Source organism: Canis lupus, chromosome 12 (genome assembly GCF_003254725.2).
Source record: "Canis lupus dingo isolate Sandy chromosome 12, ASM325472v2, whole genome shotgun sequence".
Taxonomy (NCBI): Eukaryota; Metazoa; Chordata; class Mammalia; order Carnivora; family Canidae; genus Canis; species Canis lupus.
Window position 1 is genome coordinate 9,220,467 of NC_064254.1, and position 71,198 is coordinate 9,291,664.

At 48.0% G+C, this 71,198-nt stretch overlaps 1 long non-coding RNA gene across 1 annotated transcript; it reads right to left on the reverse strand.

Moving 5' to 3' along the window:
* Window positions 1-2,060: 2,060 nt before the first annotated feature.
* On the reverse strand, window positions 2,061-35,696 carry LOC112641547 (uncharacterized). Its single transcript, XR_003124694.3, has 4 exons — window positions 35,480-35,696; window positions 11,894-11,996; window positions 5,175-5,326; window positions 2,061-2,281 (listed from the first exon to the last, which is right to left on the reverse strand). It is a non-coding gene; the product is annotated as an uncharacterized LOC112641547 (long non-coding RNA).
* Window positions 35,697-71,198: the final 35,502 nt, after the last annotated feature.

Genomic DNA, 71,198 nt, shown 5'->3' on the forward strand with positions numbered 1-71,198 from the left:
AACCGCCAACCATCTGCGTCTTTCTTAACACTGGCCCCAAATGGCTGGAGTAGGAGAGATGAAGACGCAAACCAGGGATGCTGCATCTTTCTGGCTCTTTCCCTAGCTCAGTTGAGGAAAAGGACTTTTCATTGTCAATGCTTTTCCACTGGCCACTGGAGTCTGGTCACATTAGTGTTTTACATCTGAGCCATAAACCAGCAAATTACCTGTGGGGTTGTTTTAGCTAGGACTCTTGCTTGCTGATGACATTTCCCCTGGTATAGGTACCAGTTGGAATTCTCCCAGGCGATTGCTATTATCACATTATCAGGAGCTTATCTTGGGAGCATTTGGGTTTTGCTGTTTTAATAACCAAGCCCTGGAGCCTGTGTTGTGGGGTAAAATGTTTAGTCTGATGAAGAGAACCGGTGGGTCCAGCAGCATCATCTCCCACAGCTTGGGCCAGAGCTTATTTAAGAGAGCAAAAGTAAAAGGTGCAAGAGGAGCATTTGCTTAATTGGCCATAGATTTTCTTGGCAATAATTTGAAGCAAGATAAGGGACCTCTTCAAGGTCATGTGTCTGGGCATGGCCAGGTGAGGAAAGGGACTAAGGAAATTCTGGGTGGTTGCCTTTTTAAATGAGTTGCTGATTTCCCTAGTCCTCTCATCTGTCAGTTGATGAACATCTGTTGTTTAACTGATAGTTCCTGCCCAGCTGTCCTGGATCTCAGTCTGGACCAGTAGTGTCTATTTGAAGGCAAAGATGGAGGGCCTGCCCTACTGTCGGGGATACCAAAGGCATTGGACCCAGCCCCCCAAGGCCATGAACCTGCCCCAAGGTTGGGGATTCACTATGAAGCTTGGAGATAGAACAGGTCACTTCTGGAAAGTGCATTGGGCAGCTGTATGTGTCCCAGCTTACACACCACCAGGCTGCTTCCCTGGCCTGGTCTTCTTTTTTTTTTTTTTTTTAATTTATTTATGATAGTCACACAGAGAGAGAGGCAGAGACATAGGCAGAGGGAGAAGCAGGCCCCATGTACCGGGAGCCCGATGTGGGATTCGATCCCGGGTCTCCAGGATCGTGCCCTGGGCCAAAGGCAGGCGCCAAACCGCTGCGCCACCCAGGGATCCCCCTGGCCTGGTCTTTACTCTAGTCCCAACCTTGTGGTCTGCTGGAGCAGACCCCGTGATTCCTCAGATTTGGCCCAAAGCTGATTTCATAGAGTGGACAGGAGTCTCAGAGATCTTTGAGTCCAGCTGCTCCTTTCTCAGATGAAGTTGGGGCCCATGAAAGCATCCATATCTCTGTGCCCTGTTGTGTCCATCCCTGCCTTACGATGTTGTCCTGCAGGGCTGTGAGCTACTGGGCTCCTTCATTCCCATAAGAGAGCTCCATGAAGCTGTGGCCCGCATTCGAATTGGGGTTTAGCACTGGACTCAACACTCCACAATTGTTCAAAATGTGCTGGAATGAATGAATGAATGAATGAATGAATGAAGTGATTTGCCCAAGGATCCCATAGCTGGTGGTGACAGAGCCAGGATGCCCAGCTTTAGCTCCAGTTTAGCATTCCTTACACTGTTCCACCCTGTCTCCCAAGAGGTAGAGCATCTGGCCCCAGACTGCTGGAGTTTGGGTCCTGGTTTATTTCCTAACTGTGAGGTGGCCACAGACACATGCCTCTCAGATTCCCCTTCAAGAAGGGATCGGCCACTCAGCCTCAAGGAGGGCAGTTAGCGGACAGCCTCGGGCTATAGCACCCTCAGGATCCACCTGAGCTCTGGAGTCCAGGCCAGCTCCCCATAGACCATGGCAGGGTGCTGGGCCTGGCCATATCTGCCCAGAGCCAGAGACCTCTAGCAGGCCATTCTGGAACTCTCCAGTGGGTGGCTGAGACACCATGATTGTGTGTGGTGGTTGGAGGCACTTCTGCCCCCTTTTATATTTGTCATGGGCATTACTTCTAATAAACCCCAGTAAATCATAATGTCTGCTTCCCAGACGACCCGACTGACAAGCTATGTGACCTGGGACAAGTTACCACTCTGGCCTTCATTGCTCTCATTTGTCAGTGGGAACTCATGGCCATACCGGCCTCGTGGGGTGGTTGTGAAGAGTAACTGAATCCATGTGGCACCTGACCCACATAAGCACCAGGACACACTAGCCAGTGTTATTACTCAAGAATCCTATCTTGCCCATGGATTTCAGTTGCAGGGTATCTTGCGTCCAGGTGAAGGAACTAGAGAAGGATGTAGTCTTGGGACTGATTCAAACATGTTTTCTGGATGCATCTGAAAAGTAAGGTTATAGAAATGCCAACTGCGGTTCCTTTTCCTGGGCAGCACCCAAGGGAGGCTAGCAGGGGGCAGGGGCTGGGGGCCAGGACTGAGCAGAGGCTGTCCCTCTCCTGGGAAGTCAGGTTCTGAAGGTCAGGAAGGCCCATCACGTGCCCAGCTTTAGAGGCTGAGCCAGGACCCCCCACCTGCTCACAGCCTAGTTCCCTCTGGGAAAGTTTGTGAAGGAACTGAGGGGCTACATTTGGTGCCTCCTTGAGCTCCATTCTCCTCTCCTGTATACCCTTGACCACTTCCCTACCTCAGCTTAGGTCCTCAACTGCTCTGAGTGACCCTTGCAGCTTAAGACATTGGCTCTTTTAAAAACCAGAGAGTTGGGATCCCTGGGTGGCGCAGCAGTTTGGCGCCTGCCTTTGGCCCAGGGCGTGATCCTGGAGACCCAGGATCGAATCCCACATCGGGCTCCCGGTGCATGGGGCCTGCTTCTCCCTCTGCCTATGTCTCTGCCTCTCTCTCTCTCTGACTATCATAAATTAAAAAAAAAAAAAAAAAAAAAAAACCAGAGAGTTCTAACCCAGCCCTGCCTCAGCAGCAAGCCACACCTTTGTCTGTTGCTAGAATCAATTCTGCTTGTGTTAGCAAAGGTGTGGAGGTAGATAAGGTGAGACTCATCATCTGGCTCTGCCGTTCTATGTCAAGAGTCTGCAAACTCTTTCTCTAAAGATCTAGACAATAAATTGTTTTACAGGTTGTAAGGTCTCTGTCACAACACTCTACCCTGATAGCACAAAAGCAGACAATATGCAAAAAACAAACAAACAAACAAAAACCATGGCTGTGTTCTAAGAAAACTATCTATGAACACATGTCCTTTGGCTCAAGGCCAACTCCTGTTCTATGTCACAAATATGATACTACCCTGGAGAAACTAGTTCCATCACCTGAACCATAGTGATATTACGGGAGGAAAGTAGAGAGAGCACACAACAAATTTGGGTCAATGGGCTGTGAGATGTTTGCCCGAAGCTTCTCCAAAGGAACTTTCTCTTCTTTTGCAGGGACCTCTTCCCAGGAAGAAGCTGTGTGTCCAGGTGGTAGCACAGCCACTATTGTGGTGATGGTAGTGGGCAGGGAAGGGTGGTGGCCAGAAGAGAAAACTGACCCAGGAGTATAGCAAAGCCAAGAGAATGGCAAAAAAAAATGGGCTTGACATCCTGATGCCACCGGGGAATCCCTGGAACAAACCATACCTGAAGCTAGCAAGACTCTGTCTGAACTTTTCAATAATTAATTCATTCAATTATGTTACCTAAGGCGAAGCTAAGTGGTCTGTCACTTACAATAAAGAGAATTTTAACAGATGCAATCAGAGAACTCAGGAAAAGAAGGAATGCTCTCTCCCCTGCTAGGTCACAAAGATGCCTGTCTATTCCCCACACCCACATTCTCACAGATGGAAGGAGGAAGTAGGGGCTGACGTGCAACAGGACCAGAAAAAACTCTGCGCTGCTCAGTCTGGCATCCAGAGTGAGTCAAGGGTTAAACAGATCTATTCTAGCACTTCCGAATCTTTGGCCCTCTGGCCCCAGCTCAAAGGGCCCAGCTCCCCCACCCCTTTGCTCAGTTTCAGCTCCCAAAATGTCATGCAAATTATTGTACTGCAGCCTTTGACAGGTCCTGCTGAGTTAACACAGTTGGCTGCAGAACCCCTTCAAAGGAGGATTGTCTCAATCAAAAGGAGAAAGTCTCCGAGGCCAATTAGGCCCTGCATTATTTGACTGAAGTGTGCCAGATTAATCGCAATTATTAATTACAGGCGACAGAGGGCAGAAATGTAATTATCAACACCTTCTCTATGTGGGAGGTGGCCATGGGCAGTGGCAATCTGAGACCCTGATTAAAGATAATGGAGGTCACCCTTCAAGGCGAGGCTGGGTGAGGGGGTCATTCTGCAGGCCAGGGGTGTGGGGAATCATGGGCCCTACTCAGCGCTGCCAGTCACCCTCGCCCTGAAGGCGGTCCAAAGCTGTTCAAATTCTGGCCTGGGCTCTGTGTGGAGAAGGTGCTGGTAGTCAAGGCGGGACTCGGCTGTGGTCCTAGCTCTGCCCTATTGTACCAGGTGAGCCCCCACTAATCATCTGATCTGGAATTCAATCTCTGGTCTGTTAGTGAGGGGTTGTTCTGGAATTAGCATTTCTCAAAACAGGGTGCTATTGGCACGTGGGGTTGGTCAGTTCTTCCCATGTAGGACCAATTCCACACATTGCCCAAGGGGACATATTGACTTAGAACACCTCCTGCCCTACCCCAGATGCTGTGACAACCCCAAACCACACACCCATCTCTCAACACGTCCCCTAGGGAGACAGTAGCCCCCCGGACTGAGAACCCCCATCTGATAGCCTTCCTGGAGATCTGGGTGGCCTCCCTCTGCCTCAGTGTCCTCATCTGAGAAATGGGGATCACAATGTGCCTTCTTCATTGGGTGACGGAGTTTCAATAAGATATCCCTGGTAAAAATGAAGAATAGTGCCGGGCACACAGGCAATATGAGAGTTGTTACCCGGTTGGTATGATATACGGAGGGCCCCCTCCAAGTATTTACTATCTAACTTCAACCCTGATGAGTCCATGCCATTATTCCCATTTTAGAGATGGAGGGACTGAGAAGCTGAAAGGTTAAAATAACTTGTCAGATTTCAACAGTAGGTCAGTGACTTCTTAGCCTGGCTGCTTCATGGCCTGTTTGTGGGGGACGTGACAAGCAGGCACTTACTGATTCCTTGTCATCAGTTGTCTGGGCTGTGGAGGTGGAGAAAAGGCAGGACGGTGGCCAGGGTACTGGGGTGATTACTGTTAGCTTGGAGACAGACCGGAAATGAGGGCCTACCTGAGACAGCCCGGCCGCACACTTCTCGGTTATCCCGTCTATAAATCCCAACTTGGGGTTGAGGAGGTCTTCCCTTCACTGGCTTGACTACGATGGTGCCTAAGAGCAGGAAATGAGGGCTGAAGTCCAGGCCCAGGTCTGTAATGGCAAGGCTGTAATGGCAAAGGAATTCATGGTGTGTTGTCCAGAGCGGGCTGCTCCTGGGGCGGCTGCAGGAGGGAAGCCCTGGCAGGATGCTTCTCCTTATTGCTGGGGGCACCAGAAGGAGCTGAGGAGGGTGAAACGGGCCACAGCGTTCTTAGGTGCAGACATTCAGAGCTCAGACAGGGTATCACAGAGAAGCCACAGAAAGTTTAAGGACACCTCAGGGGATGGGAGTCAGCCACTTCTCTGTCACCTTCCACTCCTCACTGTGGTCTACAAGGCCCAGTGACATCTCCATAGTACCCACTCCAACCTCTCTGATGTCATTTTGTGCCACTAGGCCCAGACACACTGACCTTTCTGCTCCTCTTTCCTACCTCAGGGCCTTTGTACTTACAGTCAGCACGGGCCTGGAATGATTTTCACCTGGACCTTCCTATGTCTGGCTGCTTCTTACTATTTGATCTCAGCAGGAGCCCCTATTCAGACAGGCCTTCCCAAACCACAGCTGAGATAGCCATGCAACCCTGAGCTACACCAAGGACTTTTATTTTCTTCTTAGCTGTTATCATTGCTTAATGTTGTTTATTATTTATCAATATAATATTTTGAGTTCCTCAACAGGGTCTGCCATTTAATAGGTCCTCAGTGAACATCAAATAAATGAAGAATGGAGACATACTTCTGATGTTAGCAAATACTCTAAGGAAGAAGACACAGCCCTGCCCTCCGGGAGCCCCAGGCTGGGGGCGGGGGAAGACATAGCCCTGCTCTCAGGAAGCCCCAGTGTGAAGGGACACACAGTTATTTCTCTTTAAACAATAGTTTATCAGCAAATACTAACCAAACACATAAACCCTGAAGGAAGTCAGTCCATGGAGGATTTCCCATAGGAAGCTGCCTCTTAAAACCAGTGACACCACATCTCTGACACATCAAAGGGGTGTCTTTTCTTTCTTTTAAAGAATTTATTTATATCAAAGGATTTTCTGCCTAGACCATCCCTCTAAATCAGAGCCAAAATGATCATGATCAGATGTGGGTAATGAGTGTAATTAGTGACAAACCCCACAAATCCCCCTCTACTGAACCAGACACACCTACCTGACCACTCCTTTAGGCAGTGTAAATACTTATTTACCTCTTGATTGGAGAAAAGACTAGTCACAGACCATTCTTTCTCTCTGCTTGGAACCCCTCCCCTCTTCACCACCTTCTCATGTCCTTTCTTCCATCCTGCCTATATAGAAGCTAGTCCTACTGCAGTGTACAACTCACATTGCAGTCTGCGAGTGTACAACCTATACAACTATATGCAGCAGCCCTGATAAATTTCTAGAGTCTCAGGACTAAAAGAGACTTCAGAAAGCCTAGAGCAGAGTTTCTCAATTTTAGGGTGAAGACAGGGGCTGGGCAGATAAAGACAAGCCAAAATGGTACTGGTCTCAAAGAGCCCACTCTTGTGAGGACAACAGTCTGGTACATGGGTTCAAAGGGGTTTTGCCCATCGTGAGCCTAGTGGGTCCTTCCCACCCCAAGGTAGGTAAATCCTTCTAGATCAAACATTTGTTTAGATCAACCTAATTCTTTGAGAAGCTGTTGGGTCTCTTAGTGGTGACAGAACTTTTCCAAGGTTATGGATTGGCACCTTAATGAAATGGTTGAAATGTGAACCCATAGCTTTTGAGTTCCCTGAGCAGCAAAATGATCTGTCTACTGCATCTCTTCTACCCTCTAAGTCCCTGTTAAAATGCCCTCCTTTCCCTCCCTTCAGCGCACTCTCCATTCTGTGTACTCCATTCTGGTTTCAGATTGAGTACATGCCATGCTTTGGGGTCTTCCTAAGGAAGCCATACAGTCAAGCTGTGACACTAATCATTTTGTCCACTTCAAAGTGGGGACTTTGTAAGGGTTAGTAATAGGGTGAAGAGCAATTCTAGGGGTGATGGGGAATACCCCCCTACTAGATGATAGAGTAAAAATAGAGATCTCAGACACATTTGGATAGCAATTGTAGCTCTGCCCCATGCCGTGGGCATGACCTTGGGCAGTTTATTCAGCCATTCTGGGTTCCTAGGTTTGATAACAGTAAGAGGAGGTGAAAATAAGCCTTTCTTTCCCCCACCCCCTTCCGCCAGTGTAGTGAGGATTACATAAGGTAATTTATGTAAAGGGCCTAGTTTGGCACCAGCCACAAAGGCTCACACCATGGCTTTGCCTGTCCCTCTAAAAGCTCCCTCTTCCCTGAAAGCCCTTCGCAGCCTGTGTTCTGCGTGTACATTATGGCTCTTCCCTGTGGAAACCGTTTAAAGGCAGGGACTGTTACTGGGAAGAGATAAAATCCTTGGCACAGCTCAGCCATTACCAGAGATGTTTAACCAGCCCGCATTCACAGGCAGGAGGACACGCATGAAAGCATTTTATCTTCCTCCCACAAGGGGAGCGCAGAGCCCCGTGCCAAGCCGAGATGAAGGCTTGATTTTTCTAAGTAGATGTTTAGGATTCTATGGATGCTTTACTAACTCCCAGTCAAATCACGACATCAAGGAAAGAAAAACCCCATTTTCTGCTAAGATGTCGAAATGGCCCTTTCCAATTAGGCAGTGGGCTTTGGGAGGGGGAGCCCAGGCAGGCAGCGCAGAGCTGCGTCTGCCCATCTGTGTGTTCTAGGGTCTGTGAGCCCCTCAGAGCTGACACTGCACGTTCTGAGTGAAGGGCGGGCTTCCAAGTGACTGTCTTGTCCTCTGTGTTGCCCATTAGGTTAGGCCCCTGCTTGTCTCTAGGAGGGGGTGTAAGATTGTTAATTACTAGTCGGTTACATGTTTTGGTTGGTCTAATCATCTACTTTGAATTAGCAAAGTCCAAGACTCTCATAAAATTGCCCACAAGATGCAAGTATGTGCAAACAACACCATCTATCTAGAACTCTCCAACTCCTGGCTCTCCGCAGCACCTCATTTACCAAGAAAGCATAGATTCACCTTTTAAGACTCAGCTCAAGGGTGGCTAATGATAGCAATAACAACAAACATCTGTATGGCCTTTATTCTGCTGGTCACTGCTTTAATTGCTTTCCATGTACTAACTCATTTCATCTTTTTTTGTATCTATAGTGGCTCAAACGATGGCCACAGATTCCTTCTACTCCTCCTGTTGGAGAGGTGGGGTGTATGGTCTCTTGCCTTGAATCTGGGCAGGCCCCAGGTCTGCTTTGACAATAGAATGTGATAGAAGTGATGCTGTGCCAGGTTCTAGATCAAGCCTGAAGATCCTAGCAGCTTTCACTTCCATCTCTTGGCACAGTCTCTTTGGGAGCCCTCGGCTACCACGTAAGGAGTATGATTAGCCTAAACTGGTCGTGATGGAGTGGGCACCTCTGAATGCTATCATCCAACATCCCAGCTAGATCCAGCCTTCCAGTCATCCCAGAGGAAATCCAAGACATTTGAGACCCTCCAGGCCAGCTGAATAAACTTTGAATGACCTCAGCTGACACCACGTGGAGCAAAAGCATCAAACAGCCAAACTCTGCTTAAGTACCTGACCCACCTAAGTCTTGAGATATAATAAGATGGCTGGAGTACTTTGTTACAGAGCAGTAGGTAACCAGCACCTACTGAGCTAAGTACAATGGGATACCATTTGACAGTTGAGAAGACAGACACAGAGAAGTCAAGTAATTTGCCTAAGCTCTTATAGCTATCAAGTGGTGGGGCCAGGATTTGAAACCCAGACAGCCCATCCCCAAAGCCTGTGCTCCCTCCTCTTCTCTGAGCCCTGTATTAACTGTTCTCCCAGTTATCCTAACACCTCTTGAGCTTACCCATGGGGAAATCTACTACCCTACTAGATGCAAAGTCTGCTCAAGCCACACACATACTGAGTCCTGGTATAATTGTACCATCATCAGCACAGAGGAATAATGCTCAGTGTTTGCTGGAAGAGTGGAGGGGAATGGATTAATGGCTGGCTGGCTGGATGAATGGATGGACTTCAATGGGATAGAGCCTGAAAGATGTGGAGGAACTAGAACCATTTGGGATATAGGCTTATTAGAGGTACCAGTAAGGATCAGTATGAGGGAAGCAGAGGGCCCCAAAGGTAAGGAGAGCCACACCACACACACAGGGAGCAAAGGTCCCCTTTGCTAATCATGTGGTTCTTCCCCAGTGCCCTTTCCTCTCCAAGGCCTCGTGAAGAGTCACTCTTTGCAAGTAAGGATTGATTTTGAAGAGCAACTTCTATTTTAGTATTATATGTTTAATCTTTAATCTTTTTTTTTTTTTTAAGTAGGCTCCACACTGGGCGTAGAGCCTGATGCAGGGCCTGAACTCATGACCCTTAGATTAAGACCTGAGCCGAGATCATCAGTCAGATGCTTAAATGACTGAGCCACCCAGGTGCCCCACTCCCCACCACCTGCCTTCCTTTTTTAGGCACAGTCTTCACAAGGACCAAAAACAGAGTTACTGAGAAATAGACATGTCAGGAACCATCTAGTCACTATGTGAACACTAATTTTTCCTCTGAATGTCCAAGCAAAAAAGGAAAATACACTGTAGTTAAGGGTTCTGATTTGGGGGAGTTTGGCTGATCTTTTAGAACCAGAAACAGTGACCCCAATAACTACAGGTACAAAAGGGTCATCTCTTACTCTTAGGAAGGAGCCCCTCCAGACACATGTAGCCCACATTGTCATCATCAGTCCACCTCGAATGCAATGATGCTTATCCTTGGCTCTGTCATTGTCAAACGGACATTATCCTGAGATCATTCACCTCTCATCCTCAGTTCTGGATGTCTTGTGCTTCTGGCCAGAGTAGTCAGCACCCTCAAGAGCCTCTAAACCTCTGGATCCTTCTAGAGAAACAAGTCTCTGGGCCCTTCCACCAGCATTTTTCTCTTTAAAATTCCAGGAAAAAAAAAAAAAAGGATTTTGATTATCTTGTTCAAGAGTATTTTCCCAGAAAGAATAGTCACTCCAAACCCCAATGGAAATTTCCATTGGGACCTTTTTTTTTTTTTTTCTGTAACCCCTTACACAGAGCAGCATTAAACTTACAGGATATAATTCCTGAGATACCCATGATTAGCTTCTAGTTCATAGAAGCAGGTATAAAGAGGCCAACAGGCCAGAAGATAGAACTTCTTCAGCAAAAGGCATGGGTTCTGTTTAGAGTTCAGAAAGAGTGATTTGTCATCTCAAGTGGGATTTATTGCACAGATGTTCTTACAGACGGTGTGGTTACACAATGGTTGAGCCAGAGATATTCACTTTCTCATTAACCCCATGAGAGTGACCAGCAGCTTCTGAGCTACAAGAGAGGGCAATAGGGACATCAATGCACACTGATCCCTCCACCCTGCCCTGCCTCCCACCAGCTTCTACCACCCTGCCTTGCTCAAGGCAGATGAATACTCAACTGACCTAAGGAAAATGCTAATCCCAAGCCAAATTCACTCTGCTAGTTCTACTCCCTGCCACCTTCCACCTACACACACACACACACACACACACACACACACACACCTACACACACACTCAATTCTCCAGTCTCTGTTCAGAGAAGCAATTCACTTTACTACCACCTTGAGCATAATATGAATCACTAAACAAAAGCTATCAGACACAGACAAACCTTAAGATAAATTATTTTTGGAATGCTGTCTTTTCTTTTTAATACATTTATTTTTATTGGTGTTTAATTTGCCAACATATAGAATAACACCCAGTGCCCATCCCATCAGTGCCCCCCTCAGTGCCCATCACCCAGTCACCCCCACCCCCCACCCACCTCCCCTTCCACCACCCCTAGTTCGTTTCCCAGAGTTAGGAGTCTCTCATGTTCTGTCTCCCTTTTTAATATTTCCCACTCATTTTGAAGCACCCAAAGGCAAGCTTCTCTAATGTTAGTGAGGATGTGGAAAAAGCCTCACAGGGCCATTGGCTATTCTCTGACCACTTCCCTTTCTATCCCTGTCTCTAGATGTTTGCACTTGCTGTTCCCTCCACCTGGAACACTGTCTTCTGACTGCCATCTCTTCCTGGCATATTATCATCTATCCTTTCAGGTCCAGACATTCCTGACCCCCCACACCCCTGAGGAAGGAGTCCCCTGAGGCCAGGGCCTCCACCTCTCATCTCACTGTGTCACCTTGTGGTTATCAGTGTAGGCTCTGGAGCCATGGCGTGGGCTCAACTTATGACTGCTACTTACTAGTTGTGGGACTTTGCACAAGTTACTAAGTCTCTGTGCTTCAGATTCCCCCTCCATGATAACCACGTCTACCTGAATGAATGTTACCTGTTGTCATCATCACTATCCCTTGGGAGCTGCAAGCACAGGGCTGGGCAAACAAAGGAGCTCAGATTGACTCCTAAACTGAACTATGAAAATAAGGGATTGGCCTCAGTCTGCCGGGAAAGTGGGGGCATAGAGACAATAATGCAATAGGGACAGCTCCAAGAGAAATATGGGGACCTAGGGAGGAAGTTAGGGTTGGATGGCCTACCTAATACATCCTGATTGTCTCTACCAGGCCCTAAAATTTTTCTCAGCACCAACCCCCATCACCTTCTTTGGACTCAGAGACCATCTGACTTGAAAGGACGTCTCAGATCTTCTCTCCAGGGTGCCATAGGCAGTGGTGGGCTGGAAGATGTTAAAAATCAGCTCTCTGGAAAAACAAAGAAGCAATCATGATTAGTAAGTATTGTTTGCCAATTTCTCTGGTGTAAATACTCCCAACCATGGCTGATTGCAAACTACCAACATGCTGTCATTGAATGCAGAGTTCAGAAGAGATGCCCGGTAGCACTCCATTTTATACTATTTCCACTAGATGCCTACAACAGATGTAAATAATCTGAAGAGTACAGATCATAGTAGAATATGGCTAAATAATTAGGAAACGATGTGTTTTGAATATTTCTTGCTTTTCTTTTTGATATAATATTTTATATATTATTTAATAATATTCTTTAACATATTTGATATATTATTTAATTTCTATAACTTCTATAGTATATATAAGTTATATATGTACATATTGTATATATTTATGTATATATTTATAGATGTATAAAGTTTATATAGTAAAATTTTATTTGGGTCCCTAGATGTCTCAGAGGTTGAGTGTCTGCCTTTAGCTCAGGTCGTGATCCCAGGGTCCTGGGATTGAGTCCTTTGTTGGGCTCCCCACGGGAGCCTGCTTCTCCCTCTGCCTATGTTTCTGCCTCTCTCTGTGTGTCTCTCATGAATAAATACATTTTTAAATCTTTAAAAAAAACTTTTAAGTTTTATTTATTTAAAGTAATCTCTACACCCAACATGGTGCTTGAACTCATGACTCCAAGATCAAAAGTCATAAGCTCTTCTGACTGAGATATACAGGCACCTCTATATAGTATAATTTTAAATTACAGTTGTGTTTTAAAAGCATCTGTCAAAAGATTCTATCAAAATCCTAGAGGAGAACTCAGGCAACACCCTTTTTGAACTCGGCCACAGTAACTTCTTGCAAGATACATCCACGAAGGCAAAAGAAACAAAAGCAAAAATGAACTATTGGGACTTCATCAAGATAAGAAGCTTTTGCACAGCAAAGGATACAGTCAACAAAACTAAAAGACAACCTACAGAATGGGAGAAGATATTTGCCAATGACGTATCAGATAAAGGACTAGTTTCCAAGATCTGTAAAGAACTTATTAAACTCAACAGCAAAGAAACAAACAATCCAATCATGAAATGGGCAAAAGACATGAACAGAAATCTCACAGAGGAAGACATAGACATGGCCAACAAGCACATGAGAAAATGCTCCACATCACTTGCCATCAGGGAAATACAAATCAAAACCACAATGAGATACCACCTCACACCAGTGAGAATGGGGAAAATTAACAAGGCAGGAAACAACAAATGTTGGAGAGGATGCGGAGAAAAGGGAACCCTCTTACACTGTTGGTGGGAATGTGAACTGCACCAGTTCACAGAAAACTCTGGAAAACTGTGTGGAGGTTCCTCAAAGAGTTCAAAATAGACCTGCCCTACGACCCAGCAATTGCACTGCCTGGGATTTACCCCAAAGATACAGATGCAATGAAACGCCGGGACACCTGCACCCCGATGTTTATAGCAGCAATGTCCACAATAGCCAAACTGCGGAAGGATCCTTGTGTCCATCGAAAGATGAATGGATAAAGAAGCTGTGGTATATGTATACAATGGAATATTACTCAGCTATTAGAAATGACAAATACCCACCATTTGCTTCGATGTGGATGGGACTGGAGGGTATTATGCTGAGTGAAATAAGTCAATCGGAGAAGGACAAACATTATATGGTCTCATTCATTTGGGGAATATAAAAAATAGTGAAAGGGAATAAAGGGGAAAAGAGAAAATATAAGTGGGAAATATCAGAAAGGGAGACAGAACATGAAAGACTCCTAACTCTGGGAAACGAACTAGGGGTGGTGGAAGGTGAGGTGGGCAGGGGCTGGGAGTGACTGGGTGGCAGGCACTGAGGGGGGCACTTGACGGGATGAGCACTGGGTGTTATTCTGTATGTTGACAAATTGAACACCAATAAAAATAAATTTATTTAAAAAAGAAAAGCATCTGTCAAAATTTCTGAAACTTTCACGATTGGCTCTCCTCTTCATTAGCAACCTTGATGATGCTCTTTGCAAAACATATTCACCTAAGGGCCTTTGCCCTTAGGTGAACCAGGCAGTTTCCCTTGCCTGGTATGCTCTTTTCCCAGATAACCCTGTGATTCCTTCCCCACTTCCTTCAGCTCCTGTTCAGGGATCACTTTGTCCCTTATTAAAAGACTTTCTCTAGCCATTCCTTTTTTTTTTTTTTTTTTTTTTTAAAGTAGGCTCCAAGCCCAGTGTGGAGCCCAACACAGAGCTTAAAGTCAGGACCCTGAGATCAAGACCTGAGCAGAGATCAAGAATCAAGAGTCAGACACTTAATGGACTGAGCTACCCAGGTGCTCCTAGCCATTCTATATAAAATAGCAGCACCCCCTTCCCTCAGTACTTCCTAACCCCCTCACTCTGCTGTACTTTTCTCCAGAGCCCTTGACACCCTGGTAGTCAAGGTAACCAGATAGTATTCTCTGTTGTCTGTTTAATCATCATCCATCTGCCCCCACTGGAAACTCTGCCAGGACAAGGATTTCTGTCCATTGTGTTCACTGATCCCCAGTTAAATTGTGTCTGGCAGATAGTAGGTGCTAAATATATCTTTGTAGAATGACTCAGCACTTACAGCTCTTCACAGGGAAGAGGTACAGCCACCACCTCTCATCTGCTTCTAACAGCAGGGAAGTTATGAGTACTTCCATTTTGCAGAGGACTCCCTCCCTCACTGTAGAAGTTAGGAGGCTTACAAATAAAGTGGCTTCTCCAAGACCTCAGCTGCTGGAGGATCTGCCAGACTAGACTTAGTCCTCTTGACTGCTAAACCAGGGCTCTTTCCACCATCACGCTGCCTCTGACATAACATAGCAGGAACTCCACTGGGTGAAACACGCTTGAGGCCAGGAATTTGCAGGTCATACTATGCACTGCCTGTCCCGAGCCCCTAGTATGAAGTTCCTGAACACATGAACTGCTCAATAAACATGTTTCTAGGGTGAATTAAAGACAGACAAGTTTTTTTTCCCAATGCCCTCTTTTACCCCCTACCCAAGTCCTATCCTTTCTACCTATAAAATCTCCTTATCAGATACTGGGAAACTCTAATGAAGCTATCAGGGTCAAGCTTTATCTGCCAAGACTTAAATATTTTTTTCAGATCATATGCAATCACAAGCACCTTCAACTCCTATTGAGCACAAGAATGTTAAATGAATGAATTGATGGATGGATGCATAAATAGTGTATTGTGTATGTGGGTGTGTATGTATGTGTGTAAGTGAGAGTTTGCTGCACTAATGGTGGGATTTTAGGCACCCTATGAGAAAGGGAGAGAAGGAAGGATCTTCTGGAGCCAAAGCATTGAGAGGTCAGGAACTGCCCTTCCCTGTCACAGCCCTGAGATATGGGGTCTGCCCCAGAATTAAACAATGTGTTGAAAGGAGAGAGAGGAGCAGAGGGAGTTGTTCATTTTTCTGATGAGTAGTGGGTCCAGAACCTACTCCAATCTCCTTGTTATGCTTTGAGGGATGTTCTTGACTTACAAAGAGGAAAAAACGGGGGATTGGTGGGGAGGGGGCAGGGGAGCCAGGCTCCACAGGTCACCTTCCAGAAAATGAGATGTCAGCTAGCAGGAACGAATTAATAGAAGTGGACCCTGCTGCTCCAGCATCATTCTTGGTAAATCTTGTGTTCAGGAAGTTTCTCCATGGCCTCCACTTCTCAAAGGAGCTGCTGGAGGTGAGGTGTGGAGAAATGCATATGCATATTCAAAGTGAGTGTGTGGTGTTGGGTAAGGGGGTGCAGAGTAATTAACTGATTCTCAGTTCTTCTGAATCTTACTTACTTACTTATAAAGGGGAAATACTGGCTGTTTCCTGGACACCTTTTCCCAGAGAGGCCCAGAGACAAGTTGGGGAGAATCTAGGCCTTCTAGAACCTTGGGCAATGGGAGCTGGAAATGCCTTTGGTGATTGCAAGACTTCCCAACCTTTTGCAATGCTAAGAATGACCTGCCATGATTGCTCAGTAATACAAACTCTAGGCTAGTGGATGTCTTACCTTAGCAGACAACAGACTGACCTGAAGAGCTTTTCAAGCAACTACGGGCTCTGCCCCCAGATTTCTGATTCAGTATCTCTAGTGTGGGGCCTGACAATTTGCATGGGCTGTATAAGAAATCCCTAGGGGTGCCTGTTGCTGCTGCTTCTGGGACTACACTTTGAAAATCTTTCCTAGGCTGGTTGCCTGGACCAGAATCTTCAGGAGAAGGATCTGCAAGCTACTTTCCAGATAATTCTTCCCAGATAAGCATCATGACACTTTAGGAAGCTACTAAAATATGAGTACCACCTGTAGCAAAAGCACCTGGGAGTCTTGTTAAAATGTGGATTCCCAGGCCCTGCCTTGGCTCTTGAGGGTGCAGAACCCCTGGGGGTGGGGCCCAGGAATCAGCATTAAACCAGATCCCCAGATGATTCTAAGCTAATTACAGTTTGAGAGTCATGTGACCTTATATAGCCTCTTGTGTTCAGAGGAGTAAATTGAGGCCCAGAGGGTACATTTGCTGCCCAAAGCCCTCAGCACTATTTCGTGACCAAAGTGAACCCCAAGCAGGGCTGTTTTCCAAGAAGGGAAGAATAGTCCAAGGTTAGGGCAAGCTTGAGTTTTCCTGGGAATCCCAAACTTCCCGGGAAGTTTGGCTGAAGTTCTCTGAATCCTGGACCTCTATCTTCAGGTGCAGGAGCCACAAGGCACCATTCCCCAAACATACCACTCTCCCTTCCATTGTGGCACCTTGGTGGTTTGCTTCATTTAAGGACTCAGCCAGGGACACCCTTTCCTCCTCCTGGAATCTTTCACGTCTCAGCTCATCTCTCTGTGAAGCTCTGGAGACCCCCAGCAGATAGCATGCTCTCCTCTGGACTTGCAGTGACCTTGCACATTTGTCCACTGCTGCTCTCACTGCTGTGACAAGGACCAACTTATGTAAACTCCCAAGTGTGTTTGTCCTGCTTGGACACCTCTGCTGTACTGGCTGTGAGTAACAGGTATGAGAGCATCAGAACAATGCTACCCATGGAAGCACTGGGGAGGTGTGACACAGATGGGCTGGAATTCTGGCAAAAGCAGATACATCTAGAGAACATTTTCCAGAAAGAAGAGGAGAGTAAAGGAGATTGTAAGAAGTTTGGGTCTCCGTGAGATGTAATTCCTACCTGATTCCTCTCCTTTCTAAAGAATCTTTAGCAAAACTGCCCATTATTTTCAAAAAGCTTTTGGATTCCATCAACAAATGAATGGATAAAGATGTGGTATATTTATATATATGTTAATATATTATATATATGTTAATATATTATATATATATATAAAAGGATATTACTCAACCATCAAAAAGAATGAAATCTTACCATTTATATCAATGTAGACTGGAGGGTATTATGCTGAGTGAAATAAGTCAATCAGAGAAAGATAATTATAGAGTTTCACTCATATGTGGAACATAACAAACAACACAGAGGATCATAGGGGAAGGGAGGGAAAACTGAATGGCAAGAAATCAAAGAGGGAGGCAAACCATGAGAGACTCTTAACTCTAAGGAAAAACTGAGGGTCACTGGAGGGAAGAGAAATGGGGTGTGGTAACTGGGTGATGGGCATCAAGGCAGGCATGTGATGAGCAGAGGGTGTTATATGCAACTGATGAATCACTGAACTTTACATCTGAAACTAATGATGTACTTACTATATATTGATTAATTGAATTAAAAGTAAAAAGAAAAAAGCTTTAGGATTCAGGTTGTTTGTATTTTTACTGTGATACTATGCTGATACCTGCCTTTGATGGAATCAGGAAGATCTATTCTCAAGGGGTTCTGAATACTCTGTCTTGTGTTAATCATGCCTACTTCTCCAGTTACCTTAAACTCAGTGGATAAAACAATAACTCTTTTTTCTCTCTTATGGTCTGAAATTTGGATGTGGTTTAACTGGGTGGTGCTGACTTAGGGTTTCTCATTAAGCTGCAGTTGAGATGTCAGTTACCTGAAGGCCTGACGGGGCTGGAGGAGCCCGGGGGGAGGAGGAATGGCTTCCAACATGGCTCCTTCACATGGCTGCCAAGTGGATGCTGGGCTGGTAGGAGGCTGCTGTTCCTCCTCACCTTGGCCTCTTCCCCCCAGCACAGGAAATTCAAGAGAAGGAGAAGCAGAAGGAAGTGACAATGTCTTTTGTGATCTAGCTTGGAAGTCACAAATCACCACTTTTACCACTTTCTGCCTACTAGGAAAAAAATCACCAAGGCCAGCCCATATACAAAGGAGTTTGGCTCCACCTTTTGAAGGGAGGAGTACCAATGATTCTTGAGTAGATTTTAAAATACTCCAAGTCATAGTCCATGGGAGACTGAGTACCTGGTGTACTTAGTGTCTGGTACATACTAGATGCTCGCTAAGTGTCTGGTGAACTGGACTGACAGCCCATCTTTCCCTAGGGCCACTCTGAAGCTGAGATGGGATTGGAGACAACAGCCACTGCCCTTGAGCAAAACTGTCCTTGGGCATCTCTGGCTGCACAATGCTGTTCTTGGGCTCTGGCCTGTCTGGTTTGTGCGGGACAGTCTTCCTTGGCCTGGATCTCTGACCAACAGTGTCCCTCTCGTCCTGTGCACACCTTTGGCTCCCAGCCTTCTGCGCGTTGCCTCTACAGTGCCTGACCATTGGCTCTTCAGGGCTCCTGCATGTCTCCTGTCTACAGTAAAAGGCCTGGATGGGCAGCCACTTCCACTTGGAGTTTGTTTCCAGGCATGGGTTCCTTCTAAAGAGAGATTATTTTATTCCGCTGAGACATGGCAGGGGCAGTTCAAGGGGGGTGGGAACAAATGGCCACCACAACATGGAAATTAATTAAACAAGTTCTTTTCCTTATGGTCTTTATATGCCCATGGCAGCCACCAACACTTTGCTCAGACTGCTGCCCCACCCAGCACCCTTCCTTCTACTCTCTGCCTGCAAATCTACTACCTGGGAGACAGCATGGCTAGTGGAAAGTCACTTTCTCAGCCTCCGATTTGTAAACTGCAAATATTACACTGTGTCAAGGCCTTATTCGAATGCTTAAATGAGAAAACAGGCTGGAGAGTGCTTTTCATAAAGTATTTTATAAACCGGTATATGTAAGAAATCATCATTTTTTCTTTCCATCCTCCACAGCCCAGCTCAGATTCACATTGATGAACCCTTCCTGCAATTAGGTCTCAACCATACGTCTCTGTATTTAATCTGGACATCCTCAACTTTGTCCTTTCATTTGTGTTAGACCGGTTCCTGACAGCGAGTGTAAGCTCCACAGGATTTGCCTGTGTCTCTCCCGCCGCACACAGCGTGGTGCTGGGTACACACGGGTGCTTAGAGCATCTGTGCCGACAGACCACACTGCAGGCATGCTGACCTTTGGGGGCCTGAAACAGAATTGCTCTCCATCTTCCATTCTCTGTCTATGATCCTGTTGAGGCCCCTTTAGTGGAGACTATGCCATTCTGTGCAGTCGTTTCCAGTGTCTACTTTGTTTCTAATGGCCTATGCCTGATGTTCTTTTCAAAGAACTGCCTTTGAGAACTGCCTAGTCCACACTTGTAGTCAGCAGGCTAGTAAGTGCCTGGGAGTTAGGGCCCCCTCCAGCCCCCAGCAGCCTTTAGTCAATAATCAGCTGGTGCAAGAGTCTGGTTCCCCTGCCTTAGAGACCCCAGGTGAAATTTACACTGCAGAGCTCCCCTCAGGATCAGGCTGAGGCTGGGACCTGTACCTTGCTTCACCTTCCTTGTCCTACTTCTCCAACTCCTTTCGGCTTCCTAAATCCTTTGCACACAGACCCTCAGCTCAGGACCTGCTTCCAGGGAACCTAACTAAGACATCCTCGGCCGTGCTCCTAGCAGAAAGAGCAAGGCAGCACTGTTGAGCCATATGAACCAAGGTTCTGCAGAAAGGAAAGGTAGGGAAGAAAATCAAAGACCTTTTCCTCTTTGGGCTGCTTCCTCATCACTACCAACAAACACCATAATTGTGAAGAAAAAAAAAAGTGATTAATTTTCAGTTTACCTTTTCTTTAACATAACAAACTTCTGCTTTTTGAGGCTTAATTGGATCTATTCTTAGATGTGACAAAAAGTTAGTTGAGATGAAAGGGGCATATCAAGGAAAAAAAACATTCCAAGTGAATAATTTAAGATCACATCCATAATTAATGGCATTTGGCATGCTTCCCCTGGAAGCCTAATCATAGCTCGGGATGTGCTAATTAGAGCCGTTTGGTGCAAATCAGTTGGTGCAGGTGTGGAGAAGCCCGGCTCTGGCTCTGGCTCTGTTCCTTTCAGCACCGGTGGAGGCAAAGGTTCCAGAGCCTCAGGCTGGGCAGGGCTTGAATAAAGAAATGGTGGTGTTCCATTTTGAAATGAATTTTGGTGGGAAATGAATTTCTTTTTCTGTTGAAGAGGGGGCAGCTCTGTGTGTGTTTGATGGTAAGGCACAGCAGGATGGCTGGAGAGGCTTTTTAAGTGAGATCCTCCTGCTTTATGGAAGACGAGAGAATCCAACAGGGCCAGAGTGGGGGGGAGGGAAGCCAGGAGAGGGCTGGGGTCCCCTCCAGCTCCTGCACTCAACATACAGGGGGATGGGCAGGATGACCTGTCACAGAGCCAGGGCACCCAGGATCAGGTAAGGCACCAGGGCATCTTACCGGGTTTACTCTTCTATGTCTGCTTTCCATTCCAGGAGGCTGAAACCATGGGTTCAACCCTGGGCTTCCTGCTCTCTGACTGCTGGTCAGATTTGGCACCTTGGGAGCTGCATGAGACGGACGGAGAGAGCGTTTGCTTAGCTTACTCACTTTCCATCTCCCTCCTCCTTGCTGTGATCTGCTGAGCCCTAGAAAGAACATTCCAGTTCTTTAGGGGCAGCCTCCTCGGTGCTTGGTGAACTGGGCTTCTGAGGGGCATACATTTCACCCCTCCCAGCCTGGCTACAGCACTCCACCTCCTGGTTTCCCTATCTGCCCACAACTTTGCAAAAAGCCCCTTTATTAAACTCTCTTTAAATGATCCTTATTTGAGGGTGACATTTCTTAAATGCTCTGTCAGGACTCTGAAAAAAGAATTATTTCACAAGAGTGATATTCTTTTTAAATGGAGTTCTGTTCCTTCAAAGCCAATATTTTGGCAAATGTTTTTTGCCTTTTGAAGGGAAATCTTTATAAAATGCAGCCCTTATTTCCCTGCCGTCTTACAGAGAAGCAAGTACACATGATTTAGAAGCTTCTCTAGATAACCCTTCCTGAACATCAGCTGTTGTACCGTGCGGGGCACTGCAGACTGTTCCGGATTCAACTGAGTCAGAGCCCTAACCCACTAGTGGGACTGCATTTGAAGATGGGGCCTGATTTAAGGAGGTAATTAGGGTTAAATGAGATCATAAGGGTGGATGGAGCCCTTCTCCAGTAGGCCTGCTCTCTGTATGAGAACTGGAAGAGACACAGGGCTAGAGGGCTCGCTATCTCCTCCCAGCACACAGAGGAAAGGCCCAGTGAGAGAAATAGGCCATTTGCAAGTCAGGAAGGGAGTTCTCACCAGAAGGTACCCCTGCCGGCTCTCTGAGCTTGGACTTCTAACCTCCAGAACTATGAGAAAATAAATGTCTGTTTAAGCCACCTGGTTTATGGTATTTTGTTTGAATAGCCTGAGCATGGACTAATACGGAGACCCAGTATGTGACTGTTTCCACTCTGACTTAAAGCTTCTCTGCCTTAGCTCTTTCCACCAGCTCTTACCCCTTGCTGCCAATAGTAGTACTACCTTTAGCAGAGTCATCCTTACCTGCTTCGTTGCTTACTAGTATGAAACCAGACATCAAGTAGATTAGAATTATGTATAAAATAAGAGTTAATAGGTTCTGAGTGAGGGCCTAAATTGCTGGTCCTTGAATTCAGCATGTATTTTAATGCATAGACTTCATCATGAGGATTTTTTTTTTTTTTAATACCCAGAAGCCCTGTCTTTCTGACTCTGGAATTCTTGTTACATGCTTATACAGCTGAGGTTGCCAAATTGCCAGCACAAGGATAAATGTGGCATCACAGACACTTTTCTACTTTTCGTTGGTGAACCAACTGGTTAGAACACAAGGAAATTTTAAGTCTCCTCTTATACCCAAGGATTGTTGGGCATGAAATGATGAGAAACTGGGCTTCTGTGTCCTTGTCATGTGCCCCCTGGTAGGAGAGAGGACTGTGGCTTCATCTGTCCCAGTGGGGTCCCAGGGACCTTGATTAGCTCTCAGGTGCCACGTGAGCCATCTTTGTCCTGGCCTGGGCGGCACCGCCACCAGTCAATACGGGCCGATTTTACAACGTGCCCCCCGTGTAACTGTGCGCACGACTCCCCTCCAACCTCCTCGGCTTGTAATGCTCATTGGCAGAGACAGCTAATCAATAGTTGCTCCTCACCAGCCCCGTAGATATCGACTCAGGGCTTGGGAAGACTTTATAAGGAGTCATCGGGGGGATTCTTTTAGTTCAAATTGAATTGTGGGCCATTAAATCTCTTTAGTAAAAGACTGCTCCTCATATCATATGCCAATGCGCCCTCTGAATTTTTAACCAGCTTCAGAGAGCAACTGCCTTTGCTAGAACCATCTCAGCAGGTCCTGGGATTTTTTTTTCTTCTCCGGCAGATCTGGTTAATTGTTATGGATTTTCCAGCAGGTAAAAGCATTTGGAGTTTGGAAAGAGTAGGCTTTGTTTTCTTTTCAAAAGAAAACCAATTCAGGTGGCTCTGTCTGGAGACACAGGAAAGAGTGAGGGAAGAAAGGAAGGAGAGGGAACAGCAAGAGGAGAGAGAATGGGACATGGGGTGCCTGCCATTCAGGACATCTCAGAGGAAACTTGATGTTGAACAGATAGATGCCACTCCTGGGCACCCACACGCATACAGTGGAACACACAAGCAGACCTATGTGCCCACATGCAAACGTGTATGCACCAACACATGACACTGTTCAAGTGCATGCAATACACAAACGGGTGGTCATGCATATGCACATACACGTGCATCACACAGCCCAGCTCCATCACTGTTAACTCACTGACGGTGGATGAGTTATGTAACTCTCCCAACTGTGGTGCCCCCGTCTATAAACCAGGAGGCAGTCCTTATATAATAGGGTCACATGCAGAATAAATTAGTCAACGGGTGAAAATCTTTGGGCACATCTAGGTAGTAAACATCTGGTCCCCTGCCTGCAATCCTTGGTGAGGTCTGCCTTGGAATCAGAGATGGGAGGAGTCTTTAAAACCCTCATTTTATCAAAGAGCACCCCAAGGCTCCCCCCAAAAAGATATGGTTTGTTCAAGGTCACTGAGTGAGTTAGTAAATAGGCCAGGACTAGACTCCTGGTCCCCTTTTTGTTTTCTGTTGAACTGCCTTCATCAAGAAGGGAGAGGCCCTGTTGGCCCCAACAAGATTAATTGTTTTTATTAACAACTCACATTTGTATAACATTTTAGTCTTTTCAAAGAGTAAAGGCTAATTAAAAATTGCAGCCCTAAGAGACGCTGCCCTGGGCCTCTTCTGGGCACCCCTGCCCAGGGGGAAGGGAAGGGAAACCAGAGAACAGGCCTCATTTAATATGAAAATGTCAGTCTCAGGTCTGACCTCCACAGCCTGGATGATGTCCTTAAGGCAGGGTGGAGTGGGGGTCACCCAGGGACTGACTCAGTCTCCCTTGCCTGGCAACAGCTGTCGATTCCAGGAAAGGCACAGTGCACAGTGAGGGCAGGTGGCAGGCCAGGCCGGGCACCAGAGCCCAGACTCACAACAGTTAATTGCATACACAGGGCATGTGAGACTGCAAATGCCTGTGATCTTGTGGAGCTCATGCTTTAATAACATTCAAGCATTTGCTCCGAGCCGGGTGCTATTATAAAGCTTTCTATGTAATCACTCATGCAATCTTCAGACAATTCTATGAAGTAGGGATCTATCGTTATGCCCATTTTACCAGTGAAGAGGCAAAAGGAGCTTAAGTCACAGGCCTAACCTCTAAGTCGTAGAAATGGGATCTGAATCCACATACCCAAATGAATCTACTGTCTTCCACCTGTGCGTCCCTGAGTCAAAGACTCTAGTGCAAATAGTCTATTTAGGAGCAGGTCCATCGTGTCCATCGAATGATGAGTGGATAAAGATGTGGTTTATGTATACAATGGAATATTACTCAGCCATTAGAAATGACAAATACCCACCATTTGCTTCAACTGTGGATGGAACTGGAGGGTATTATGCTGAGTGCAGTAAGTCAATCGGAGAAGGACAAACATTATATGTTCTCATTCATTTGGGGAATATAAATAATAGTGAAAGGGAATATAAGGGAAGGGAGAAGAAATGTGTGGGAAATATCAGAAAGGGAGACAGAACATAAAGACTCTTAACTCTGGGAAACGAACTAGGGGTGGTGGAAGGGGAGGAGGGCGGGGGGTGGGGGTGACTGGGTGACGGGCACTGAGGCACTTGATGGGATGAGCACTGGGTGTTATTCTGTATGTTGGTAAATTGAACACCAATAAAAAATAAATTTAAAAAAAAAGGAGCAGGTCCCAGGAAACAGGAAGAGGAGTGTGTAAATGGGGTAGTGAGGAAGGGAGGGAATCCAATGCCACATGCACTGAAGATCTGATCACCAACTGCAGGAGCTTTAGGAGACAGCTGTGGCTTGAAATTTTGTGCCTGGCAGTGAGGAAGCTGGGGCATTCATACACCTACTTCCAGCAAACACAGGTTGAGTTGCCCCTGAGTTGTTCATGCCAGCTCTTCTCGTTCGCCACAAGCAGGAGAAAAGGCTCCAGGGACTAAGGAAAGCCCTCGGTCCCAAAAATAAAAAGCACCTGCAGGCATTCAGAAGGTGGCCGGTGTGCACAAGAGGGGATGTGTGTGGGGTGCGACTGTGCTCCATATGTCTGCCCCAACCTTCTAGATGGCACATGAGGACAGGGATCGTCACCTCCAGCTCAGAGATCAAAACAGGGAGACCCACAGGAATATGTTATTAAAGATATGAAGCACCTGCCATGCGGGGCCATGTCCCCTTCTTCTCCTGGTTTCTGTCTTGCAGATGAGCCTCTTTGGCACCATTCCATGAACTTTCCCAAGTCCTAACACAGAATGCATCTTGTCAGGCCTGGCAAGGGGTAATTTAAGTTCAGGGTGAGACAAAGACCTTGCTGGACTACACAGCCTCACCTGGCCTGCCCTTGCCCCCCACCCTTGGCCTTGAATAGCTCCACAGATACCCGTGAGTTGAATCATGTGTATGCCTCTTCCTAGCCGCCACCCACCCCCGCACCCAACTGGAGAGTTAAGGCAAGGCAGGGAGTACAGGCAGGAGAAGGGGCTGGTGTTCCACTCCTAAAGTGACACCGGGCCCCGAGGTTGAGGCCTGGGGCAGTAGCAATGAATATGCACCTCCTCGTTTGCTTCGGATTGCTGTAACTGGGCTGTTCGGTTAACTAAGTATTGGGAAATGCCAATGAACATGGAGAAAAGTCAATAGACACATGTAAAAGGCAATCATTACATTTAAAATGATTTCCCTCTCAAAGGCCTCAGGACACTGTTGCTATCAAGGAAAGAAGTGGGCCTCTGCCAAGCCCGGAAGTGTCGGTCAGCATGGGCAGCTGCATGGGCCTGCAAATCAGACTGGCCTTCTCCATCCAGCCAGCAATGACTTACTTGTCAGACGATGCCCAAGGGGACAGTGTGGCCGGGAAGGCAGATCATGAACCAGCAGGTTCACAGTGACTCCCACTAAAGGGTCAGCCTTCCTTTTGACCTACCTAAATTCATATTGTCTTTATTCCAAGCACTCTGGGCAGCACCGAGATTCAAAAGAGTCTCCGGCCTTATGGAAACCCTGGTGGCCTCACCTGGAGGTGACATGTAACAAGTGACGGTGCCTCCCAGAATAAGGATTACAGTCTCGGAAAGGTCTCTGAAAGCACAATGCCTGGTGCTGGGTGTTACTATAACAGTCGCGGTCTCCCCGTCTGAAAAGTTCGCTCCATGAGGGGAGAGGAAGGGGCTTATCAGCTTCCTTCCCACCCAGGCAACAAGACCTGGCACATAGTGGGTGCTTTGTATGTAGTGGATGAACCAATGAGTAGTGAATGAATTATGCCAACTGCTGATACATCGTAACTTCAGGCTTTATTCTGTAAGACCGGAACCCTGGGTTAGATAAGACAACCTCTATTCTTGCCTTTTAACACCATCACACCCCTATTCATTAATATTTTCTAGAATCACTTTTTTGCTAGTGTCTCTTCTATTAGAATGAAAGCTCGACTGGGAGGTCCTGGCTCCCTTGTTGGCTGTGAATCCCCAGGGCTGAGCACTGTCACAAAGTCTGTGTCCAGTGATTGACATAAGGGAGGAGGGGAGGAAGGACAGGGGGAGGAGGGGGAGGGGAAAATGAATATAAAAGGTGGAGCTGTGTCTTGGAAAATTGCAGGCACCTCATTGAGCACCAGAAGCTCTGGCTTGTGATGGAAAGGAGGGAGTCCGCGGGCTGGGACTAGGTGGGGGTGCAGCAGATCTGCAGGGATGGGTCCCCGAGCAGGAGCAGGTGGACTGTCCCCTGCCCTGGCTGTCACTCCATGAACCCCTCGCTGCCCCAGCTCCCAGCCTGAGCTGCTGTTCCTGCAGCAACCTCTGCACTTTCCCAGGGAACACGGTCGTGGTTCTGGGTCACTGATGCCTGTTAATGAACCTGACCTGTGGAGGGATTTAATTCCCTCTGTGCAGAGGTTGGTCTCCTTCCCCTCAAGGGGGAAGGGGTAAACCCTAGGGGGCCAGGCAGCTTCACCGGGGAGCTCCACCACCCAGCTCCCTAGGAGCTTGTGCCAGCTTGCAACCTCCCGCTGTGCTTGGAAAAGGCACAGAATGTCCCCGTTTGTTTCTTGGTAAAAAGCAGTGGTTTCCACTTTGTAATTAGGATTACTCTGCTTGCAGCATGATGTTCCTTTTAATCACCAAAGGGTAAGCTCAGCTAGCATAATGCAACCTGTTCATCCTCATGTACGTGCCGGCAGGAGGGCGGAGGACAGCGGGACCCAGGGATGAGCAGCGGACCAACTCAGCCAAAACAGGGGAGACGGAGACTGGGAGAGAGCATGCTTGCCTGGAAGAGAACAGCCATCTCTGGAGCTGGAGGAGACTGGAACAGTGCCAGGAAGGGTGGAGGGCCTGGAGGAGCGACAGCTGCTGGAGCAGAGACAGAGAAGTTCCTAAAACCTGCACCTAAGGAGCCCCAGTCGGAGGGGGAGACACAGCCCTGCCCTCAGGGACCCCCAGTCTGAGGGGAGACACAGCCCTGTCCTCAGGGAGCCCCGGTCTGAGGGGAGCCCCAGTCCTGTTCTCAGGGAAGACATTGTATTAATGCTCTCAGCAAGTTGGAATAGTGGAGGAGCCCCTAGATGTTGGCATAAGGCACAGCCCTGTCCTCAGAAAGTTCTCTATCCCATTAGGGAGATACATTCTTAGCTCTCAATAATTCTCAGTCTGATAAGACAGATCTTTGACCTCAGAAGTTTCCCCAGTCTAATGGCAGGCATTATACTCCATGACCGTGCTACTATGTCAAGCAACATGTTAGAAGCATCCAGTACTCAGTTTACCTGGTGGTGTCTCAGGGCCTCGGTTGCAGAACTCCAGGGGAGTCACCCACAGGAGCACAGGACCATGTGCTCTATGATGTACAACGCACGGCCAGTAAGTAAGCACGCCTACTGCTGAATCACAGATCAGACCATGGGAACAGGGGGAGGCCAAGCCCAAGGACTCAGCTGAAAAGGGCAGAACCAGGACTTGAACTTGGGTTTCTAAACTCAGGTCAAGTGCTTCTTGGACAGTTCGTGATCTGTAGGGGGTGAAGTGGAACAGGGAGAGGAAGAGAGACAGAGAGAGCGCGCACAAGTCCTCCATGTGCATCCTTGTGTCGTGGCCCAGTTGCTGAAGAGCCATCTGAAGGGACAGCTGGCCTGCAGGCAGCGAGCGGCCCCTGTGTGCAGGAGGAAGGGAGAAGGGGAAGTGAACTTGGAACCGAGGGAGCCAGTCCAAGTTTGCATCATGGGACTGGCCAACCCTGGGAGTAACTGCCACTTGATCCCAGTGGGACATCTGTGGAACTTCCTGGAACAAAGCATCTTAGTGTTATACAGCCTGGGATTATGAAAGGGAGAGAAATTATCCATTGTTGCCGCTGCTTCCAGCCAAGGGTGACCCACACTTTCTGGTTGCTGGCATCTGAGCACCAAGCAAGTGCCCGCCAGAGACCGTGCTGTTTGCTGTCCGATCTGCTAGACTCCAAGACCTGACTTTTACTGCCTACCTCCTTGTATTCACTGACCTTTGTCCCACATTTTTTTCCTTAAACTCAGCTTTCCAGGTTATCTCTCAACTCAGGCAAAAGACCCAGCAGGTGGAAACCAAAACTATCCCTCCAGCAGTAATAACCACTACCTGAAGGAAGAGCTCCCATGGCCCAGACCACCCAGACCAGTTTGAACTCAAACCCCAACTCAGGCCTGCACAGATGGACCTTGGAGTGACCACAGAATGTCCAACAGTTACTTTTACCTCATTATAATACTAACGTCTCACCCAAGGATGAGCATAAGCCTCATTTACATAGCATATAATGTGTGTATAGACGTGTTTTCTTTTTTCCTTTTTTTTTTTTAAGATGTTATTTAGGTGATCCCTCAGTGGCTCAGCGGTTTAGCGCCTGCCTTCGGCCCAGGGCGTGATCCTGGAGACCCGGGATCGAGTCCCGCATCGGGCTCCCTGCATGGAGCCTGCTTCCCCCTCTGCTTGTGTCTCTGCCTCTCTCTCTCTCTCTCTCTCTCTGTATGTCTCTCATGAATTAAAAAAAAAAATCTTAAAAAAAAAGATCGTATTTATTTATTCATGAGAGACACACAGAGGCAGATACATAGGTAGATGGAGAAGCAGGCTCCCTGCAGGGAGCCTGATGCAGGACTCGATCCTAGGACCCTGGAATCACAACCTGAGCTGAAGGCAGGTGCTTAACCACTGAGCCACCCAGGTGTCCCGTAGACACATTTTTCTTAAAGCATCTTTGCAACCTTAGGTCCACCTGTACTTATGATGACAGGGCTCCCCCATCTAAAAATTCAACCTAACCCTAAACAGAAGGAACCCATCCACCCTTGCTCCAGGAGTCTTTGGACTTTGGGAGCTATTACCCATGATCTCCTTATTAGCTGCAAATAAAGTTTCCTCTGTGGGACAATTCAACCTGGTATGTTTCTATCTGACTGACCGAGGAGGGAACTCACATTAGCTCTATTACAATGCTGTAGCATCAGAGAAGCCCTGGGCAGGAAGTAGGAGACACATGGCACAGGAAGAGGTGCCCTCTAGAAGCTCTTTCCACGCTGGATTGAGACCTCTATGAAATCAGGGACTACATCCGCTCTACCCTGAACCTGGTAGAGGCAGGTGCTCAGTGAAGGCCTAGTGAATTGCCTCTGACCAGCCCACAGGAGCAGAGCTTAAGATTTGGGGTAGGATCCGACAACTCAGTGGCAGCCATGGATCCCAGCCCATGTCTCCCACTGCTCATCAGCCCCGCATCCATCTTCTGGCTACCCTTCCTTCTCCTGCAGCTCCTTCAGCAATGACCTGGCAGGACTGAAGTTTTTGGTTCTCAGTGACCTGTGACCAAAGCCACTGCAGCTAATTAGCACCAGTCTGTGTGTTTGACCCCTGCCCCGGGCTGGCGCACACCACCCCCTGCTCATTCTCATTAATGGGCTCAGCGCCTGCCTGGCAACCTCCACCCTCTCTCCCTTCACATGATTTAGCTTTGAGCCCGAGGCTTTCTTTCTGGTTTGCTTCACTTTGTAATGAACACCTCTGGTTGTTCTTCTCCCCCTGCACAATCAGTGGATTGTGTATGATGCTGGACTGGGTCCCCCACAGACAACCTGAGGAAGTCATGGACCCTGCTTTGGGGGAAGCTGCAGTCAGGGCTGACACACTGACATGGGGGGAAGGCAAGAACAGAACATAGGAATGCCCAGAGGGGGGCCCCAGAGACCTTGTGCCTCATATCTACTCCCTGTGCAGGGCAAACTGAGGCTCAGAGAGGGTGAGCAGGCTGTCTGAGATCACCCAGTGTTCCCCCCAAAATAAACAAAATCTGAAACAGGATTTTGGGTATGGGTAGTGTATTTGGGAAAGGAATAGAAATGGGGGGAGGGGAGGATGAAAGGAGGAGAGCAAGCTGATATAAGTGTGCCTGACCAACACCAAGAGCCTTCTGAGTGCTTTGGAAATGTCTACTCAACGTGGCGGGAAGAAGGAGGAACCATATATCCTTTAGTTCCTGGTCACTGTCGGGCAATGGCTGCTTCATGCCATTGGGGTGTTGACATCCTTGTACTTCTGGGGTTGTGTCTATGTCTGTGGCTGAGCAGGTACCTGCAGGCAGCTGCTACCGAGGTGGGGGGAGAAGCAGAACTGCCCAGGCAATTTGTTGTCAGAGGACGCCATGTGTAGCCAACACCCACGGCAATGGTCTCAGTGCAAAGTTGGGTCGAGGAGCCGGACACACATGGGCTCTGATGTATGTGAGTGTTGAAATGGCAAGAAAGCGCAGCCAATTGTATCAGTGAGGAATGTACTGGGAAGCAATGATCAGAAAATGCACTGCAGGGTCTGAGAAAGAGGTTTTTTCCTCTCATGGTAAGAATCCAGAGGTATGTAACTGCTGGTACATGTTCCAGGATGTCAGGGATGTCAGCACCAAAGCCAGATTTTCTTAGTCTTTTTCTTTAGAGCACAAGATGGCTGCTGCAGTCCCAGCCATCATATTTGCAGTTCCAGCAGGAAGAAGGTAGAAGCACGGTGGAGGGAGGGGAGAGGGGCCACATCTTTATCAGGTCGGCAAAAGCTGTCCCCAGACACCCTCCAGCACATAACTACTGCAACTCACTGGCTACAGGATTATTGCTTAGGTGACAATGTTGAGGAGGAGCAAAGGGGTTGGAGTGAGGGCTGGGGAAGCCAACCTGTGCTGTCTGCCTCTCAGACATGGCCTCGCTTTCTCCTTTGTGGAGCAGCTATCTTCCACCACACACTTCCTTCCTAACTCATGGCCTCTTGAGTGGCCCAGGTCTTTGGAACAACTTAGGTGAATGTTGAGCTTTTCACTGAGACCAGACAGATGAGGAGGGATGGAAGGTAGCCATGAGCTGCTCCATCTTCTCCCTCCACTCTTATCTTCCCTTGAAAAAAGCAGCCCAGTGGTACAGGTAACAGGAAGGCTGTGTTTTGATGTGTTTTCTGGCCAGGGGGTGATTGGACACCGTGACAGACCTAGAGAAAGGTCCCCATGAGAGAATTGGAATCTGTGTTTCCCACCTGTGTCTGAAGAAATGGACCTTCTGCAACTCCCAGTGCCTGGGCTCACTGACATGGAAGAAGTTCTTCCTCTGTCCCCGGGTCTGCTCAGGACACCGGGATGCTGGGCAGTGTCCAAGTGTCCCCTGCTGGGCAGTCCCTGCTGTCTGTATGCTTTGACCCAGCCACCATCCTTCTCTAGGCTTTGGTTAAGTTCCAAGTCCCTAGCAGTTATCCAGGTATTGATGGGGGCTGCTTCCCAATTTTGCTTGTGTGGAGCATCATTCTTTGTAGGATGTTGGCATCCCTGCCCGCCCCCACTCATGCCCATCATGCCTCCTAGTCACCGTGACAACCCAAAGTACCCCCACACACATTTCTCAACACCTTCCATCCATCCAGTGAAGAATGACAGATCTAGTCCAACCCCTTCATTTTCCAGATGAAGGCAGATGACTTGTCCCACAACACACAGCTGGCTCTCAGAGGCTGAGCCAGGGCTGGAGTTCAGGGTTCCTGAATCCTTACACCTGCTTCTTCCCAAAAAGATTGGGAGGGTTCAGTGCTTACTCACTCAACTCTGTATGAGTCAGAAATGATTTAAATGTCCTTGCTGAGCTCCCGGCCCAGGGTCCACTCACCACCTTCTCATCTGGTGCTCTACTGTGCTCTACTGTGGGGACGTAGGTCTCTCCTGCTTATTCTTGCCTCTCTGGAGTGGACAGTGGTGCCTCTGTGGGAGGGGAGGCCTGGCAGCTACGAGGTGGCCAGGCATGGGCTATCGCTGGATGGGTCCTCCCCTCTCCAACAACACTTCCCCAGTGCCCTTTCCCACAGCTGACAAGGGCCCACAGATGACTGATGTTAACAAGGCCCCTGAGTACAGAACATAACACTCCAGCAATGCTGCCTGGTAGCCCAGTCCTTGTCGCTGCCTCTGTGCCATCCATCTGCCGCCCATCCGAGGCACCTGCAGCCAGTCTCCTGGACACTCTCCGCCCTCCAGGCCCCTGGCTCCTCGGCAATTGGTGCCCCCCTCTCAGGCCTGGCATGGACTCCTGGCACCAGGTGTCATGTGAGTACTGTGCCAGCCTCGGAAATGATGGAGTGTCCCTGGCTGCTGTGCGAGAGCCCTGGTTTCCTGACCCGCCTCCAGCCAGAATCTGCCTGGCCTGGCTCCCTCTGCTCTTTGCTAAGGGCTGGGACCAGATGGTGAATTATCGGGGCTGATTTACAGTGACAGCTAGGTTGGCCAAGGATGAGGCTTGGATGCCAGTGGGCACTGCCTGAGGAGGGGCCTGTGGAGCCCAAGCAGGGTATGGATGGCAGCCCCAGGTGGGAGAGAGAAGACTTATCTCAAGGAGAGAAAGCAGGACAAAGAGGGCAGGAAAAGTACAAGACCATGAGGGCAGAGGGTGGCCGGAGGAAGAGAAGAGGGAAGAACGACATAGAGCCTACATTTACTGAGAGCTCCTCACATGCCAGGCAGGCATCTTCTCGTGAGGCTTTGCTTTCCAGAGGTGTTGTCCAATAGGGAGCCACTAGCCATGTGGTATTTTAAGTTGGTAGAAATTTAACTAATGAAATTAGTTATAATTAGCTATAATTAAAAAGTCAATCCTTAGTCATACTAGCTACATTTCAAATGTTCAATAGTTGTATGTGACTGGTGGTTAGTGCACAGGACAGTGCAGATAAAGACATTTCCATCATTGGAGGAAGTTCTACTGGACAGGCTGGCAGAGGGAAGGCAGATGGTAAACAGTAGCTGATACTTCCGTGTTGCTGACATCCATCTATATCTCTATCTACATGCATCTATCAGGCACTGTGCTAAGAATTCTATATATATCAATTCATGTACATCAACCCTTGATGGCAGATATTTATTTCAGAGGTCAGCAAACATTTCTTGTAAAGAACCAGAGAGTAAATATTTTAAGCTTTCATAGTTCAGACTTTGCAGGCCGTGTAGTTGGCCACAACCACTCAACTCTGTCATAATAGCAAGGGAAGCAGCCCTAGACAATACGTAAATGAATGGATATGGCTGTATTCCAATAAAACTCTATTTGTGATCATTGAATTTTTTTACTTCACATAGTTTTCACCCATCACAAAATATCCTTCTTTTGATTTTTTTCCCTACCATTTAAAAGCATTGCTGCTAGAAACATCGGGGTGCAGGTGTCCCGGCGTTTCACTGCATCTGTATCTTTGGGGTAAATCCCCAGCAGTGCAATTGCTGGGTCGTAGGGCAGGTCTATTTTTAACTCTTTGAGGAACCTCCACACAGTTTTCCAGAGTGGCTGCACCAGTTCACATTCCCACCAACAGTGCAAGAGGGTTCCCCTTTCTCCACATCCTCTCCAACATTTGTTGTTTCCTGCCTTGTTAATTTTCCCCATTCTCACTGGCATGAGGTGGTATCTCCTTGTGGTTTTGATATATATTTCCCTGATGGCCAGTGATGCGGAGCATTTTCTCATGTGCGTGTTGGCCATGTCTATGTCTTCCTCTGTGAGATTTCTGTTCATGTCTTTTGCCCATTTCATGATTGGATTGTTTGTTTCTTTGCTGTTGAGTTTAATAAGTTCTTTATAGATCTTGGCTACTAGCCCTTTATCTGATACATCATTTGCAAATACCTTCTCCCATTCTGTAGGCAGCCATTAGAAACGACAAATATCCACCATTTGCTTCAACGTGGATGGAACTGGAGGGTATTATGCTGAGTGAAGTAAGTTAATCGGAGAAGGAAAAACATTATATGGTCTCATTCATTTGGGGAGTATAAAAAATAGTGAAAGGGAATAAAGGGGAAAGGAGAAAATATAAGTGGGAAATATCAGAAAGGAAGACAGAACATGAGAGACTCCTAACTCTGGGAAACAAACTAGGGGTGGTGGAAGGGGAGGTGGGCGGGAGGTGACTGGGTGACGGGCACTGAGGGGGGCACTTGATGGAATGAGCTGGGTGTTATTCTATATATTGGCAAATTGAACACCAATAAAAAATAAATTTACAAAAAACAAACAAACAAACAAACAAAAAACATACAGCTATTCTTCACTTGTTGGTTGATCAGAAACAGGCAGATTTAGCCCATGGGCCTGACTTATGTCACCTCCATTGCACAACTATGGAAACTGAGCCACAGGAAGACCACAGGCTGTCAGAGATCTCACAGCTAGAAATGGCAGAGAGGAGATCTGCACCCAGGTAGTTAGGGTTCCAGAACTTAGGCTTACCCTCTTGGCCCATCAGTAAACCATATAATTTCAGGTCATGATAACTGCTCTGAAGAAACTATTGGTGCAATACGGTGGAGGGTAGTGGTCACCTGGATCTGATGAACAGGGCATACTTTACTGAGGAGATGCCTTTTGACCTGAGGCAAGAATGACGAGAAGGATCCAGCCATGAGACCAGCCAGGAGATGAACATTCCAAGAGTGGAGGGGACAGCAAGTGCAGTGTCAAAGCAAACATATCAAAGGATATGGGAAGATTGGGTAAAATGAGGATAGGTGACTAACCAATGGGATGCAGACACATGGAGGTCAAAGGTGATTTTGAAAAGAGAAGTTTCCATAGGTGACAGAACTAGAAGTTTCTAAGGCATTATGTCGTGGTTCCCATGGGACCAATGCAGGGCAGGGGTAAAGGAGGAGGTGTTGGTGGAGTCTCAGGGGATGACTGAGAGTAGCAGAAATTAGGTATAATCCAATCTTGTGGTGTTTTGACACCTAGACGGGCAAGGCTCCCTGGAGGAATGGCATCCAGGAGCATCTTCGGCAGCTCAGTTCCCAGAGTTGCTGGAGATGCTACCCACCTTCATGAAACCTCCACTGCACCTTCCATCTCTCCCTCCACACCCGTCCCCTGCCTGAGGGCAAGGCCGGCATAGCTGGCCTGCCCATGGTTGTGGATGCCTGAGCAGTCTGGCCGATACTGTTCTAGAAAGAACCTTGTTGCCTACTCTTCCCCACCACCTCCACCCTCACCAGTGCTGTGTCCAGGAGAACTTTCTCACCTCCGTGGATGGGGTGGGGTCACATCTGTGTCTGGCTGACTGGCTGGCCATGTTACAGGCTGTGTTCCTGGTTGTGTGTGGTCATCCAGCTCTGGGGCCAGCCCCCTGCCCAGAAGCGAGGTCACAGTGGATCATGTGCAAGGCTTTGGGTCACCCTGACTACTAGGGACAGGGATCAAGGTTTACCTCCTTCATTTTCCAGGAGGAATGACTGACCAGGTCACAAGATTAAGGGCAGGAGTCACAAAGGTCTCTCCCCATTCCAAACACTGGGGAGCAGAATGCCTAGAGCAGGAGTCAGCAAACATCTGTGAAGGGTCACACAGTAAATAATTTAAGTCTTGTGAGCCATGCGATCGCTGTCTCAACTACTTAACTTTGCTGTTTTGGCTTGAAAGCTGCCCTAGACATGACATAAAACTTTATTTGCCGTGTCATGCAGCGGGCTGCAGGCTGCCACCAGTCAAGGACCTGAGGCAGATGGAGTCTCAGGAGAAGGGGGTTGGGCACTGGGCTTCAACAGAGAGGACCAGGAGGTCTAGGAAGGATCCCAAACTGAGCACTAATGACAGGAAAGTCATCATGCCAGCCAGGCTCTGGCCACAGCACTCTAAAGGGGGATTGCAGTGTGGACAGGCTTTCTGTAAGGTAACTGGAGAGTCTGAGAGCTGGCAGGGTAGGTATGTGCATTTGTAGGGGAGGGGCCAGAAGGAGATGCTGGAGGACAATGACAGAGGAAACATGGGGCTACCCCTGAGCCACCTCCCCCATGAGTTGCAAAAATCCTGTGTTTCATGTGGTTTGAGTTATAGTAGGCTTCCTACATAGAACTGAGCATGTTCATTGCCCCTTCCACTTGCCCAAACTCCACTGAAGTGATAGTAAAGAAGTTCCAAAGGGAGTATACCCATTACCAGCTGAGGACAGGAGGGAGCCATCAGAGGACCAGACATCTGGGTGGAAAGAATGACTGTGTCAGATAAAGGGAGAATCCAGCACAAGGGGGGCACCACCCCAAACTCACCAGGACTTGAGGGGGGTGGCAGGGGTGGGAGAGACCCCTTCCTTTGTAGTCTACAAATGTGGGGCAGAGGTGGAAGGCAAGCCAAATTCAAGGTGATTAATTAAAAGACTGTCCATAAAACAGCTGTGCCAGTCAGCTGCTCCCTGGACCATGCATGGAGTGACGGCTGCAGTGGTATTCACCCCTGGGCTAAAACCAGGAACGTGTTCTCTGCAGAGACCGAATGATTTCTGAATGATGGCTGGTACCATAGGCGAGTATCCAATCACAATCACAATCACACTTTCCTTCATTTGTCAGTCTGCACCCTCATTTCCTTCTGTTCACATCCACAAGACTTATGGGGGGACTTCTCATTCAGGACATTTGGTTCTCATTTTATCATTCTGTGTTGCTAGAATTTAAAAAAAAAAGGGATTTTATGTATTTAATTGAAAGAGAGAGCAAGGAGAGGGGGAGGGGCAGACGGAGAGGGAGAAGCAGGCTCCCCACTGAGCAGAGAACCAGATCCTGAGCTCAATCCCAGGACTCAGGATCATGACTTGAGCCAAAGGCTGATGCTTAATTGATGAGCCATCCAAACATCCCAGAGTTTTTTTTTTTTTTCACTACAAGCATGTATCACATTAAAAAAATTTAAGATTAACTAAGACTAAAATATATCATATCTATAAAATATTAAGTCATATTTTATTAAAAGTATTTATAAATCATAAAAGCAATGCTCTAGAAAATGGGCAATGGATACGAACAGGCAACTGGTAGAACACAACAGCCAGTGTGTCAGTCAAGGTCCCAGCAGAACACAGAACTTACCTCCTGATGGTTCAAATAATGGTAATGATGTAAAGGATCAGCTTCTAGGGGAATGAGCAGGGTTATGGGATGGCAAATGCCTCAGAAGCCAGCCACAGGCAGGAAGCTGTCACCACCCAAGGGCTAAGGAGGCCAGGGGAGGAGGAATGTGATACCTGTGAGATTCAAAACCTGCAGAGGGGCTACCTGGTGGAACTGTAGCTTGAGAACGATGTTGATGTCATAGGCATGGGGCTGACGCAGGGAAGAAATACCTTGACCTCTCTCTCCAAACTCCTCACCCAGCATTCCAGAAATCTATTTCATAGGCAAATTCACATATGCACACAAAATGTGAGAAAAAAAAGTCTTCAGTGTAGCATTCTTTGTAACAAAAAAAAAACACCTGGAAATAATATTAATGTCCATCTATAGAAGTGATGATGCTAGTAAAGATTACAATAGCTAATAGTTGTGCATGTGCAGTTATCATGCACCATGACCAATTTTCAGCCACTTGCATGTAGTACCTCATTAAATCTCACAATAATACTTTGTGGCAAGTATAACTATTATCTCCATTTTACAGATGAGTAAACTGACCATCAATAGAGAATAGTGACATGATGACATAGTCTTACTGTCGAGCACTGTACAGCCATTTAAAAGGGAAATGGGCCCCAATCTATGAATCTGGAAAGAACACATTGCTAAGAAAAGAGAGATTGTGGAAATATTTTTACAGCATAATCTCTTTTATATTTTTATAATAGCAACTCTGTGTGTGTTTGTGCGTGTGTGTGTGTGTGTGTGTGTGTGTGTGTAAGAAAAGGTCCAGAAGGAAGGACACACTTGGCAAATAAGGGTGGCCAACTATGGGGAGGGAAGGGGCTACTGGGGATTGAAAACATTTCATTTTTATTTTACATGTAATCAGAATGGACTCACATGTTGCGTACAGAAAATCTGAAAGGATAAACAAGTCAAAGAAAATAGAAGAATGAGGCCCCCTTTTGAAACTGGGATCTCAACCAAGCAGGCTCCAGTCCCAGGGCTGCCTCTTTCTAGCTGTGTGTTCTTGGGTGTGTTGCTTCTCTTAGCTCAGTCTCTTGGCCTAGAAAAGGGGAACACTGACTGCTGTACCCAGCTCCTAAAGCTAGCTTGAGGAGTGGGTGAAAGAATGCACACAGAGTGCGTGGCTGGTGAAGATCACCCTGCAGACACTCAGCAGGTACCAGCTCAGTGACTGCTGTGTTTGCAGGCCCTGGTATGGCTTGAGGGAGGGTGGGCAGGTGGGAACCGGATGGTCTACTTCTGACCCTTAGGATTCCCTAGAGTCTGTGGGACCCTGTCCTCCCTACCCTAACAGAGCTCAAACCCCAGAATTAGGCTTGACCTAACCTCTGTCCAGGCAGACACAACGTCTGTGTTTGGCTACTCATTTTGACAGAAGGTGGCCTGAAGAATCATGTCCCTGGGATCTGTAGCCATATCCCCTGATCAGAGCTTGGAACAGAGGCTGTGGCCCTTTGATAGACATATGAGTCAGAGAATATGCATATACACCTCTATGACTTTCTAGACCTTAACAGTAATTATTTACATAATGTTGCCAAACCACTTCCTGAATGCCTATTTTCAAAGGCTCCTTTGCAATTACCACATTACATGTTGATATGGAAATAAACGCTGCCCGAGAGAAACAGCTGCCCGAGGGAAACAGGAACTCTCCAGTTTATTCAGAAGGGAATCTTCATCTAATGCTATCTGACATGAAACTGAATTTTACGGCTCCAAGGACTGTATTGTTTTTTTTTTTTTTAAGTATATATATTTAAAGTCTGGAAAGATAAGCACTGAACTTACACCAGTAGTTACCTCTGGGGAGCCTGTTGTGTGTGGGAGGATGGGGTAGGGTATATGCTGAGGGGGTAGTAGGAGCAATGTTTGCATTTTACTCCAAATACTGATGCAGTGCTCAATTCTGTTATGATGAGAATGTTCTCATATTTCTTGTGGAAAAAAATTAATGAAATAAGAAAAAAAAGGCAGAATGCACCAAACAGGGTTGTTTGGTAGAAAAAAACCAAGATTGTAGATATGAAGGTGTGCCTTGTCATTTCTAGACATAAAAGTAATTACTATTTGTTGAGTCCTGATGTGGTGCCAGATGCTATTAGACATATTATGCTATTAAGTTGACCAGATGACCCTAGCAGGTAAGTCTTAGTTGCCTCATTTCCAGAAGATGAGAGCCAGGGTACAGGTGGAAGTGCGCCCTAAGTCCTCAGCCCATGCATTTAAAGGTTAGTGAGATCACAGAGCAGTGTGAAATGGATTTCTCCTCCCAGAGAAAAGCAAAGAACCTCACTGAGGAGAATCTGCTCTCCCTACCTGGGGATCCTCAGAGAGAACCTTGCAGCATCTGTTCACATGTTACTGGGGAGCAAAATGCCAGGAAAATTAGAAATCCTGCAATTCTGTCTTTCTAAAATGAGTCTGGGAGGGTAGTCAATCCTCGCAATGAGGGGGTCTGGAGGAGAGCAAGCCACCTTATCCCTTTGCAGTGGGCACTCACGGAAGATCCCAGAGAGAGGGTCTTGGCAGTTTTGTCACCAAGGACTGTCCTTGCCCAAAGGAAAACAGGGGTGGGGGGGTCTGAGTGGAGTTCCCTCCCCCCTGCCCCCAGAATCGTGGCAGGCAACCAGCAAGCTCACAGCTGCCTCTCCCGATGCTAGGATGAATTTACAGGCACAGCTAGCCTGCCATAAACCACACACAGATAGGTTGTTGCTCCCCGCAGCCTGACTGTACAGAATCAGGACTCAGTTTTTATAGCCAACTCTCTCCACTTCCCACTTCCTCACCTGCCTTCCACCTCAGCTACAAGCAGATGGATGTCTTAAACCTGCAAAGCCATCCCCCATCACCGGGAACTGCTCTCTGGGTGGTGCCAATCTCAGCCTTGGGACCCCCTGGATCCTGTGCTGGGGGCCTGTGTGCCCCTCCCTCACTCAGCTTTCCTGAAAGTTCTGTGGGGCGCTCTCGCTCGCTCTCTCTCTGCTCTCTTTCTCTCCCTCTGGCCCCAAGCCTCCCCCAGTCACTGGGTTGCAGATGGCCAAAGACCCTCACCACACCGTGGGTCCTGTTTACAACCCGATTCTATGGGGTTCCTGTGGCTGCAGACAACCAGAGATCATTCTCTACCTAGATAGGATTCTAGGGGCAGGAGCCCTGGATTCAAGTCTTTTGGATGCCTCAGCAAACGCTCGCCCCCGAACCCGGTTAGAGTCACGCCTCCACCTTGTGGCCATTTCTGGAAGTGCGCCCGGGGGAGGCCCGTGCCCGAGTGGCGCTTAGCTCCGCAGATGAGGAGGCAGGTGGGGGCTCAGAGATGATGATGCTATTGATGACGGTGAGGATGGCGAGGAGTCGGGGAATCTGAAATCACCTGCGTCTCTCTACGTTCTGCTCACATCACCTCCTCAGAGAGGCTTCCCTGACCATCCTATTAAAAATAACACCCACCCATCCCTCCATCTATCCTTTTTGACTCTGCTTAATTTTTTTGTAGCCCTAATCCTCCTAATTTATTACTAATTTTTAAAAGTTGGTGGACTGTGTAAGCTCCATGAGGGCAGGGACTTTGTTTGGTCCACTGATGTATCCTCTGTGACTAGGAGAGCCTGGCCTGCAGTAGGTGCCCAATAGTCAATAAATGATTCCCTTACCTGCCCCTGTGCCCAGTGGTCCTCCCAGCCCCTACCAAGGCCACACACCCCTCCCCTGCAGCCCCAATTTTAGCCTGGTGCTGGGAACAATCCCCACGCTGGTCCAGAATATTGAAGGACCCCTAGGCTCAGCCCCAGCCAGCCTGTGCTGAGCTGGACTTTTATGGTCAAGCTGGACTTTTATGGTTCTCACCTTTGGCATGTGCATCCTTCCCTCTCATTCCCCATGTCTGTGAGTCTCTGTAGTCACGGTGGCTTCAACTTCCTGCAGGCCGCTGGGTGCCAGGCCCTGAGGTGGGCGTTCTGTGTACACTGCCTCTAATTTTCAGCTCCACCTGCAAAGTGGGTGTAAATTACCTCACTTCTCAGATGAGAAAGGAATTCAGAGAGATGAGGCAATGTTGCACGTGTGATTTGTGCCACCTCAGTGTTTCTTCTGACTGCCCCCTGTGGTGCTAATTGGTGAAACACATAAAGAAAATTCATGTGAAAGAAGGAAAAAAAGTGTTTGCACAGTGAGACATTTTAGAAAACACTGCGTTAAAACAAAGCGGGAGTCTCCATGTTTGGACTTCTCAGAACCTTTAAAACATCCATGTGCTTTGCACCCTGCAAGTGGGGAGATGCTCATGGAGAGCACGGCATTTCCAGACTCACTTGACCTTTGGGAGCCTGGTTTTCAAGGAGCATCTTACAGCATGTGGCTTGGAAAACAGCGTCTGCAGCCCTCAGAGCACCCATCATTCTGAGCAGGACAGTCCAGGGTTGGAAGGACAGGCCCCTCCAGGCTGTATCTTTTCTGACCCAACAACAACCTTATCAAGGAGGTCTCCTTATGCCCATTTTACAGATGGGGAAACTGAGCTCAGAGAGGCTAAGCAAGTTGCCTTAGGTGGCCCCACAGAGATTTGAGGCCAGGAGGGAGGAAACCATGATGAGGACTGCCTGGAAACGGGAGAGCAGATGTGCAGCTGGCCGGAAGGGAGCAGGGTGAGGATGCCCCCCAGCCCTGACAAGCCAGCATGTGGGTGTGGGACCCAGACCCTCCGTGCTCCCTCAGTCCACATTCTTGGGAAGTTCTGGCAGTTTTAATTAAATGCTGCGTATGGCAGCTCATTAAGGAGAAAACAGTTGTTCTATTTCTAAGTAGCCTCAGGACTCCTCACTATTTTTACTGCTCCAACAACCTTGCAGAGGATTTTATAGTATTTGAGCTTGGGATTGCCTCTGAGCCTGGTGGGACCTCCAGGCCCCTGGGGTGAGAGGCCATTTTCTCTGCTCTGAGATCCCCTTTTTCAGTGTCCCGAGGCCCCACCTCCCCCCCAGGCCTCTGGGACCCCGCCCCCCAGGAGCATCCCTCTCACCACCAGAAGTTCTCAATGCTGGAAGTTTGCCCCACTTTGGAGCTCCGATACACACCATTTGGTGGGTTTGTTCCCTGTTTGGTTCCTGGTGCTTTTCTGTGAAACAGCCTATTACCGATATGAGCTCATCCTTACACAGCCCTTGCCGTGGGCCAGACACTGTTCTCAGCTCTTACTTACATTAAGTGGCTGAATCCTCACAACAAATCTGTAAGGTAAGTACTACTGTTATTCCAGTTGATGGGGAAACCGAGGCAAAGAGGGGTCAGGTTCCCTGCCCAAGATCCTAAACTACTAAGTGGAAAAGCCAGGATTCAAGTGCAGGGAATCTGGTTAGAGAATCTGCTCTTTTTAAAAAAAAAATTTTTTTTAAGGTTTTGTTTATGTATTTGAGAGAGAGAGAAAAAAAGAAAACAAGCACAAGCAGGAGGAGCAGCTGGAGGGGGAGAAGCATGCTCCCCACAGAACCGGGAGCCTAGTATGTGGCTAAATCCCAGGACCCTGGGATCATGACCTGAGCCATTAAGCTACCCAGGTGTCCCTAGAGAATTTGCTCTTAACCACTCTGGTTTTTTTTTTTTAAGATTTTATTTATTTATTCATGAGAGACACACACGGGGGTGGGGGGAGATAGAGAGAGAGAGAGAAAGAGAGAGGCAGAGACACAGGCAGAGGGAGAAGCAGGCTTCATGCAGGGAGCCCGATGCGGGACTCGACCCCAGATCCCCATGATCACGCCCTGGGCGGAAGGCAGCGCTAAACTGCTGAGCCACCCGGGCTGCCCAACCACTTGGTTATACCATCTGCTAATAAACTCCCAGTCTTGGCCCTGCCCTTGTCAGCTCTCCCCACTCAGGGGCTATAGTTCTGCCACCGAATCCGAGTCTGGTGATGAGCTTCTAGTTGTGGAGCAACCCAGCTAATGTGATGGGGAGCACAGGCCAGCTGTCCCCACCACGCCCTGCCTAAACAGCAGCATCCTGAGCAAAATAAAGGATTATTGTTGTTTTTAGGCCTCTAAGTTTTGGGGTGGCTTGTTATATAGCCACAAATAACCAGAACACCTACTGTGGCTGTCTTACAAAGTATTTTGTGACTCTGGGTGATCCTCCCTGATGCAGCATAGTATAATGTTGACTTCTGTCTTGCAGGCCAGACCTCCTCCTGCTTCTCAGTCCCCATAATTCCACAAAGTCTTCCCTAAGTAGAATGGCCAATGCTTTTCTATCTGCCCATTTTACTGCAGATAATGGGGCATTGCTGGTCTGGGTCCAGCTGCCACCAGTTCTCCCTACAACTGAGATGGAGTCTCTTCATGCCACAGACCCAGATTCCTAGACAGTGAGATCAACTCAAGTCTATTTCCTAGTTCACAAATTCTCATTTTAGCCATGCTATTCCTCTACTTGCCTCTTCTATTCAGTTTTTAATTTCATTTATTTGTTTCATTTATGGGAGTCAATTTTAGTTCTTTTGCAAATTGGTCGATTTTGGTAGTTCTTTGCTTCACCATACTTTCAATGCCCCTTCAATTCTTTAAACACATCAAACATGCGACTTTTGTCCTGGGCATCTGATGACCACAATAGTTCTCATTTTTGGTGATCTGATTTCCAGTTTGTTGTTTCTGATAATTCTTGCTCATGGTGGCTTGTTCCCTTGTGTGTTTGGTGATTTTAAAAGGTGAACTCATATTCTTTGCAATTTTATCTGAGAATTCTTTGAGATCTGTATTTAACATATGTTTTTCAGAAAAGATTTATGTTTGTTTCTGTGAGGTTCCTGAGGGGACTATTAATCCAGAATCACTAGCAAATTTCAGATAGGTTTATTAGATTAAATATGAGTCTTCAAGGAAATGCCACCATGGCCACATTTAGCTCTTTTCAGGTCCCCTGAGATCTCCTTTTCCTCACTTCTAGTAGTAGAAGTATTTTGGCAGAAAAATGTGCTTCAAGTTCCACTTCCATTCCAGTGTCCCAGAGTGTGAAAATTCACTGCATTTTAATCTAAGACAGTCTTAGGGCACTGGGTACCTGTGGTGGAGAAGGGGCCGCTGGCAATGGAGGAGTAAGAGTTAAAACAACCAAATGAAACAAAAGGTAAAGATTTTTGTAATAAAGAAAATTGTGGGTTTGTACCCAGTGCAAGATAAATATTTTATGAGACTAATAGCTAAAGTTGTTTTCTAAATGATTTAACAGCTCTCACTGCCATATCAGTAAGTTGATTATAATTGGATTTTTTTTCTTTAAAGTACATTTCACAACCTGACAACAATTGGTTAACTTCATATATTTACTTTATATATGTACATATATATACTTAAGTTACTATAGGCCCTAAAAAGCAATTCTCAAAAAATTCTTGGCTTCCTATACCTTAATTAATTCAGACCTTTGAGTGGTTCAGTATTCTTACCCACCTGGCTTGTCTTCCCATGTGTGGTTTGATAATCTCTGTATTATGGCAGATATATTAGTTATGTGTTGCCACAATTAATGCTACCTAACAAACCACCCCAAAACTCAGTGACTTTAAATCATGAACATATAAATAGTGGGTCTTTGGTTATAAAGACTGGGCTCAGTTGTCTAGATCTTTTGGCCTCAGCTGGATTTACTCACATGTCAGAAAGTGTGCTGACTATTGGCTAATACGGGCTGGCCTTGGTGAGGAGGACTGGGCTGACTTGGTTTGGCCCCACATGTCTCTCATCCTCCAGCAGTCTGGCCTGGGCATGTGCTCATTGGAGGTGTAAAAGTGTAAGAGGCATTTTTCCAGCCTCCTTCAGGTCTCACCACAAAAATCGTATTGAACAAAGCCAGTCACGTGACAAGCTGAAAGCAAGTCAAGGGATAGATATTTCTTTACCCAGGTCAGTACACACAACAAAGTTATATGGCAAAGGGTGTGAATAGAGGGAGAGGCAAAGGATTGCAGCTAAATGATGCAGTCTATTACAGCCTGTGTCCAGGCATCCCTCTCAAAGGGCCATGGCAGGCAGCTGGTTTAATGGGTTGTCAGGGTCCTACAGGCACTGGGCCAGGGATGGACAGAACTCTCTGTTTTCTTCCCTCAATTTTATTTGGTCTTTGGCTTCAGAGTCCAGGTGTCTCGCTTTCTCACTACACACCTGCCCCTGGTGAGAACTGCTTAGTAACAGGATTTTAGAGTTTTCTGAGACCACCTAGGAAGGAAGCAGTCAGGCAGGATTGATCTTCCTGGGGCCAAAGGGTCCCCTTCCCAACTCAGGCCAGGGCAGCTGCTCAGATCCTGGGCATGTTGCTAAAAATAACATGTGGCTGGAGTTCAATCACTTAAAAACCCAACATCATTTCTTTCCTGCATTAACTGAGGATACCTTAAATAGATGACCTGGAGAGAATCTATCAAATCTTCCGTTTGTCAATACCATGCCAAGGAAAGGAGCATAAATCAGAGAGCAATTATGAGAAATTGTGCAGGGATGGTACAGAGCTCAAGGTCAGTGGGCCAGGCCTTCTACTTGCCTTCCATGCAGCCTGAGCCCACTCCAGAGATGGGCACTCCAGGTCTGTGTTCAACAAGCTTCAAAAGCAAAAAGCATGCTTGTGATGGTTTGGTGCAAAGAGAAGGGCCAGGTGAATGGAGCTTGAGAAAGATTAGAAGGAGGCCCTCAATGGCCTTTGGTGTGAACCCATCGTGTAGAGTATATTTGTCAGAACTATCTTGGGAGCCAGTGACAGAAACCTCACTCAAGGTGGCTTAAAAAGGAAGAGGGATTTATTGTCTCATGTATCCAGATAACTTGAAGACCAGCAAAACTGGCCTCAGGAATACCTGGAACCAAAGGCATGGCTGTAAGCAGCTCTATCTCTTTCCTTCTCTCTTCTCTGCTCCCCAGCTCTTCTCAGTGTAAACTCTAATCTCACTGACCTTTATATTTTGTGTTGTAGATAGAAGGTAGGGAGTTGTTGAGAAATGGATCAACGACCAGCTCTGAAGTGGCCTCTGTCTGGAAACTTTGTGACCAGAGAGGAAGGGGCTCTCTTTTCTGAGATCCTGCTTGAAAAACTCCTAGGGAAGGGTTCTGATTGGCCAAGCCTGTGTCATATAATCCACCCTATGCTGATCTTGGACATGGAGGTGCAGGGGCAGGAATGGGATCTGTGATTAGCGGTCCTCACCAGAACCACATGGTTCACAGGAGCCTTTCCAGAAGATGAAGATACTGTTTTGGACAGAACAGACCATGTGTGTCCACCACAGAGGGCACATCATTCTAGCACAAGGGACTAGATAAGCTTTGAAGGCAGGTGCACACCTACATGTCTCACCTGGCTTAGGGGTGAAGAGCACAGGGACTCTCTTCCTGAGGGGAGGCTGGGCTGAGGTGAGTGAAATATGAGGAGTGGAGTAAAGCAGGCAAGACTCCTTTCTGGGCTTGACCATCAGGGTGAGCTGGGGTCGGGGATGCCAGCTCTCAACATATCATCCTTCTGAGCCAGGTACTCTTCTATGATCAGAGGAGCTGGAGCTCCCTGGGGGAGGAGAGAAGGGATGGTTGGCTGGGGCAGGATGTGGAGAGATCAGTCCTTCCATAGCTTCTTCTCAAGGAGGACCATCAAGACAAACATCTTCATAGAAAGTGGTGGAACCAGACACAGGACCATGTCTATAATGGCCAGAATGCAATGAGAAAGAGGCTCTGCCTTGGGCTTGCATTGCAGTCTGGCCAGTTCCTTACTCACTAGATGACTTTAATCCTGCCCATTTGAACTTCCTCACCAGCAAAGTGGATCCAAAATACCCACTCATAGCATTACCTTGAGTTAGAAATCAAAAGAAGACTTTGTGGAAGGGCTAATATAGCTTATATACTATGTTTTGTGTGGATGACAAAAAAACAAAAACAAAACAAAACAAAAAAACCCTTCCTCAAGACATTTTAGTGTTATAAAAACTAGAAACTTAGTTTAATATACTGATTTCCTTAGAACAAAATACATCCTTGCTATCTTTCATAAAATGGTCACATCACCTACTAAGATTGTTTAGTGTACAACCTGAACAACCATATATATATATATTCCTGCTTCCAGGATATGAAGCATTTTGAGGAGGTTTGCCCTATTTCCTTTTTTTTTTCTTTTTTGTTTTTGACCAGGAGACTTCAGTTTACTCCTCATTCTTGTGGCAAATTATTCTTGCTCTGGACTAAATTGTGTCCTCCTACTCATCAAATTCCTATGTTGAAGTTCTATTTAGAGACGAAGTGTTTGTGAGACAATTAAATTTAGGTAAGGTCATTAAGATGAGGTCCTCATACAGGGATTAGTGCCGTTACAAGAAGAGGAGGAGGCACCAGCACTCACTGTCTGCCATGTGAGGACATAGCAAGAAGGTGGCTATCTGCAACCCAGGAGGAAAGCTGTCTCACGAGGAACCAACAGTGTTAGTGCCCCAATCTGGACTTCCAGGCCTTCTAAGAAATAAATTCTATTTCAGCCACCTGGTTGATGGTATTTTATATGGTAGCCCATGCTGAGTAAGACAGGTTTGGTACCAAGAATCAGGATGCTGCTATAACCAATAACTAATATAACTATAACTAATCCTAAGAGGATTAGTCCCAATATTTAAGATTTCATGGAGCTTTCCTTCCTTGACTTGTTTGGGACCCATTACCCTTCCTTCTTTCCTGTTTCTCCATTGTGGAATGGGAGACCCATTAACTGTGGGCCTATGCCTGGAGGCCCATAACTTGCCTGGATTCACAGGTGCACAGATGGAGAAGGATTTTGCCTCACAGTGAATCATACCTGAGTCTCTGCCATGTCTTGTGTAGATGCTCAGATGAGACTAGATTTTAAAGTTTAGAGTTGATGTAAATGAGTTAAGACTCTTAGGACTATTGGGGTGGAATAGATATATTCCGCATGTGAGAGAAATATGAATTTTGGGGGTGAGGGGTAGAATGCTATGGTTTGAATATTGGTATCTCCTCCAAATTCATATGTTGAAGCCCTGATATGATGGTATTTATAGGCAGGGACTTTGGGAAGTGATAAGGTCACAAGGGGGGAGGACCACAATAAGATCAGTGCCCTTTTAAGAAGAGAAAGAGATGTCAGAGTGTTCTCTCTGCTGGGTGAAGACACAGCCAGCAGGACACTGTCTACAAGCCAGGAAGAAGGCTCTAGCCAGAACCCAGCCATGCTGGCACCCTGATCTCGGACTTCCAGCCTCCAGAACTGTAAAGAATTAAATTCCTATTGTTTAAGCCACCCAGTCTATGGTATTTTATTATGGCAGCCTGAGCTGACAATGACAATTCTCATTATCTGTTAAAATAACTATTTCTGGGCAGCCCAGGTGGCTCAACGGTTTAGTGCTGCCTTCAGCCTAGGGTGTGATCCTGGAGACCCAGGAGGGAGTCCCACGTCGGGCTCCCTGCATGAAGCCTGCTTCTTCCTCTGCCTGTGTCTTTGCCTCTCTGTGTGTGTGTGTGTGTGTGTGTGTGTGTGTGTGTGTGTCATGAATAAATAAATAAAATCTGAAAAAAAATAAAACAACTATTTCTGAAGAATATACTGATAACCGCTCAAGTTATTATCCTTCTCAGGGACATTTGAATTCTAGAGTCTAAACCCACACCCCCAAGAATGAAGTGTGCATGCTGGGACTTTGAGCAGTGTTACAATCGATGGGCAGCTTTATTTTTTTGTGTATTTTTTTTATTGGAGTTCAATTTGCCAACATAGAGTATAACACCCAGTGCTCATCCCGTCAAGTGCCCCCTTCAGAATGGGCAGATATATGTGAGGGAGATGGAAGAGCTACCACTCCCTGATACAGCTTCCCTCCTCACCATTTCATGCAGCAAACACTCTCTTTGCCTACGCCTGGAGATGGTCTTGGCTCTGGGTTCTGAGGGCCTGCTCTCTGGGAAGGCGCCTGGTCCCACAGGAGGCAAGGGTACTAAAGTCCCTGAAGCAATTTTCCATCTTTGCTGCCTCCCTCTGACTGTAAAATTAGACATGCTTATTACAAAGAAGCCATCTGGCAGGTGGGAGGAGTGGAGAGTGGGCTCTGACCCCTCCAAGGACACCTGGCATAGAGACAATAAGGAAAGTCATCTGGTGGGTTTCCACATATTTCCTTCCTCTGCAGTTTCTGCTTTGGCATTTTGAGAGGAAAAAAAAAAGGCATTCTGGGAATGTAAGTGGGTTCTGCTAAGAGAAAAGCATGGCCCTTGTAGGGGCTGGGTCCCTGTGGAATCCATGCTCTCCTGAGCTCTGTGGGGCTCTTTAGCCAGGGCTCAGGTCAAGCTTCTTCACTTCTCTGTTCATTTGACATCTCCCATGTATCTCCCAGTGTGTGGGCTGCAGGGAGACAAAGATATACAAGAAAACACCCCCCACCCCTGTCAAGCATCCATAGCCTGCTGTGATTTACAGACAAATCATTACCAAAGGATGTAAGAAGCCCTGTGGGAGACATAACAGAAACATGGGTGCTAGGGGAATGCAGAAGAGCTCACAGAACTCCTTCTGGATGCTCAGGGAGAGCTCCCAGAGGAAGTCACGTTTGTACAGTAAGGGTAAGAATTCACAAGGCAGAGGGTGGTGTGGGTACACACAAGAAGCATGGGGATGGGTTTCACACCCATGCAGGGGCAAGGGCCTCAAGGGCCTATGGGCAGCACTGAGCTATTTCGATTTTACCCGAAGTAGGTGTTGGGAGCCATAAGAACGTTTTCAGCAAAGGCAGGGATAACTTCCCCCATGAGGAACAGCATGTGCTCATCTGAAATCTGTGCTCTCCCAGGAAGGACCAGCAGGGGTCTGAGCCCTCAGACCCTCCTCCTTGGGGCCTGGTTCCCTGGGACGTGGCTGATGGCTGGGGACTTGCTCATCTCCTCTAGCCCTGGACTATGTTCTGTGTGGGTTTAGGCCTATATTGGCTATAGCTTCTTAAGAAACCTTCAAGTCACTCTGGTAACCTTTAATTCAGCTTCTCTGGTCATGGCTCAGATATTGAGAGGCTATCTCATTTGGAGGAGACCGGAGCCCTAAGGTGGGGAACAAAGCCTGTCCACCATAAGAGGAAGGTGAAAGGGAAGAATGCAGGAGGGCAGGACCAGGTGCATCTCTGGGCATGAGGCTAATGTTAGAGGGGTATAGCAGCTTGGTAAAGGCCAGTGTTGACCATCTAGGGACAAAGCAGGGATCTGGGCATATCTCCAGAGTAATGGCCCTTGATTCTCTATTTATCTTTGGGATTGATTTAAGCTACTGTGTTAGTACCTAAACCCAGCATTGGTGACTGTTGGGGCTACGCTTGTGTAGGGAAGGGATAATATCTCCCCTAAAGAGAATGCTCTTACCCTCCTTTTCAGTATTACCTAGAAGTGTGGAGTCCTCAGTCCAATACCCAGATCTCTGAGGGCAGTTCTTAGACAACCAGAGGTGAACATCCTTCTCTCTTTGGACCTCATTTTCCTGGATCTCAACCACGCAGGGGCTGTTGTCCAGGCAGGAGCTCTGGGCATGGGAACCAAGATGGCATCCAGCACAATGAGGCTGGTATGAGGTGGTGAGGGAAGAGGGCTAGGCCACCCCTAAGGGACATGTCTCTGTGAGTCAGGTTGACCCATTGCCTGCAATGCTGTGCCTTTTCTTTTTCTTATTGTATCCTTGAGTTTCCAGTAAAGACTTGTTTAACTGTTCCAGCTGACGCAAGGAGGAAAGACAATGCGGCTTACTTGGAAAACAATCTTAAAGGAGGCATGATGCTCCCAAGGCCAGCCAAGTAGTGGTAGCAGTAATCATAGGGAGAACCCAAGGTTGGGTGACTCTGGGGGAAATATGGGAGCCTCAAATCTCATTGCCTTTCCTGCCCTAATGATTTGCTCTCTCAGACCTGTTCCCTTGGAGGAACCAAGTTGATTTAATGGGATATGAATGGTTTTTTGGTAATCTTAACTCATGAGACTCCAGGAATAGGTAAATCTTGAAAAAAAGAAATCATTAGTTCACATTGAGGAAGTAGCAGAGCTCCCCCACCTACCCACCCACCAGGCTGGAGGTCAGGGCCAGACCTGGGTCTCAGGTGGGGGCAGAGGTAAAAGGCAAGAGGCTGAAGGGCTTCAGCCGTGACTGTACCAAGTCAGGGTCTCAGGCTGTGGAACATGGCTTTCATATTCCGCCCTCTGTCCTAAAAATGTCTACAAAAAATATATATATGCACACATAAAGGAGCCCAGGCACACACATGCAACAGACATTCTCAAGGGAACATCATGCCTCCTTCTCTGCTCCATTCCCAACAGACGGAGCTGCACCAAGGGACTTGGACTTCCCAACAGTCTTGCAAACAAATGAGCTTGACTTTAACTCTATTACCAAGGCTAATCTGTCCCGACTCCTGCCTGATTCACACAGGAAATGGGTTCATTCATTATGGATGGTGTGTGCACTTTGCAGACTCCTCCAGAGAAATCCACCTAGCAGTGTGCAGTGACACTTCCCTTAAGCAAAGGGAAGGGGCTGAGACATGTCTCCCAGGAAAAGGTCTGGCCTGAAGGAGAAATGGCTAATGTGATTCCTCTCCACCTGCAATCCCCACCCCCCTGTCCAATGGGCAGCTCTGCACCTTTCAAGCTCTGCTCACTGTCCCTGTAAGTGAGCTCATGCCTGTGGCATCATCTCTTTGGGCAGATCTGTTGTGATTTTGTCCACAGCCCTCCTTGGTCTGCTGGCTGGAGAACAGGGAGTCTCAGGGATGACTCTGGAGGGATTAGTTCTAGGGCAGTGGTTCTCAGCCTTCAGGGTACATCAGAATCTTCTTGAGAGCTTGTCAAAATTCAGACTGCTGCAACCTACCCCCTGAGCTTCTGATTCACAGGTCCTGGTGGCCTGAGGACTTAATTTCTAACAAGCCATTCCCATGATGTTGATGCTGATCCTGCTGGTCAAAGGACCACACTTTGGGAACCACTGGCCTGGCTCCTTACTTGGCACCAGAACCACTCTGTAACCTACCTCACAGGTAATGCTGGAAAACCACATGAGCTTCTTTCTCTTAGGTCCCTTTTTCCACTCACCACCCTCTACCGTACTTTATATGCTTGTCTATCTTCCCTCCCAGACTGTCAGTCCCTAGAGAACAGAACAGGTGTCTTAGTTACCCAGAGATTCCCAAGAGAAGACTTGGCAATGCTCAAACTGCTGAAGAGCAGCAGATATATCTCCAGGAAAAGGTGGCTCTAGGGTAAAGGTTTTTGAAGAGGGGCTGGTATTTTGTAATCCTATATATACTTTGATATCCTAGATCTTGTTGGGAATTTTGGAAGGATTATTGTGTGATTAAAAAATGATATCAAGAGGGGCACCTGGGTGGCTCAGTTGGTTCAGCATCTGCCTTTGAATCAGGTCATGATCTTGGGGTGCTGGGATAGAGCCCTACATGGGCCTCCCTGCTCAGTGGGAGCCTTCTCTTAACCTCTTCCTTTGCTGCTCCCCTTGTTTGTGCTTTCTCTCTCTCTTGCTCTCTCTCTCAAATTAGTTAATTAATTTTAAAAATTATGTCAAGAGCATGAGAAGACAAGCAACAGACTGGGAGAAAATACTTGGAAAACATGCATCTGATTAGAGATCATTATCTAAAATATATGAAGAACTCTTAAAACTCAACAACAAGCAAACAATACAATTTAAAAAATGGGCCAAAGACCTTAACAGACATCCCATGAAAGATCTAACAGATATCCTCTTTAAAGATCTTCAGATGGCAAGTGAGAAATGAAAAGATGCTCCACTTCATGTGTCATCAAGGAAATGCAAATGAAAACAACGAGATATCACCACACACTTATTAGAATGACCAAAATCTAGAACACTTACAACACCAAATGTCGATGAGGATGTGGAGCAACAGGAACTCTCATCCATTGCTGGTAGGAATGCAAAATGGTAGTCTCTTTGGAAGACAGTTTAGCAGTTTCTCACAAAACTAAATGTAGTCTGACCATCCAATCTAGCAATTGCTCTCCTTGGCACTTATCCAATGGAGCTGAAAACTTATATCCACATAAAAGTCTGGATGTGGATGTTTACAGCAGCTTTATTCATATTTGGCAAAATATGAATAAGCAACCAAGATGTCCTTCAGTAGGGGAATGGATAAATAAACTATGGCACATCCAGACAATGGAATATTACTCAGTGTGAGAAAGAAATGAACTATCAAGCCATGAAAAGACATGAGGGAGCCTTAAATGCATATTACAGAGGGACAGAAGCCAATCTGAAAAGGCTACCTACTACATGTTTCCAACTCCATGACATTCTGGAAAGGGTAAAACTATGGAGACAATAAAAAGATCTCTGTGCTCTGCCAGGGTTGAATAGGTAGAGCAAAGAGGATTTTTTTTTAGGGCAATGAAAATGGTTCGTATGACACCATAATGGTGGGTGCACATCATTACACATTTGTCCAGACCCACAGAATGCACAGCGCTGAGAGTGGACCCTAATGTAAACTACGGATTTTGAGAAATACTGATGAATCAGTGTAAGTTCATTAGTTGTAACAAATGTACCCCTCTGGTGAGAGAATGTCGATAATGGGGAGGAGGCTGTGCTTATGTGTGAGGATGGGAGTATATGGGAAATCTCTGTATCTTCTCTTCAATTTTACCATGAGCCTAAAACTTTCTAAAAAAATTAAATAAAACCACCCCAAACTAATGGAAAAAAGACTATTCCTTTGACTAAAGCATCCTCTTTAAAGACACCAATTCTTGCTATCCCACACCCCCATTGAATCCTTAAATGGTTTTAGCGAATAGCATTACTAAGTGGCCAGTGCTGCTGGAAGAGCTTTAGATACACGGATTTATTTAGTCCTCAGAACAGCCACGTGATGTGGATACTATTTATTATCCCTGCTCCCATATGAAGAAACAAAGGCACGGGGATGTTAATAATCTTTTTCAAGTTCACGTGCCTAATTAGCAGTGGGGTTGACATTCACCCCTTGTAAAACTAATTCTGGGATTTGTGGCCTTGACCTCTAGGAAGGCTGTAACCACCTGTTATGGACACCGTGGGGATATCAAAAGATGGAGTCTTATTTATTTACCATTAACCCTACTTTGCTCTAAAGAAAATTTGAGGGAGCTGCTACCTGATATTCTTATCTGGAGCTTAAATTGCCTGGAAATGTTACCTTAAATTAATTTGTGCTAGAAACACAATATAAAAACATAAGCTGAAGCACATGGGCTTGCAAAAAAAAAAATCGTCAAAGTAGATGTGATCAATGGCTTCTGAGATTTTCTGTTCATATCAGTTTCTCACTGATTACTGGCAGGCATGCTGCAGCAGGTGCCAAAAGGAGAAGAAAAATTTATGGGGGGAAACTTTAAATACAGAACATTCTATTCATTACTTTGATTTCTTCTGTGCATTGGGAAAAGAGCTGCGTGATTTGATTTCAGCGGAGGAACCCCTTGGCCCTGCTCTCAGAACCCCTGAATTCCTTATCAGTGGAGCTTGAAGCTTCTGGACTGGAGCTCATTTCAGAAACATTAGAGGAGCTCAGCCCCCACCCAGCCTCACTGAGTCAGCATCTTCAGGGGCTGGGGAGGGCCCCTATCTGGTCTTTCTAGTTTGTAAAAAAAAAAAAAAAAAAAAAAGGCACCAGAGCTGATCCCAATGTGCAGCCAGGGTTGAGAGCCACCAGGAAGGTCCCTCAAAATTTTAAAGCTCTGCGTCTTTGTCTGAAATCCCTCAGTTTCCACTACTTTGTGATTGTCTCCCTCTGCTGCAGCCCCACAGCCTGGTGCTGGGTTGGTTTGGAATTTAATCACCAAGCAGAGCCCAGCTCCCCAGGGGGCTGCTTGTTCACCCCGTGCAAGGCTGGTGGTTTTATTTATGGTTTCTGATTTTATTTATTTCCCCACCTCAAAGCTGTTCTTTTGCATACAGAGAACTCTGGCTGTCTGCTGCCTGCTGCCTGCACGGCCACGGCTGCCATGAGCTGGGCCAGGATGGATGGCCGAGTTAGCCCATCGTGTTGGCTGAGAAGCTGGTCTCCTTCCTGAGGGTGATTTATGTGATGCGGCAAGGTCCTCCCTGCACCCAAACGTCTCCCCACCAGCTTTCCTAGCACAAGGCTTTGGGATGGATGGGGGACCACAGGCCTTGACTGTAGGGGCCTCCTAGAAAGTTTGTTCTAACTTAGAGGACTCAGCTCCGCCTATTTTATCCTTTGCCTCAGGACCAACTCAGCCAGGGCTCATCCCTCTCCCCCCATCTTTTATTGCCAAGGACCAATTTAGAGGACACAACCCTTGGGAGGGCGAATGTCTGCGTTGGAGACCACGAAGAGGGTGGTAGGAAGGAGACTATGGCTTAGATCTGATCTCTATGTGTCATATTTTCTACCTCACTTAGTACCCACTCCCTTTTCCCCACTTCCCTCCCCCTCCCCCACCAAGGTCCTGCCAAGTCCATGGTGTATCAGTCTGGATCTAAATGGGAAAACAGAAATCAATTCCAGTACACAATGGAGGGAATGTATTGCAGGGCCCTGGTTACACAGATGTTAGAGATGCCAAGAGCCAAATGGAGCAGTGACATAATTTAGAAATTAGCAACCTCCAGAAGCCACTGCCAGCTCTCAAGCTGGACAGAAAGAGGGAAGAGGAGCTGTTGACAGGATCCAGGAGCTGGGGTCACCTGCGACAGCTGGGACCATGATGACCTCTAGGGCAGGAGCTGGGCCATAATTGCTCCAGGCAGGGAGAGAGGGGCCACTCCTTGCTGCTTCTTCCCTGACCCTGCACTCCTGCCAGGGAGACAGAACCTGGCTGACAGGGAGTCTGGGGAAGACAGCCTGTAGCAGTCAGACCCTGAGATGCCCAGGAAGGGCAGGGCAGGGATTGGAGAACAACAGGTCCAAGACCAACATGATGGGATCCCCAGCTGCCCTGTGCTGAGACCCTGAGGCCCTTTAGCCAAGATCCCATTGCTAGTTCAGGATGGAGCCAAGGCCTCCATTGACTGCCCCAAGGATGGGACCCTGTTGGGTCCTTCCTTGGGTGGGAAATATCAGGCATCTGGCCGTGACCCATTCTTGACATTAAGTCAAGAGCTGCTTTAAAGACAGGTGGCTAAAGAGGAGGGTTGACTATGGTGATGGTGACTCACTGGCCTTTTCTGTCTGAGCTCCAGCCATGAGCGCTGTAGTGGGAGAGACAAGGCCATGTGTCTACCAATCCATCTCCTCCGTCTGAGAACGTGGCAAGGTTGTATCTCCTAGCTTCCCTTGCGCCGACACTGGGGCCCCATGACCAGTCCTGGCCCATCGCGTGTGGGCAGCAGTCATGTGGGTGTCCTGCAGTCCAGTGCACTTATAAGCACGTGTGGGGTTCCCAAGTTCTCCTTTCCCTGCCACACTAACCTGGATGTTGACATGTGTTGACACAATGCCATTAGACTGAAGCAATCAGAGTCTCTAGAGAGGATGGCTGCCTGGAGAGTCAAAACCTACACTGGAATGATGCACACATGAGAAAAAAAAAGGGAAAATAACTTTATTGTGTTAAGATACTGAGACTTGGAGCTTCTTTAATTTTTTTAAGATTTTATTTATATATTCATGAGAGACAGAGAGAGACAGAGGCAGAGACATAGGCAGAGGGAGGAGGAGGCTCCCTGCAAGAAGCCTGATGCGAGACTCAATCCCAGGACCCTGGGATCATGACCTGAGCCAAAGGCAGACACTCAACCACTGAGCCACCAGGTGCCCCTGGAGGTTTGTTTACTTTGGTTTGGTTGATGTTTTTTGTGTATTTGTTTATTTATCACGGCATATCTGGCACTATAGAAATATAGTTGCTATATGCCATAATGAGTTCTCCTAGAGAGACAGTTAGCCCCCTCATGGTCTCCCACAGGCCCCTGAATGGCTCTTGTCCCATTCCAATGATGCTTGCTAAGGCCATGCTTTCTGTGGCAGCAGGCACTGCCTTGGGCATGGCATTATCCTCAAGACAGCAGAGTGGCTGGCGCTTGGGAGGAACTCAGCAAGTAGCTGTTGACTAAATGGATAGGTGAGCAAACAAATGAACAAACCGAAGCCAGTTAGGTGCATCTTAGAATGAGATCCTGGCATATCCTGGGGCACCAGAAGGCAGACACAGTCCAAGAAAGCCAGGATATAATTCAGGAGAAGCTTGGCAGAGTAGAAAAATGATCCATTCAGGATGGGTGAAATAGAAGGCCAAGCTTTTAGAAGTTAAACGCCGGCCCTACCAATCCAGGAAGAGGCAAGGAGAGAATCCAAGGGGACCCAGGACCACAGGGGACACAAGCCTGGTAACATCTTCAGTGATGGGCCAGCCTACACCTCTGGGACAGGACCCAGGAAGGAGGAAGCAGCACATGCAAGACAGGGTGCGATCATCCCACTGCACTTGGCCTTCTCCCGGATCTTATTTTAGCTGTCACATTTAAGAAGGATTTGGAGGTTCTGGGGAGGAGCCAGAGCCAATAGGAGAAATGATGAAGAGTTGGGGCAAAAAAAAAAAAAAAATAGAACCTGTAGGGAAAGCCTAGGGGAAGTGGGAGTTAAATGGGCTGAGGGAGGCAGGTGGATGCTAATGAGCACCTCCGTAGTTTGGGGAAGGGGACAGAACTCAGGACATGGGTTCATGCAGCAGCAGAAAGACTTAGGTTCCACCCCAGGCAGTGAAGCTTGGTTGAAAGGGAGCGGTACATTGGGGAGGTAGGCTGGCTGCTTGCTCGGAAGGTCTCAGTGGGCCCCTCGGTGGCCCTACAAAGGGTAATTGGGGGCATGACGTCCCAGAGGTGTGGAAAGGAGAAAGGTATCTAATAATGTCCCTAGTGCCCTATGACAAGAAAGGAGGGGAGCCCTGACCAGAGCCTGCCAACTGATTCTGGTTTATGGGTGTGAGGCAGGAGGGGCTTTAGGGAAGGTCATGGAGGAGTAAGGGAGCCTCCTGGATCCCAGGATGTCACAACTGGAAGGATGCCAAGAGGTGAGGTGCAAGGGGCTTTCAGATGTGATTTCCCTGCAAGAAAAAGCTGGTCAGGTCCCCCCAGCTGAAGGGCCTCTCCGTTCTCAGGCCTTCACCAGCGTCTGAGCAGGAGGCATGTCCCTCCTCCAGATCACTCACCTCTGGGATCTCCAAGTCCCTTCCCACCCCCACTGCAGCAGTGCCCAGCACACCTCCACGTGGCTGCCTCCTTCTCTCCACCAGGGGGCCGTCTCTGGGCTTCCTCCTGCTTCCAAGCCACAGCCCCTACTGGGTCCATGGAGGAGGACTGCTCCCAGCTGCGCTGGGGAAACGGCTAATAGAGCGACCCCCTCTCATTTGCTCGCTCGTGGGGATCTTCATTGGTCTGACAGAGGGCCCCAGGCCCACCTGAGCCCTCCGTTTCTCCTGTAGGAGGGATGCTGCAGCCTCCCCTGTACCTGGCCACTAGAGGGCACCATGCCCTCACCACCACCCAGCAATCCTGCCCTTCCTATTTCCCTCTTCCTTGTGTAGGCGAGTCCGATTGGCCTTGGCCCAAGGGAATCAACGATGAAATTCCAGGACAAATCGAATGGGCTTATAAAAAGGTGTATGAAAGCTGAAAGAGAGATAAAAATATGTGCCTGGCACTGTGCCAGGTGCCAGGGATTCAGAGACAAATAAGACCCATACCTGCCCACTTCACTGTCTTAAATGGGAAACAGGACAATTACTATACAGTGGAGTGAGCCCAGGAGTTAGAGAAATGTAGCCTGCTGAGGGAACACCCAGAAGGTGCCGCTGACCAGCAAGGGGCTCAAGGAAGACTCCTGCAGGAGCCAAGTCTTGAAGGGTGAGCAAGAAGTAGTCAGGTGAAGGAGGGGCCTCTCAGGGAGTGCTCGAACAGAGGCTCAGAGGTATGGAAATGTTCAGATTGGAAGGTAGGGTAGTGAGAGCTATGTCATAATCTGGGCAACAGGATCTGTTCCTCTTCTTGCTGGTTGGAGGAAATACCAGCTCTGCTACTGTAAGATGCCTAGCAGGATTCCCTGGCCTTCCCCTAACCCTAGCAGGAGTCCCCTGCCTTCCTGTTGTTCTGCTCTCCCCTGCCCTTCCTCCTCCTTCCCCTCCTCCTCCTCCTCCTCCTTCTTCTCCTCCTCCTCTTTCTACTGTGGGGATGAGGTGGGGGATGTCCACATTTGGAAAAAGGAGCTGCCGTTTGGTCCTCACTGGTACTTGCTGAATGCTGATCTCTGGTTCAGATATGATCACCATTCCCATTTTGCTGATGTGAAACCCAGGGCTCAGAGAGATTAAGGGAGCTGGCCCGGTTACATGGTGAGTGCAAAGTGAGACTCTCATGGAGGCCTTCTGGCCCCAGGTGCTATGGTTTGTGCTGGGTAGGGGAAGGGATCTTGGCGAATGCTCTCTCTCCAATAAGGCTGGCACTAGCCATTTTTAAGCAGATTTTTTTTTTTTTACAAAATTTACAAAAGTAATGCATGTTCATCATTTTAAAAAATCAAACAATATAGAAATTCACAATATTGACAGTAAAAGTCCCTCATAATCCCAACTGCCCCTTTCCAGATAACTGCTACTAACAGTTTGGTATATATACTTTTAGATGCTCCCAGTGGGTTTGCAAATACATGCTATTGTACATTTTCTAAAATGGCATTAGGCTTTTCTGCAATTTGGTTTCTTCCCTTAGTCATTCTTGGACAACTTTCCATGCCTATGCATATTGCTCTATAAAGTGGGGTCTCTTGTGATCCCCATTTATCTCTGAGGAAGCCAGGCTCAGGAAAGGTAAGTTGCCCCAGGCACACAGTCCACAAGGGACAGGCTTGTCAGCCCGGCAGGATCTGGGGCGTCCAGCGGGGAGCTGCCCACAGCTACGCCCGCCCACTCAACACTTTTCTCCCAGCAGCCTTGGCACCATCGTCAGATGCTGGGAATTTTTAGGAATGGATTTTTGTGTCATTTGTAATAGATCAGAAATATCCCAGCAAGACAGATTGCCTGAACCTTTTGGGTGGTTTTCTGTGAGCTGATAAAGTCCTGTCAGTTGAAAATCAAGGCTCATCCCTCTTGTATGTCAATGATACCCACCCCCCAGGAAGGCAGCTTTGGGTAACAGCTCTTTTGGAATGGGAGCTGGGGGCGGGGGGGCAGCAGCACAGACCTGCTGACCCAGCAGCCTCCTGAAATAGTCGAAATCTAACTGGAGGAGGCAGGCACCATCGGGATTTGACCAGAAGCATCCCTTCAACTCCTGCTTCTCAACGTGTGACACTGGCATCACCTGGGAGCTGGTTAGAAATGCAGGATCTCATACTCCAATCCAGACCTGCTGAATCAGAATCTGCATTTTAACAAAACCTCCAGGGGATCCTTATGCAAAGTATGAGTAGCCAGTCTTTGGCAGTATCCTGGAGCCTATAAAACCAGTCCGTGGCTCCTTTTCTAGACGTGTAGTTGATGTGCTTAGTATTAGAAACTTAATAAGAGCTAGCAAACATACAGGGCAGTTTCTATGTGCCAGTGCAAGTGTTTTGCTCGGATCACCTCATGGAATCTTCACAAGGACACTCTGAGATGGGGTGCCGGAGACGCAGAGGAGTTACCTCACTTGCCTGAGGTCGCGTGCTAACAGGCAGGTGAGCGGGGACTCCAAGCCAGACCCCACAGAATCATAACCACTACACTAGGCTGCCTGCAGGAAGGGGGGACAGCTGACACGGAGCTGTTCTGACAGGCATCTCCAGAGCGGCATTTCTAAGCGCTTGCCGATACATCTTGTTTTATTCTTCCCCTCCCCGCCTTCTGCCTCCCTGAAGACAGATCACCTTAGAGAAGCAGAGAGAGCTCAGCATTAGCATGAACGCAGCCTTCACAGAGGCAGAGACCAGGCAGCAAGAGCAGCACGTTACATTTGCAAAACCCTTTATCTTATCATCCATTATCTCCTTTATCCTCCCAAGAACCCAGAAAGAGGAGGCAGGTGTTATTACCCCCATCAGACAGATGGGAAAAGGAGGACAGACATTGCCGAGTGACTTAGCCAAGGTCACACAACGAGGCTAAGCCAAGCAGCTGGGCCTCCTGGTGCCGTTTCTTCTCCCCGGGCTGCCCTCTTTTTCTAGAAGACTCCATCTCAGTCTCCCCATCCTGAAGGCAGTCCATATCTCCTCTCAGTGCTTCCACAGCTCTGTGGGGAAACCCGGTCCCCAATGGGGCCTCAGCCTCTCTCCCAGGCTGCCTCCTGCCTGAAGCAATTATAAATCACGGCATTTCCCCTTCATTCAAACCTGATGTTTAATTCATTGCTATTCTGGCTGCTTTAATGCAGAACATTTATTCAGTGGAATAGCTTTGTTTTGCCTCCCAAGCTTTATTCTGTTTAGAATCCCATTTCCACTGCAGAGGGGGCTTGCTGTTAGCCAGCTTCCAGGACTCCCTCCTCCTGCTACCCAGGAGTGGCCCACCTCTGTCTTCCGGGCGGACCCACCGTGGGGCCGTGAGTCAGCTTCAGCTCCTGACAAGGAGTTCAGATTTTCCTGTCCTCAGTCCAAACACCTGACTTTTTCCATTTGCTCCCCCTTCCTTTCTCCCAGGCCACATGCCTGGTGTCGCGAGCTGTCTGGATCCTTGTCCCCAGGCTCCCAAACCCCACAGCCGGGAAGCTTAGCGCCCCCTACCAGTTTGGACCTGCTCCTGCCCAGGACACGAGATGTTAGAGGGGCCTGAGCAGGTGGTACAGCTGTCATGTTGTACCAGCAGAGCTTCTGCTAATGTCATTAACACTTCTTCAACTACTCCCAGTCTGACAAATCTAGAAACTTGGACTTCTATCCTTAAATGCTATGCCCAAGCCTTACCTTTGGTAATAGATGCCCTGGCTGATAATTTCCATTGTCCTGGATATCAGCGTATTTAAAGTCAAGAGCAAAGGGCAGAGATTACTATGTGTCTGTATAACATCCATTCTCCCCATCTTTTTCAGTAAGGAAACCCCTAGCTGAGCACCAGGATTGACAGCCAGCTACCAAATGACACTATATCACAAGCATGACACTATAACTACAAGCATCCCTTGTAGTTAGGTGTATCCACATGATTAGGTTCTGGCTAACGAGATCTAAGCGGAAGTGTTGTATGGGACTTATGGGAAGCCTTCCTAAAAAAGGAGAAGGCACAACTCTCTCAATCTCTTCTCTCTTACTCACTAGTTGAAACGTGGCTGCAAAGGCTGGATCTCTAGCAGACATTTTAAGACCAGGAGGTGGAAGCCACATGCAGAGTACAGGGATGGTATAGAGGGAAGGAGCTCAGGTCCCTGACACTGAAGATCCACCCTGTTGGTGTGGTTGGCTAGTCTCCGAATTTCTTTCACAATAGCAATAAGCTTCTGTCTTGTTTTAGCTACTCTAGGTTGTAACTTTCAGCACAGATAGTCAAACTGATTCCTAAGTACAAAGACAAAGCCATTTCTTTACCTATTTCTTCATCTGTCTGATGGGAACTGCTCATCTGCCAAGCCTACTGCCTGCTTCAGTTTCTGATACAAGATTTATGGATGTGATACCTGATAGGAATGAAAGACAGGAGAAATACAGTGGAAGGAAAAGGGGCCTAGGACACAGAATTAAGAGTGCACGGATATCATTCAACCACTCACTGTATAGATGGGAAAACCGAGTTTCAGAGAGAATTAATCTTTAGTCTGCAGTCAAGAGACTGAAGCCACCCCTCCACCACCACTTAGAGTTTAGAAAGCTTCTGAGAAAACCTGACATGCTTTCCAACCTGGCCAGGTGCTGGTTCTGACTGCGGACAAAGAGTCAAAGCTCACCTGGGCAAAGATCTATTCCCTTCTTCTCTTGGGAGGTGCATTTCTTTATGAAGCACCAGACTTCTCCTTATCATCATACAAAGCAGATGTAGGGAAAAGAATCAATCCTCTCTGGGGTGAAGCTGCCTGCTAGGAGGTGAGCTGCTTCTACCCTGCCTCAGCCTAGGGGAGGGCAGGTTCCATTTTACCATAGCCAGGCCCTCCATCTGTCCACACAGAGTGATGGTTGAGCATAGGCTCTGAGACCAGGCTACTTGGTTTGAATCCATGCTCTACCACTGACTGACCATGTGACCTTAGCAAAATTGCTCATCCTGCCCAAGCCTCAGATTCCCCACGTCTCCAAAAGATGCTAATCTGTACGCACCTCATAAGGTTACTGGAAATATTAAGTTAGTTAGAAACTAGAATGTTAGCTATCACTTTTATTTTCCATGGATTCCAGATTAAGATCCCCATAGAAAATGCCGACGCTGTGTTATTTTGCTCCTTTTCCACATTACCATGGAGTTCCTCGAAGGCAGTGAGCTGCTGGCTTATTGACCTTTATTCCCAAGAACTTAGAATGGAGCCTGGAATGTGGTAGGTACTCCAACAAGAATTTGTTGAAAGGAACTGTGTAGAATAGGATTTTCTCTTCATTCCTCAGATGACAACCCACTCCCCACCTCTCCCGTACCTTTCTCCTTCCCTTCTATTGTCTGGCTCTCTCTCATTCTCTCCACCATATTTCTCTCTCTATGCACCACTCTTGCTCTGTTTTTCTTTCAAACACTTGCCCAACCCACTTCAACCTTTGGACTGGCACCTGCCTCCCCCAGCCACCCATGCCCAGCATGCACTGCACTCTGCTCCCAGCTCAGTGCCCAGCTCAGCCAGCCTCAACCCCAAGGATGGACATTCCAGCATCAGTTCCAACTTTGCTGTCCCCACTCTCTTCCAGCCTCCTCACCCTTCAGTTGAGAATACCACAGCCGGGAGACCCTGAGGAGCCTGTCTTTCTTTTGCACTGGCAATCTGTCCTGCAGTGAGGATTACAACCCAGGCTTCTCAACTTTTGGCCAAAAGGTCATTCCACTATGGCATCCTCTGAGGCTGACTGGTGGAAACATCATGGAATGTTTGGTGAATCAATGAATAAATGAGTTGGGAGGGAGACTTGCTCTAATACCACCCTTCTTTCCTGGAGCACCTAGCGACCTGCTGGCTCCTGTCCCACCAACATAAGTAAGCGGTGGGGGAAGACACAGACCCTTTGTGCCAAGGAGTGCCCAGAGGAGATCCAGTCTCCACTGCTCCTGTTGTCACGGCCAATCCACCTGTGACCTCTTCCCACTCATGCTCTCCCTTCACGGGCACCTGTGTATGGAGAGGCCATGTTCATTGTTCTCCATGGCATGACCTTTAGAGATCTGAGGCCATTCTCTGAGATTAAGTCTCTTCCTTGGGAGTCATGGCCCAGGCTCTTGCCTCTGTGGCTCGCTGTCTACTCAGAGCCCTGTGTTCTGGCCAAGCTGTAGTCAGCTGGAGCAAAGCGACTTCTGTTGCAACCCTACAGCTTGTTGCTAAATCTGCCCTTTTTTTTCTTTCTTTCTTTTAAACTACAGGAGTGGCCCACTGTTCAGCTTCCTGTCCTCTCAAGTTAAGGGGAAGTGTCTTGGCCTGACATCCCTTCCCCTGAAGCCCAGCCATCCCCAGCCCCTCCCTCTCTGTCCTCCTCCCCTGCACCTCATCTGGGAATTCCCAAATGCTACCTGATGCAGCAGTTTCTCCTTTAACTGTTCTTGTCTTAATTCCATCCCCCGCAATTGGAGCCTGAATAATGAGTTATTTCACAGGAAGATTGATCTGGGTATTAGGGCATCGTTTAGTTTGCCATTACAACAGCCAATTTTGGTTACATACTCAGCTGTGAAGGGGAGAGGGACAGGCTGCTGAAGCTTTCTGAAACATGGGAAGGGTGGCTGGGAGGAAGGGGTGCTGGGCGAGGGGCAGAGGTGGTGGGAGGACCGGGGGAGGGGTCTGACCGGCGTTAGCCTGTGTCTCTATTCTTGGAATATGATGTTGGGAAAGAAATCCTAAGGACTGAAAAGGATGTGATCCTTTTTCAAAGAGAGAGGAAGATCAGGGTTTGAGGCTGGAGATCCCAGGAGTGATCCCTTTCACAAAGGGAAGGCCTTTGTGAAATAAGCTGAATGAACAAAACCCAAGTTAAAAGGACATTCCAGACTTGCCAGTATTTCAAGATGACAGTATGGCTGAGCATCGCTACCTGCCATGTCTCATATTAGACCCCCATGGTCAGGGGATTTCATGGTTCCCTACCTTCCGGATCTCCAAGTCTGATGGGAGAGACACAGCATCTGCCCTCGGGGAGCTCCCAGTCTGATGGATGAGGGAGACTCTCTTTCAGGTCATCATCACAGGGCAAGCTTCCCCTCCTGTCTTCCCAGTTTTCCTGTGTCATTGTCCTATTTATTTCCCCCATGCCTCTTCTACACACTAATATTTCCCTATTCATTTATTTTATTTTAACTCTCTTGCCTGTCTCCTCAACTAGAACCAAAGCTGCTTGAGGGCAAGGACCTTGCCCACGCTGATCATCTGTTCCTCCAGTGCCCACAACAGTGCCTATACCTGTGGCACTCGATAACCATGTGCCGACGAGTGACTGAGCACCACGGAAGCCCTGGCTTCATGAGGCTGGCCGTGGGAGTCAAGCCACGGTCCTAGTACCTCCACACCTTTGGGCACATCTCGCGAAAGCACTAGACCCTCACCCCAAAAGGAGCTGTAGACACACTCGCTGTGCAATATTTTGCAAACAACTTAAGGGCGTTCACAGAAACTCCTGAGGGAGCTGAAGGTCTCTTTGAAATTTGTCCCATAGTTGAGAACCCCGGTACAGAGAGGCCAACTTGAATGTGGTGTCGGCTGAGTTGAGGTCTATGCTTTGGAGAAGTCCCACACGTCTCTGAAGTTCATTTCCCTCATCTGCTTCATGAATATCTAGCGCAGGAATGTTTGTGGAACGCTGTGTTACCTGCCCAGCGTTATACGAAAGCTAAGTGTTATTAGCAGTGTCATTCATCACTATAGCAGCAATTTCAAAACCTGCCTATGACAAAATGAGTCCCAGGACACAGAGGGGAAACTAAGGGGAAATCATCTCATCAGGAGGCATGGCACTGGACAGAAGCAATTGCTTTCCACTCTGGTCACAGAGGGACCATTCCCTGCTCCTCTGCGGACCCTAAATATCCCAATGACCTGTGTTCCTCCAGCCTGGCCTATTAAAGAGATAACCAGAAGGCTGGTGATGATTTGCTTGAAGCATTCAGGTACCAGTAACAACGGAAGCTGAACAGGCTTTAGCTACATTACCAAAGCCATTAAAGTTAAAAACCACTAAACAACCACAGCTTGCTTCCCATCATCCACCCCACAGGCATCCAAAACAAAACCAACAAGAATGTGTTAGAATAAAGCGGACACTGAGATTTATTAATAGCTTGTGTTTGCCCAGAGCTTTAAAAGCAAGCCCCGAGGCACCGAGAACCTCACCTACCAGGCACTGCTGTGTAGCACAGGGTGGCCTTTCCAGAGGGCTCTCAACCCCCCCAACCCGAAAACCTCAAGATCTGAAAGGAATTTGGGGGCCCTATTATCAGAGGCTATTTCTGAGCACAGCAGCAGTGTGGGAGACAGCGGATGGGGATACCTTTGACATGGGTGGTCCACCGGGCAGCGGTGAAGACCCTGGGCAGGCAGAGCAGTCAAAAGGAGGGGGAGAACAAGTGGGAACTGGGATTTGGGAATGAGTGAAGCCTCTGACTATGAATTCAGGGGCAGAGGCAGCCAACAGCATCTGAATCTGCACACAGCCCTCATTTGCAATCATTGGCTGGCTCTATAAACAAGGAGGTTCTGCAAACAGCACAAGTGTGTTAAATAGCTTCAGACTCTCTAAACAGCAGCTTGCTTTATGCACAGAGGATGGTGTATTCATCAGGGACCTGGTAAGCAGACGGCCACAGGATTCATACTCCAGGATTTAAGCTACAGACCAAGAGACCATCTGCTGGTGCACATGGGAAAGTGTGGGTCGGTTTCGGTGTCTTATCGATATCGTGGGCAGGATGGTTTGCCCAGAAGACCTGCATCTCTGGGGGACACTCACTGCCCTCGCACTAAAAGGAACAGAGGATGGGCAAGTTCCCAGTTCCTTCCCTACAGCTTCCCTTTGGTCCATGCCACTACAGGACTTCTCATTGGGAATCTCTGGATGTCTGGCTGTGACAAGCTTGGGCCATACTTTCTTAAGAGGGAGGCTGGGCTCCTTGCAGAAGGCTGAAGCTAGTGGCAATGGCAACGTGCAGCATTGTTCAGTTCTTCTGGTTTACAGTCCATTTGGACATCCATTATTTATGGCAGCTGAGTGGCTGTGAACAAGCTGAGACTCAATTAAGATAATGTTCCCCCACACAGGAGCGGTGGTTAATGCTGAAAAGTTATTCCAACTCATCCTTTACACTGCATAGAGCTGGAGATATAAAGAGACCAAGGGGCTGAGTTAGAGAAGCCCAGAGACAGAGAGCTAGAGTGGAGAACAGAGAGATGGAAGGGGAAAGAGGGAAGCAGATGCATCCTGAGTCTGGAGGAAGAGGCATCCCTCCCACAGGCCACCTCTGCCCTTGTCCCCAGCCTCTGTGCTGGAACCCCTGCTCCCCATCCTAGGAGGGGAGGAGGTATGTCTCCTGGATCTCAGAGGTCCTTGAGCTGAGTCTTCCCATCTCCAGTGCTGCCCTCCCTTCCTTGTCTTGTCCTGTCCCCTGCCTGGCCTGCATCATCAGCCTGTCCCCTGAGCACTAGTGATGGTGCCTGCTGGGGGCAGTGGACATGCTGCAGGCTGCTGTGCTACCCTGGTCCCCACAGCAGGAGAGCAGTGAGAGGTGGGCAGGCAGGCAGGGGCTTCCAAGGGAGAGAAAGAGAGGGGGTGCTGGGACAGGTTTGGGGGCAAAGGTGGAGGAAAAGTAGGTGGCAAAGGAGTGACTCAGAGAGTCAGGAAGGGCGGGCAGCAGCCGGTGTGGCCTTTACTGAGGTCATCTGAGAGGGACAGGGCCTCCTTGCCATGCACCTGCTGGTCGGCCATTTCTTCCACCCCAGCATCACATAGGGGTCCTCCTGCCCACTCCCCCATGTCGCTCCTCTAGACCTTTCACTCCACGTCACGAGGCAACTTCCTGGCGAGAATTGCCCCCGATTTCCATTTATCTTTGAGACTTTCAGCTAAAGGGATTTGAGAGCAGCCGGCAGGTTCACAGGCCTAATCAGGCCTGATGCATCTCTAACCAGACAGGGAGTGTGCGTCTGGATTTGTCGCCCGACAGGTACAGATGTCGGAGGCTCTCATCCATGAGACGGAATCACTCTCGGGGATTGAGAGGCTGAGCGGGCGTCAATCAGAGGCAGGCTGCACAACTCAAACAGGGGACGGAGGCTTTTGGCAAAGCCCCTTCCGACAGAGCCAGGTCAGCAGGCACTTCACTTCATCAACTGAATTACGGAAGGCTTCAACCCCAGGGCTGAGAATTTCGAAGGATGCTCCCGTTCTGCAGTATTCGCATCACCTCCTCTCTGTCAGCTAATGAGTCCTTCCCAGCTAGTTCGAGGTAAAGGCAGGAATGAAGTCTGGGTTGAAAACCCAGCCCCACTAGTTACTAGCTGAAGATCTTGGGCAGGTGTGTCACTGACCTCCTCCGAGTCTGTCACTTAGTCTCACTTGTGGGCCTGTGGCAAGCGGCCAGTGAGGTAGTCTGTGAGGTTGCTCTACCTTCTGTGTTTCTGCAGTGCTTTGCAGCTCTGTTGGCCGATACCATGGTTAAGACACGCTGGCCCTGCACTTGTTAGCTGTGTGGCTTTGGGCACATTACCTAACTTCTCTGTGATCCAGTAACCTCCTGTCTAAAATGGAGATGGTGGCTGTCCCCGCTCGTTCAGGCTCTTGAGAGAGTTAATACCCATGAAGCCCGGGGACAGCCTGGGACACAGTTAGCCCTCAGGAAACGTTGCTGGATGTCTTGTTGGTGGCGGTGGCGGGAATATTCCGGCACTACGTCATGTCTGTGATTTAGAAGGCTCTTGCTTGCTCATCTTGCCTCTCCCCCGTCAGCCCAGGAAGTAGTCAGGGGCTTGGACTATAGCCATCCAGCCTGGATCCTGGCAAGAAGGAGACGTTCCATGAATCCACTTTGATGAAATTGATAAAAAGAGATGCTGCTGACATGTAAAGATGTGTCACCACGATGCCATGCAGACGCATGAGCTCTGGACCCCTGTGGCCTCTTGTCCGCAGTGACGACTTGGGCAAGTGACCCTTCCTCTACGAGCCTCAATTGTCCTGTCTGTGATGTGGATAATACCCTCACATCAGAGAGCTGACTCGGATGATGTCTCTGAAGCATCTAACACAATCCTGGGCCCGTGGGAGGTACTTAAAGAAAATAGTGGCTAGGATACTCCCATGGAGGCCCATCCTGGAAAAAAAGGTGAAGATGGCCAAGAATCTCCCACTGTTCCCTGACCAGGGCACTTGTCCCTTGGGTTCCCTTGCACAACTCCAGGGCAGTGCCCCAGGCCCCGAAATGACGCAACCTGCCCCCAAGCTGCCCAGACCCTAGCTGACTGGAGTTATCAGAGGGCGGCTAAGCGCAAATAGCTCCTTCATGGCAATGAAGAGGTTCCACCTTTCCCAGGGCCACTGGCATCCCCCGGAAGTGTGGGGAGGGCGATACTCACCAGGTAGCAAGAAGGCAAATGTTGATCGTAGTAAGTAGAACAAGTGGGAGTTATGGGGAAGAATAAAGGAGCACAAGCACCCAAGTTCAAAATCATGAGACACTGCGTTGGCCAAAGAGAACATGTGGCCATAGGTCCCCAGTCTGCCACCCCTGAGGATAATGGGACTGCAGGCTGAGGGCTGAGCACAGATGGGGTCGCAGCTTGTCCCCCTTCAACCCGACCACACTTCAGATCATTCCAGAGTGGCTCTGAGTCTCCAGCACCAGCAAAGGGAGCCAGCTCCCCTCTGCTCCTCTCAAAGGGAGCCCAGGAGCAGGTCCCACAGGGACGGTGACCCTCGTGTTGCCAGGAAGGCCTGCAGCTCAGTGGTCTTCTCCTCTTGCCACAAGCTAAGACCAGTCCTGTCCTTTCCCCATAGAGAAAGTGCTGGGACGCCAGTGGACGATATTGGAGCAGCATGGCCACTACGAATTTAAACTGAACGAAAGGAAAGAAGGGAGAAAACCACCCGGCAGCCATCAAGTTGAGCTGGGAGGGCTTCACTAAGCCCTGGCTCAGCCCTGTGCTTCCACATCCAACCCCTGGCTGCCCTGCCCAGGTCAGAAGGTGCTGGTGGGAGGGGGCAGGGGCAGGGCAAGGTGGGGAGAGGGCCGAGGTAGCATGGACGGGGTCTGACAGGCGGGGCTCCACTGGGCAGTGCACCCATGGCTCTCAACCAGACAGACGAGGTTCAAATCCCAGCTCCATCTCCAACTAGCTCTGGGACCATGGGAACCTTCCTCAAGTCCCTGAGCTTGGTTCTTCATCTGTAATGTGGTGGTGATAACTCCTCTTAGCACTGAACAGGACTGTGCCTGTTACTCAACAGGCAGCAACACTCGGCAAACAGTATCTTTGATTTCTACCCACTGCAAGGTTGCCCACCACAAACTTCTGGAGGCGCCGTCTGTGCTCGGCTGGACCTGCCCAGGAATGGCTGCTCAGTGCAGGGTGGGAACGCTAAGCCTTTGCCTTTCATCTCCAGTGTGAGGTTTGGTGTCCTGAGAAAGAAAACCAGAAAATGTTTACATAGTATAGTTTTACTGGTCGTGAACTTGGAGAGTTAGGGCAATC